Source organism: Pleurodeles waltl, chromosome 5 (assembly GCF_031143425.1).
Source record: "Pleurodeles waltl isolate 20211129_DDA chromosome 5, aPleWal1.hap1.20221129, whole genome shotgun sequence".
In the NCBI taxonomy this organism is placed as follows: Eukaryota; Metazoa; Chordata; class Amphibia; order Caudata; family Salamandridae; genus Pleurodeles; species Pleurodeles waltl.
The window spans coordinates 1,695,730,384-1,695,802,472 of NC_090444.1; the positions used below are offsets into that span (position 1 = coordinate 1,695,730,384).

At 46.1% G+C, this 72,089-nt stretch overlaps 1 protein-coding gene across 2 annotated transcripts; it reads right to left on the reverse strand.

Annotated features, from left to right (window-relative positions):
* Positions 1 to 2,137: 2,137 nt before the first annotated feature.
* Positions 2,138 to 44,073, reverse strand: TP53I3 (tumor protein p53 inducible protein 3). Of its 2 annotated transcripts, none has more exons than XM_069236029.1 (6): positions 43,942 to 44,073; positions 33,406 to 33,548; positions 31,828 to 32,095; positions 25,600 to 25,812; positions 16,670 to 16,866; positions 2,138 to 2,846 (listed from the first exon to the last, which is right to left on the reverse strand). In XM_069236029.1, exons 2-6 carry the CDS (start codon positions 33,541 to 33,543, stop codon positions 2,658 to 2,660), a joined length of 1,005 nt encoding a protein of 334 aa, XP_069092130.1. In that variant the 5' UTR covers positions 33,544 to 33,548; positions 43,942 to 44,073; the 3' UTR covers positions 2,138 to 2,657. The 2 variants fall into 2 exon arrangements, with proteins under 2 accessions (XP_069092130.1, XP_069092131.1); XM_069236030.1 differs by lacking the exon at positions 43,942 to 44,073 and adding an exon at positions 43,737 to 43,832.
* Between the last annotated feature and the right edge of the window lie 28,016 nt (positions 44,074 to 72,089).

The following is a 72,089-nucleotide window of genomic DNA, read 5'->3' on the forward strand; positions in this document are numbered from 1 at the left end:
GCTCTCTATTTATTTCCCAGCCCCCAGTCCCATTGCAGCAAAATATGTAAATGCACTATGTCGAAGATAACCAAGATGTCCAATAGAATCATGACTGCTAGATGCTCCTGATCACCAGGGGCGGCTACTCCATTAGGGCGGAGGAGCGTTGCACTCCCCCCCCGCCAGCAGCAACCGCTGCAAATCCTTTAACAATAATAAACTGTGTTTATTATCCCTTCCTTGTGAAAGGGGAAGGCCAGTGGGGGTGACGAGCAGAGGGGTGTGCACTGTGCACTCCCCTCAGAGCGCATGCGTGTTTGCCGGGCCGTCTTGGGCCGGCCAAACACACGTGCACAGGGCTCTCGGCGAGAGAGCCTGCACAGGCTCCCAGTCTGCCTGGGAGCGGCCAGCCAATCCTGACGCTGCTTTGAGCAGCGTCAGTATCGGCCGCAGGGCAGGCTGGGAGCCTGTGCCTGCGAGCAGCGACAACGCGGGAGAGAGGAGCGGCGCGCGGCAGAGAAGGTGCAAAATTATTTTAATAAAAGTAAATGTTTTAATCCTGTTCCCCCACACCCATTTGTGCCGCCTTGCACCGCCTCGCCCCGCCCCCAGGAATCACCGCGAGCCGCGACTGCTAATCATCAACAATTAGTATTTCTCTTCAGAGGAAGTGAGCTATGGCTAGCTACTCCCACAGATAGCACTGAATTATAATTTACTCAAAGGAATGGAATAGAGTAAACTCACTAGGTAAGTTACTGAAATGACCAACTGAGCTAGGGAATATATCTCAAGCCCAAGTAAAATAATTCAGAGAATTGCATAAGTTGTTCTTCCACCTTAACAGAGGTGGTCGCATATGTGCAGCATGGATGAGGTAACCCGGAATGATGTCAAGTGCCAACATACTGTACTTTATGATTAGGTCAAAGCTCTGGGCATCTGTGTGCCGAACTAAACCTGGTTTCTGTCATATCTAGAAGTCCCAGCAGTCCTAGCAGTTGCTACCTAAGAGGCTCTTGTGCCCATTAATTAATGTGGTAGGCTTTAAGGGAGGACGGGAAGGGAAAGGTGGGTGCTGTAAACAGAAATATAGGAAACTGCACCACTGACCAATAAAAGAAAATTCGAAGATTGTGATTTTAGATGCTTTTGATCATTTTAATTCTTTTATTTATATAGTTTAAGTAAAACCCAAAGCATAACTCTGCAGAGAGAAGGGTTAGCCCCCAACTCTGCATCAAGCATAGCGCTAAAACCAGAGAATCGGGTTAAATGGCACATGTAAACAACATCTGAAGAAACACACGTCCTCTGTAGACGAATAAGGCAGTCTCAGTCACTGGGTGTTTCCACACCAGCATTCAGGTTTTGTATCACTGCTAGGAATAGATGGCTTGCTTTTAAAACAGACTGAAACCACCTAAAATACTTCCCAACTTGTGCGGACTTACTCCCAAATTAACAAATTCACCAAACCCCAAAGTATTGATCTGAGAGGTACGGTTGCTGTTGCCTCCTTAGAGTACTCTTGTTTTTTCTAATCTGACATTTTAGACTGGCAACTCCTTCTGTGAACACCCACTTCCCTAAAATTTAGTGCACCTTACAGCTACGGAAAATCGGCATGGCGCCCACGAATAAATTACGCTTGCATGGGGAACATGATTGAAAATCAGTCACAGAGGGTGCAGAGAAATGTGTCTGGGTACATATCAGTACAAAGAGGAGTGTGGTCATAAAGTAACCAATCCAGAATGAATTTGCCATCTTTGGAAACAGCTCCCTGACTTGTAAAAATAAGCTATGGTCGTTGGAGTTAATACAAGTTCTGAAACAAGGTAGAGATCTGTCAATTTCGCAGACTTCAAGGGGGCGTTTTTTAGAAAATGCTCATGCATCGGCTAGAAACTCCAAGTACTCCTAAACACCCTCCTAAAATTATCACAAATATAGCTGTGCAGCATGCTGTAAAGTGACCCCCCCAGTCACCAATGAAGCAAATGGGCGTTTGAAAATGATCAAAACTGAGATACAAATTTTGTTATATCAACTTGCTGCTTTAATTGAACATAGGTACATGACAGCCATGCAAAAATCACGTGGCTCTGGGTGCAATCCAATGGATGACTTGTAAAAATGACACTATTCATAATTCGGCTGAAGTATGTTTAATAATTTGAATTTGTTTCTCATTTTTCTGTATTTCAAGTTCCCAAAAAATATTAATTTTTTCCTTTTGAGGGATAGCAGGGTATATTTTATTCAATATCAGTTGCTGAGGGCACGAACATATCGCCGAAAGGATGCACATTAAAGCTCACAAGACTCTAGCAATCTATTGAGTTCTCCCTTTGAACGTCTGCTACTTTTTCAGAGGGCTAAGAAGACAGTGTGGTAGAAATAAGTGCAGCAGGTACATTATCAGTCCAATGAAGTGCACACTCTTTGGTGCCACTGTTGAAGACAGACTGGCTAATCAAAGCAGAGAAGGGAAAACCTGAGATATTGGAGTGAAATGGATGGTAACAATTTTCAGTGACTTGACCAAGACCTGTGTTTTTTCACTGTGAAAGTATTCTGAATACAATCCTTATTCTAAACATCAGGCACTGACTGAAGCACAATATTAAGTTAGTGTCCTTGTGTGCATTACTGTTTCCCCATCACTCATTTCATGTTGAAGAAGGCATTTCAATGATAATTTTCCCAGTGTTTTTGTTTTCTTCCATGCGTCTGTGCGCATCCCCAATTTCGTGCAGAGGGTAAACGCTGTCCACGAATGGTTGGAGCTGCAGTTGACTGTTTGGTGAGAAGTAGGGCAGGACTTCCTTCGTAAACGCCGCCACCAGTTCCTCTTTGTACTACAACACATAGACACACACATGGACAAGCACAGGTAACATTAGTAAACACATGAAGGACACATCACTATGAAATTACAGATCTTTCCTTTTGCTCATAGGATCAGAGAGCAGAAGTGCCATTACACATGTCGCGGCCTTGTCCAGCATCAGTGCTTTCAGCCTTACCTCTCCCCATTTCAAGTCTCTGAGTTCTTTACATTATGACAACTTCCCCCGTGTCCATCAATCAATCAATCAAGGATTTTTAAAGCGCGGCTACTCACCCGTGAGGGTCTCAAGGCGCTGGGGCAGGTAGGGGGGTCCATTCGACTGAGCATCCTTTTGCACTTCTTCACAGTAGCATGATTGTCACCCTACCAACTCTTTCCATCTAAACTTTGGCCCCTGCGCTCTTTAACCACTTCGCTGCCAGGCCTTTTCCCCCTCCTGTGCCAGGCCTTTTTTTGCCTATTTGGGGCAGTTCGCGCTTAGGCCCGCATAACTTTTTGTCCACATAAGCTAACCAAGCCAAATTTGCGTCCTTTTTTTCCAACATCCTAGGGATTCTGGAGGTACCCAGACTTTGTGGGTTCCTCTGAAAGAGGCCAAGAAATTGGCCAAAATACAGGGAAAATTTTGTTTTTTTCAAAAAAATTGGAAAAAGTGGCTGCAGAAGAAGGCTTGTGGTTTTTCCCCTAAAAATGGCATCAACAAAGGGTTTGCGGTGCTAAACTCAGCAGCTTCCCAGCTTTCAGGAACAGGCAGACTTGAATCCGAAAACCCAATTTTTCAACACAATTTTGGCATTTTACTGGGGCATACCCCATTTGTGCAATTTTTTGTGCTTTCAGCCTCCTTCCAGTCAGTGACAGGAATGGTCATGAAACCAATGCTGGATCCCAGAAACCTAAACATTTCTGAAAAGTAGACAAAATTCTGAATTCAGCAAGGGGTCATTTGTGTAGATCCTACAAGGGTTTCCTACAGAAAATAACAGCTGAAAAAGAAAAATATTGAAATTGAGGTGAAAAAAACATAAATTTTTCTCTACTTTTTACTCTGTAACTTTTCCCTGCAATGTCAGATTATCGAAAGCAATATACCGTTACGTCTGCTGGACTCCTCTGGTTGCGGGGATATATAGGGTTTGTAGGTTCATCAAGAACCCGAGGAACCCAGAGCCAATAAATGAGCTGCACCCTGCAGTGCGTTTTCATTCTATACCGGGTATACAGTAATTCATTTGCTGAAATATAAGGAGTAAAAAATAGCTATCAAGAAAACCTTTGCATTTCCAAAAAGGGCACAAGATAAGGTGTTGAGGAGCAGTGGTTATTTGCACATCTCTGAATTCCGGGGTGACCATAGTAGCACGTGAATTACATGGAATTTCTCAAATAGATGTCTTTTTTACACACACCCCTATATTTGGAAGGAATAAATGTAGAGAAAGACAAGGGGCAATAACACTTGTTTTGCTATTCTATGTTCCCCCAAGTCTCCCGATAAAAATGATACCTCACTTGTTTGGGTAGGCCTAGCGCCCGCGACAGGATATGCCCCAAAACACAACGTGGACACATCACAGAAAACAGAGCTGTTTTTAGCAAAGTGACTACCTGTAGATTTTGGCCTCTAGCTCAGCCGCCACCTAGGGAAACCTACCAAACCTGTGCATTTCTGAAAACTAGAGACCTAGGGGAATCCAAGGAGGGGTGACTTGTGTGGCTCGGACCAGGTTCTGTTACCCAGAATCCTTTGCAAACCTCAAAATTTGGCTAAAAAAACACATGTTCCTCACATTTCTGTGGCAGAAAGTTCTGGAATCTGAGAGGAGCGACAAATTTCCTTCCACCCAGCATTCCCCCACGTCTCCCGATAAAAATGATACCTCACTTGTGTGGGTAGGCCTAGCGCCCGCGACAGGATATGCCCCAAAACACAACCTGGACACATCACAGAAAACAGAGCTGTTTTTAGCAAAGTGACTACCTGTAGATTTTGGCCTCTAGCTCAGCCGCCACCTAGGGAAACCTACCAAACCTGTGCATTTCTGAAAACTAGAGACCTAGGGGAATCCAAGGAGGGGTGACTTGTGTGGCTCGGACCAGGTTCGGTTACCCAGAATCCTTTGCAAACCTCAAAATTTGGCTAAAAAAACAGATGTTCCTCACATTTCTGTGGCAGAAAGTTCTGGAATCTGAGAGGAGCCACAAATTTCCTTCCACCTAGCGTTCCCCCACGTCTCCCGATAAAAATGATACCTCACTTGTGTGGGTAGGCCTAGCGCCCGCGACAGGATATGCCCCAAAACACAACGTGGACATATCACAGAAAACAGAGCTGTTTTTAGCAAAGTGACTACCTGTAGATTTTGGCCTCTAGCTCAGCCGCCACCTAGGGAAACCTACCAAACCTGTGCATTTCTGAAAACTAGAGACCTAGGGGGATCCAAGGAGGGGTGACTTGCGGGGCTCGGACCAGGTTCTGTTACCCAGAATCCTTTGCAAACCTCAAAATTTGGCTAAAAAAACACATGTTCCTCAAAGTTCTGTGGCAGAAAGTTCTGGAATCTGAGAGGAGCCACAAATTTCCTTCCACCCAGCGTTTCCCCACGTCTCCCGATAAAAATGATACCTCACTTGTGTGGGTAGGCCTAGCGCCCGCGACAGGATATGCCCCAAAACACAACGTGGACATATCACAGAAAACAGAGCTGTTTTTAGCAAAGTGACTACCTGTAGATTTTGGCCTCTAGCTCAGCCGCCACCTAGGGAAACCTACCAAACCTATGCATTTCTGAAAACTAGAGACCTAGGGGGATCCAAGGAGGGGTGACTTGCGGGGCTCGGACCAGGTTCTGTTACCCAGAATCCTTTGCAAACCTCAAAATTTGACTAAAAAAACACATGTTCCTCAAATTTCTGTGGCAGAAAGTTCTGGAATCTGAGAGGAGCCACAAATTTCCTTCCACCCAGCGTTCCCCCACGTCTCCCGATAAAAATGATACCTCACTTGTGTGGGTAGGCCTAGCGCCCGCGACAGGATATGCCCCAAAACACAACGTGGACATATCACAGAAAACAGAGCTGTTTTTAGCAAAGTGACTACCTGTAGATTTTGGCCTCTAGCTCAGCCACCACCTAGGGAAACCTACCAAACCTGTGCATTTCTGAAAACTAGAGACCTAGGGGAATCCAAGGAGGGGTGACTTGCGGGGCTCGGACCAGGTTCTGTTACCCAGAATCCTTTGCAAACCTCAAAATTTGGCTAAAAAAACACATGTCCCTCACATTTCTGTGGCAGAAAGTTCTGGAATCTGAGAGGAGCTACAAATTTCCTTCCACCCAGCGTTCCCCCAAGTCTCCCGATAAAAATGATACCTCACTTGCGTGGGTAGGCCTAGCGCCGGCGACAGGAAACACCCCAAAGCGCAACGTGGACACATCCTAAATTTTGGAAAAAAACAGAGGTGTTTTTTGCGAAGTGCCTACCTGTAGATTTTGGCCTCTAGCTCAGCCGGCACCTAGGGAAACCTACCAAACCTGTGCATTTCTGAAAACTAGAGACCTAGGGGAATCCAAGGAGGGGTGACTTGCGGGGCTCGGACCAGGTTCTGTTACCCAGAATCCTTTGCAAACCTCAAAATGTGGCTAAACAAACACATGTCCCTCACATTTCTGTGGCAGAAAGTTCTGGAATCTGAGAGAAGCTACAAATTTCCTTCCACCCAGCGTTCCCCCAAGTCTCCCGATAAAAATGATACCTCACTTGCGTGGGTAGGCCTAGCGCCGGCGACAGGAAACACCCCAAAGCGCAACGTGGACACATCTTAAATTTTGGAAAAAAACAGAGGTGTTTTTTGCGAAGTGCCTACCTGTAGATTTTGGCCTCTAGCTCAGCCGGCACTTAGGGAAAGCTACCAAACCTGTGCATTTCTGAAAACTAGAGACCTAGGGGAATCCAAGGAGGGGTGACTTGCGGGGCTCGGACCAGGTTCTGTTACCCAGAATCCTTTGCAAACCTCAAAATTTGGCTAAAAATACACGTTACTCACATTTCTGTGGCAGAAAGTTCTGGAATCTGAGAGGAGCCACAAATTTCCTTCCACCTAGCGTTCCCCCACGTCTCCCGATAAAAATGATACCTCACTTGTGTGGGTAGGCCTAGCGCCCGCGACAGGATATGCCCCAAAACACAACGTGGACATATCACAGAAAACAGAGCTGTTTTTAGCAAAGTGACTACCTGTAGATTTTGGCCTCTAGCTCAGCCGCCACCTAGGGAAACCTACCAAACCTATGCATTTCTGAAAACTAGAGACCTAGGGGGATCCAAGGAGGGGTGACTTGCGGGGCTCGGACCAGGTTCTGTTACCCAGAATCCTTTGCAAACCTCAAAATTTGACTAAAAAAACACATGTTCCTCAAATTTCTGTGGCAGAAAGTTCTGGAATCTGAGAGGAGCCACAAATTTCCTTCCACCCAGCGTTCCCCCACGTCTCCCGATAAAAATGATACCTCACTTGTGTGGGTAGGCCTAGCGCCCGCGACAGGATATGCCCCAAAACACAACGTGGACATATCACAGAAAACAGAGCTGTTTTTAGCAAAGTGACTACCTGTAGATTTTGGCCTCTAGCTCAGCCGTTACCTAGGGAAACCTACCAAACCTATGCATTTCTGAAAACTAGAGACCTAGGGGAATCCAAGGAGGGGTGACTTGTGTGGCTCGGACCAGGTTCTGTTACCCAGAATCCTTTGCAAACCTCAAAATTTGGCTAAAAATACACATGTTACTCACATTTCTGTGGCAGAAAGTTCTGGAATCTGAGAGGAGCTACAAATTTCCTTCCACCCAGCGTTCCCCCAAGTCTCCCGATAAAAATGATACCTCACTTGCGTGGGTAGGCCTAGCGCCGGCGACAGGAAACACCCCAAAGCGCAACGTGGACACATCCTAAATTTTGGAAAAAAACAGAGGTGTGTTTTGCGAAGTGCCTACCTGTAGATTTTGGCCTCTAGCTCAGCCGGCACCTAGGGAAACCTACCAAACCTGTGCATTTCTGAAAACTAGAGACCTAGGGGAATCCAAGGAGGGGTGACTTGCGGGGCTCGGACCAGGTTCTGTTACCCAGAATCCTTTGCAAACCTCAAAATTTGGCTAAAAATACACATGTTACTCACATTTCTGTGGCAGAAAGTTCTGGAATCTGAGAGGAGCCACAAATTTCCTTCTACCCAGCGTTCCCCCAAGTCTCCCGATAAAAATGATACATCACTTGTGTGGGTAGGACTAGCGCCCACGAAAGGAAAGGGCCCAAAACACAACGTGGACACATCACATTTTTTTATAAAAAGCAGTGCCTACCTGTGGATTTTGGCCTGTAGCTCAGCCGACACCTGAGGAAACCTAGCAAACCAGTGCATTTTTGAAAACTAGAAACCCAGGGGAATCCAAGATGGGGTGACTTGCGGGGCTCAGACCAGGTTATGTTACCCAGAATCCTTTGCAAACATCAAAATTTGGCCCAAAAAACACTTTTTCCTCTCATTTCGGTGACAGAAAGTTCTGGAATCTGAGAGGAGCCACAAATTTCCTTCCACCCAGCGTTCCCCTAAGTCTCTCGATAAAAATGGTACATCACTTCTGTGGGTAGGCCTAGCGCCCACAAAAGGAAATGGCCCAAAACACAGCGTGGACACAACATATTTTTTCACAGAAAACAGAGGTGTTTTTTGCAAGGTGCCTACCTGTGGTGTTTGGCCTGTAGCTCAGCCGGCCCCAGGGGGGGGGGGCAGAAATGGCCTAAAATAAATTTGCCCCCCCAACCCCCACCCTCCCCCGCCGGGAGCGACCCTTGCCTACGGGGTCGCTCCCCCTGCGTGACATTGGCACCAAAAAACAAATCCCCGGTGACTAGTGGTTACTGCCCCCTTGGGGGCAGGTTGACCTAAACTCAGCCAATCTGCCCCCAAGGGGGGCAGAAATGGCCTAAATACAATTTGTCCCCCAGGGGAGCAACTTTTGCCTGATGGGTCGCTCCCCATCTCTAAAAAAAAAAAAAAAAAAGAAAAAAAAGAAAAATTCCCCTGGCGCCTAGAGGTTTCTGCCTCCCCCCCCCGGGGGCAGATCGGCCTAATAATAGGCCGATCTGCCCCCCGGGGGGGCAGAAATGGCCTAAAATAAATTTGCCCCCCCAACACCCACCCCCCCCCGGGAGTGACCCTTGCCTACGGGGTCGCTCCCCCTGCGTCACATTGGCGCCAAAAAACAAATCCCCGGTGCCTAGTGGTTTCTGCCCCCTTGGGGGCAGATTGACCTAAAATTGGCCAATCTGCCCCCAGGGGGGCAGAAATGGTCTAAATACAATTTGCCCCCCCCCAGGGGAGCGACCCTTGCCTGATGGGTCGCTCCCCATCTCTAAAAAAAGAAACAACAAAAAAAAAAAACACAAAAAAAAAAATTGCCCTGGCGCCTAGAGTGTTCTGCCCCCCCCCCGGGGGGCAGTTCGGCCTAATAATAGGCCGATCTGTCCCCCGGGGGGGCAGAAATGGCCTAAAATAAATTTGCCCCCTCAACCCCCACCCCCCCCCCCCGGGAGCGACCCTTGCCTACGGGGTCGCTCCCCCTGCATGACATTGGCGCCAAAAAACAAATCCCCGGTGCCTAGTGGTTTCTGCCCCCTTGGGGGCAGATTGACCTAAAATTGGCCAATCTGCCCCCAGGGGGGCAGAAATGGTCTAAATACAATTTGCCCCCCCAGGGGAGCGACCCTTGCCTGATGGGTCGCTCCCCATCTCTAAAAAAAGAAACAACAACAAAAAAACACACAAAAAAAAAATTGCCCTGGCGCCTAGAGTGTTCTGCCCCCCCCCCCCCCGGGGGCAGTTCGGCCTAATAATAGGCCGATCTGTCCCCCGGGGGGGCAGAAATGGCCTAAAATAAATTTGCCCCCCCAACCCCCACCCCCCCCAGGGAGCGACCCTTGCCTACGGGGTCGCTCCCCCTGCGTGACATTGGCGCCAAAAAACAAATCCCCGGTGCCTAGTGGTTTCTGCCCCCTTGGGGGCAGATTGACCTAAAATTGGCCAATCTGCCCCCAGGGGGGCAGAAATGGTCTAAATACAATTTGCCCCCCCAGGGGAGCGACCCTTGCCTGATGGGTCACTCCCCATCTCTAAAAAAAGAAACAACAAAAAAAAAACACACAAAAAAAAAATTGCCCTGGCGCCTAGAGTGTTCTGCCCCCCCCCCCGGGGGCAGTTCGGCCTAATAATAGGCCGATCTGTCCCCCGGGGGGGCAGAAATGGCCTAAAATAAATTTGCCCCCCCAACCCCCCCCCCCCCCGGGAGCGACCCTTGCCTACGGGGTCGCTCCCCCTGCGTGACATTGGCGCCAAAAAACAAATCCCCGGTGCCTAGTGGTTTCTGCCCCCTTGGGGGCAGATTGACCTAAAATTGGCCAATCTGCCCCCAGGGGGGCAGAAATGGTCTAAATACAATTTGCCCCCCCAGGGGAGCGACCCTTGCCTGATGGGTCGCTCCCCATCTCTAAAAAAGAAACAACAACAAAAAAACACACAAAAAAAAAATTGCCCTGGCGCCTAGAGTGTTCTGCCCCCCCCCCCGGGGGCAGTTCGGCCTAATAATAGGCCGATCTGTCCCCCGGGGGGGCAGAAATGGCCTAAAATAAATTTGCCCCCCCAACCCCCACCCCCCCCCCCGGGAGCGACCCTTGCCTACGGGGTCGCTCCCCCTGCGTGACATTGGCGCCAAAAAACAAATCCCCGGTGCCTAGTGGTTTCTGCCCCCTTGGGGGCAGATTGACCTAAAATTGGCCAATCTGCCCCCAGGGGGGCAGAAATGGTCTAAATACAATTTGCCCCCCCAGGGGAGCGACCCTTGCCTGATGGGTCGCTCCCCATCTCTAAAAAAGAAACAACAACAAAAAAACACACAAAAAAAAAATTGCCCTGGCGCCTAGAGTGTTCTGCCCCCCCCCCCCGGGGGCAGTTCGGCCTAATAATAGGCCGATCTGTCCCCCGGGGGGGCAGAAATGGCCTAAAATAAATTTGCCCCCCCAACCCCCACCCCCCCCCCGGGAGCGACCCTTGCCTACGGGGTCGCTCCCCCTGCGTGACATTGGCGCCAAAAAACAAATCCCCGGTGCCTAGTGGTTTCTGCCCCCTTGGGGGCAGATTGACCTAAAATTGGCCAATCTGCCCCCAGGGGGGCAGAAATGGTCTAAATACAATTTGCCCCCCCAGGGGAGCGACCCTTGCCTGATGGGTCACTCCCCATCTCTAAAAAAAGAAACAACAAAAAAAAACACACAAAAAAAAAATTGCCCTGGCGCCTAGAGTGTTCTGCCCCCCCCCGGGGGCAGTTCGGCCTAATAATAGGCCGATCTGTCCCCCGGGGGGGCAGAAATGGCCTAAAATAAATTTGCCCCCCCAACCCCCACCCCCCCCCCCCCGGGAGCGACCCTTGCCTACGGGGTCGCTCCCCCTGCGTGACATTGGTGCCAAAAAACAAATCCCCGGTGCCTAGTGGTTTCTGCCCCCTTGGGGGCAGATTGACCTAAAATTGGCCAATCTGCCCCCAGGGGGGCAGAAATGGTCTAAATACAATTTGCCCCCCCAGGGGAGCGACCCTTGCCTGATGGGTCGCTCCCCATCTCTAAAAAAAGAAACAACAAAAAAAAAACACACAAAAAAAAAATTGCCCTGGCGCCTAGAGTGTTCTGCCCCCCCCCCGGGGGCAGTTCGGCCTAATAATAGGCCGATCTGTCCCCCGGGGGGGCAGAAATGGCCTAAAATAAATTTGCCCCCCCAACCCCCACCCCCCGCCCCCTGGGAGCGACCCTTGCCTACGGGGTCGCTCCCCCTGCGTGACATTGGCGCCAAAAAACAAATCCCCGGTGCCTAGTGGTTTCTGCCCCCTTGGGGGCAGATTGACCTAAAATCGGCCAATCTGCCCCCAGGGGGGCAGAAATGGTCTAAATACAATTTGCCCCCCAGGGGAGCGACCCTTGCCTGATGGGTCGCTCCCCATCTCTAAAAAAAAGAAAGAACAAAAAAAAAAAACACAAAAAAAAAAATTGCCCTGGCGCCTAGAGGTTTCTTCCCCCCCTGGGGGCAGATCGGCCTAATAATAGGCCGATCTGTCCCCCGGGGGGGCAGAAATGGCCTAAAATAAATTTGCCCCCCCAACCCCCACCCCCCCCCCGGGAGCGACCCTTGCCTACGGGGTCGCTCCCCCTGCGTGACATTGGCGCCAAAAAACAAATCCCCGGTGCCTAGTGGTTTCTGCCCCCTTGGGGGCAGATTGACCTAAAATTGGCCAATCTGCCCCCAGGGGGGCAGAAATGGTCTAAATACAATTTGCCCCCCCAGGGGAGCGACCCTTGCCTGATGGGTCACTCCCCATCTCTAAAAAAAGAAACAACAAAAAAAAACACACAAAAAAAAAATTGCCCTGGCGCCTAGAGTGTTCTGCCCCCCCCCGGGGGCAGTTCGGCCTAATAATAGGCCGATCTGTCCCCCGGGGGGGCAGAAATGGCCTAAAATAAATTTGCCCCCCCAACCCCCACCCCCCCCCCCCCGGGAGCGACCCTTGCCTACGGGGTCGCTCCCCCTGCGTGACATTGGTGCCAAAAAACAAATCCCCGGTGCCTAGTGGTTTCTGCCCCCTTGGGGGCAGATTGACCTAAAATTGGCCAATCTGCCCCCAGGGGGGCAGAAATGGTCTAAATACAATTTGCCCCCCCAGGGGAGCGACCCTTGCCTGATGGGTCGCTCCCCATCTCTAAAAAAAGAAACAACAAAAAAAAAACACACAAAAAAAAAATTGCCCTGGCGCCTAGAGTGTTCTGCCCCCCCCCCGGGGGCAGTTCGGCCTAATAATAGGCCGATCTGTCCCCCGGGGGGGCAGAAATGGCCTAAAATAAATTTGCCCCCCCAACCCCCACCCCCCGCCCCCTGGGAGCGACCCTTGCCTACGGGGTCGCTCCCCCTGCGTGACATTGGCGCCAAAAAACAAATCCCCGGTGCCTAGTGGTTTCTGCCCCCTTGGGGGCAGATTGACCTAAAATCGGCCAATCTGCCCCCAGGGGGGCAGAAATGGTCTAAATACAATTTGCCCCCCAGGGGAGCGACCCTTGCCTGATGGGTCGCTCCCCATCTCTAAAAAAAAGAAAGAACAAAAAAAAAAAACACAAAAAAAAAAATTGCCCTGGCGCCTAGAGGTTTCTTCCCCCCCTGGGGGCAGATCGGCCTAATAATAGGCCGATCTGCCCCCAGGGGGGGCAGAAATGGCCTAAAATAAATTGCCCTCCCCCCCAGGGAGCGACCCTTGCCTAAGGGGTCGCTCCCTTTGCGTGAAATTCACGCAAAGAAAAAACTCCCTGGTGTCTAGTGGTTTCTACCCCCCTTGGGGGCAGATTGGCCTCATCAAAATAGGCCAATCTGCCCCCAAGGGAGGCAGAAATGGCCAAAATATAATTTTCCCCCAAGGGGAGCGACCCTTGCCTAAGGGGTCGCTCCCCACCAAAAAAAAACTAAAATGAAACAAAAAAAAAAAAAAAAGGTCCCTGGTGCCTAGAGGTTTCTGCCCCCCCTGGGGGCAGATCGGCCTAATAGTAGGCCGATCTGCCCCCAGGGGGGGCAGAAAAGGCCTTCCCGAAAATATGCCCCCCCTGGGAGCGACCCTTGCCCAAGGGGTCGCTCCCTTTTGTCAATAACAATAATAAAAATAAAAAAAACCCTGGTGTCTAGTGGTTTCTACCCCCCTTGGGGGCAGATTGGCCTCATCAAAATAGGCCAATCTGCCCCCAAGGGGGGCAGAAATGGCCAAAATATAATTTTCCCCCAAGGGGAGCGACCCTTGCCTAAGGGGTCGCTCCCCACCTCAATAAAAAAAAATGAACCAAAAAAAAAAAAAAAAAAAAAAAAATGGTCCCTGGTGCCTAGAGGTTTCTGCCCCCCCTGGGGGCAGAAAAGGCCTTTTCAAAAAAATGCCCCCCCTGGGAGCGACCCTTGCCCAAGGGGTCGCTCCCTTTTGTCAATTTCAATGAAGAAAAAAAAAAATCCCTGGTGTCTAGTGGGGTTTCAAAAGCCGGATTGCAAGCAATCCGGCTTTTGAAACCCTCGGAGGGACTTCAAAGGGAAGGAAATACTTTTCCTTCCCTTTGAAGCCCCTCCGGGCCTCCCAAGTGATTGAAAAAGAAATGCTTTTGCATTTCTTTTTCAATCGCGCTGGAAGCAGAGCTTCCAGCGCGACTAGGGAGGCCCCTGTGACAAATCAGCGCGCGCTCGCGCGCTGACGTCACAGGGGGGGTGGGGGGGGGGTCAGGGGTGGAAGGGGAAGGGATTCCCCGGTCAGCCCTGACCTGGGGGGGGTGGGGGGGCGTCCCTCGGGAGGAGCGCTAGCGCTTCTCCCGAGGGAAGCATTCAGGACGTAATGGTTACGTCCATGGCGCCACACGGGCGCTGCCATGGACGTAACCATTACGTCCGTGGCGGGGAAGGGGTTAAGCAGATTTTATTCATCCGCATTATTGACATTCTCAAGCATCTGTATCTCTCCAAACAACCCACTCCACAGGAACTGAGATCTCTGCCTCTTATTTTAAATTACCCATCTATTCCTTCTTCCGCATCTGTTATTACACCTGCTCGCCTCTAAACAGCTGCTCTCTGCATTTTCTCCTCATTCTTCAATCTACTGCCCATAACACCTAGCCGCCATCTCTTTCTCCCTCGCTTTTTCTCACTTCCAGTTCTGTAGCTTTCATATTACTTCAGCGCATACAGTTTGATAAATGGAGCATGTACATATGTATGCCTCCTTGTATTAAGACATAAAAAGCTGAATTCTATCTGGAGGGAAGAAACATGATTGTGTAAGTGTGTACGAAAAATGGGGAGACAAAAGATGGACTGTCCTTGCATTACTTAGCGGGCAGAGGGAGCAGGGAGGGTCTTGTGCACTCTTTGGAAATGGAGCTTTCATCTTCTTGCAAATCTGGAGGAGTGAAGGAGATGGTATTTTGATCCCTTTATCACAGCACATCTACATTTTAGCCCTGATTCACAAAGGTAAATTTACACTTTTTAGTACGTTTACACTTTGTAGTAAGTTTACTACTTTCAGTATGCTCAAACTCCAAGAGTAACCTTACTACAAAGGTGTAAGTTACATCTCCACCCTCAGTGTAATGCAATTGGCTTACGCCTGTGTGGGTGCGAGACATCCCTCTTTAAACCACTCCCTGACCTTCCCTAAAACGCTCTAACTCCTCTTTCATCCCATCAGCCTGACTCCATATTAAATCCCTCACCCGGCTTCCACTCTCCATTCATTGCAGTGCCCTTGTTTCTTCCTTCTCACCACCTATAAGCCTCATCATCTTTAAAGCTCAGCTACTGGAACTGCTTTTTCTATTCTTCCTCCCTACAAATGATGACCTCTACATACCCCACTTACAGTAGTAGTTCTGCCTCTTTTCATTGTGGTGCCATATACTTACTACAATTCCCCTAGTTTAGTGTTTCTGGTACAACCTCAACAGAAATTACATGCTTTGTGAACAAATTAACAAGCCTCAGGCAGGGCAAATATGTCCTACTTAACATGCATGAATCATGGGCATTATGAATTTCAAAACGATAATGATTCTTTTCAAGTGTACTTTTCCTTATTGTTAATCGTTACATCTGTCAGGAGGCAGGGCTGGAGGTACTGATAACAGCTTAGCGTGGCACATGCCCTGGGAGGTGGTACTCCAAATCCAACTGCGCTAGGCACCTTTCAGTGAGGCCTGCGGTCATGACAGAGTGCCAGCGCTATCTAGTCTGACGCTGCCCAAGCACACGCTGTACAGCACTATGCTAGCAAGGAATTAAGATTCCCGTCAGGTAATTCACTCTTGTGTGTTCTAGAGAGGTGGCAGCCATGTTGGATGGTCAGTATACCTTCCCTCGTGGTTCAATTTTACCAGTGAATTGGATTGCAGGGAAGAATCATGAAAGGTGTTTTGCTGATGAAAATAGACCTAAAACTATTCTCTGGATCATTTATCTGAACTGTTAAGATGTGGCTGAATATTCTGCTTTATTTTCTAGTAAGCACATACACTTCCTTAAATTAGCTAACACCAGGATGTGAACACTATTTTTCATTCTGTAGTTTACTGAAGTACAATAGAAACTATAACTCATCTTCCACAAATAGGCATGCAGTGATGAAGCTTGATACACAGGGAGACATACTAATGCACATATATATTTACACAAGTATTTCTCGTGTGCTTAGGTTCTAGAAATAATAATTTCATGTCAAAGTACAGAGGGTTGGTTGCACAGAGATGGTGTTCAGGTACATCCATTCAAAATCACAGTTACACCTTGCACTCTAAGGGCCATATGTACCAACAAATTTTCCCATAGACACAGAATGGGTAAAACCCTTTGCTACATCTGGCCCTAAATAATAAGTTCCTTAAGATGTGACTTTGTCTTGAAGAGGTCCACTACATCCAGTAGGCCTCACTAAACAGTGGAAGTGATGAGGCAGAGTGATGGGGCCCTGTGTCTCTGTCTGAATCTCTTAGCCAGTCCCCTTTACTAGCTTCTACCATTGGCCCTCATATCCCTGTGTAGATGGTCACTGGTGGGGGTGGTGGTGAGAGATGGAAAAGAGCCCGTCCTGCTTCCAAATACAGAAATATTTTATTTATGAATCGATTAGCTGGTCCAATATTTTTCTTTAAATTCGGCCCAACAATGAATGATTTGCAACCACTAACATCACATGAGGTACTATTAGCATAAGCTTACCTTGTGCGAGCGAGACCTCAACAGGCTGCACAGCAGGTTTCCTCGCTTGCGAAGCATCTTCGACAACAGATCACCCTTGATCTCAGCGGTGCTCATCAGGCCATACAAAATCCAACGCCCATCTGTATTCAGACAGTCCACATTCTTCTCCCAGTTGGATCCTCCTATACAGTCTAATATAATATCAGCCCCAACACCTGAAACCGTCCATATCAAAACAAGAGCAGCTGTAAGAAGTATTATCATTTATATGTTTCTGGAACACTTGACATTTCAACAATGTCATCCCTTTTCAGATTGTCTAAATTCACTTTAGATCCTAAAATAACTTTCTGAGCTTTACAAGTAATAATATGCACGGATCTCTTAACTGGGGAGGAAAGCAAATGAAAATGTTTTAAAAGATTACATCCCCAAGACAGGCCTTTTACATGTCTCAATAGACTAAAAAAATGCACTTATATCATCAGAATTTGCAAATGCTAAAGTTCTATGTCTTAGTCCTTATGGAGGAAAATGATAATTGAGCATAAAGGTAAGTAAACGTATTGTCCTTTGACTCTAAATTCTGGGACGATCAGGAATTTACAAGTTGTTGCAAGAGTCTGGATCATCGTTTTATCTGTGCACCTTGTATAATACCTCACAATAAGTAGTTACTCCTAGGCTAAAAAAATGACATTTATGCTCTGCATAAGGAATAACGTTTAATACATGTTAGTGATCATGACTGGCTACCTAGGAATCTTTACTGATTTGGGCTCGTAGGTGTTAGGCTTTCCAAAGGAGTAATAATTCTATTTTACCTCATTTTCACAGGTGGAGGTCAGTCTAATGTATGGATACAAGAATGTGTTCCACTTTGAACCTTATGTAAATTGTGTCAACTGATTTGCGGTTATACCATGAGTCACGTAGTAATGCTACCCCAACTGGTAAATGTTATATGAATACAGATTTAGAAATAAACGATGAATACTTGCACTTACATACTTTTTCCTGTACTACGTACACCAACTAACATTCTTTACTAACGACTATCACACAAGAAACATCTCGATGCCCAGGGTCAAATATACACCATATAGGAATACCTGCTTAACTCTGTTTTTCCTCTGCTTACAGTACACCATAGAGCAGTGGTTCTTAACCGTTTAACTTCTGTGGATCTGTTAGAAATAGGGGTTCTAGTTGGCAGTGGTTTGTACCCTGTTCAAGTAGGGACCCTCACTCTACTCAGGGCCACACAGCTAGGGTAACCCCTGCTCACTCCCTTGATAGCTTGGCACGAGCAGTCAGGCTTATCTCAGAGGCAATGTGTAAAGTATTTGTACACACAGAGTAACACAGTGAAAACACTACAAATCTACTCCAGTTTAGAAAAATAGGCAATATTTATCTCAGTAAAACAAGACCAAAACGAAAAAAAATCCAACATACACAAGCAAAGATTCAAATTTTTAAAGATTAAGGCCCTCATAATGATCTCGGCGGTATAACCCGCTGAGATCCGCGCTGGCGGGCAATAGAAGACTGCGGGGAAAAGGGACGTAACATTGACAGCGGCTCCAAATGGAGCCACCGCCAATGTTGGTGTGTGGCAGGTGCAGCAGCACCCGTCGCGCAGATCACTGCCAGTAAATCGGGCAATGACCTGCGCGATGGGGCATTGCACTGGGGCCCCTGCACTGCCCATGCCAAGTGCATGGGCAGTGCAGGGGCCCCAGGGGGCCCACGGAGCACCCCTTCCGCCAGCCTTTCCTTGGCAGGGGAACCCGCCAGGGAAAGGCTGATGGGAAAAGGGATCATTATCCGAAGGGCAGCACTGCTTGCAGCACTGCCCTGTCGGAAAATGATTCCCTCCACCGCCAGGCTGCCTGTCGGCGGCAGCCTGGTGGTAGAGGAGGGCCGCCATAGCCGACCCTCACTGTCTCCATTATATGTCGGGTCAGACCGCCATGTCGGTGGCGGTCTTTGCCCCCGCCACTGGCATGGTGGTCTGAACTGCCGTGGATCGTAATGACCCCCTAAATCTCAGTAAAGCCCTTAGAAACACACTAGCTCCAAGTAGGGCTAGCACAACGTCATTGACACAGTCATTCCCAGCAGTCCGACGCCACTCGCAAGGGAGTGCAGGAAGGTTATGGAGTTGCAGGGACTCCAGGCACAGTACCTTTGAAAACGATGAGGAAGCAAAGATGTTGCACGGAGTGGGGGACGTGAGGTGTCGCTGGAGCCAGTGCGCCATCAGTTCCTTACGGCTACCAGAGAGTTGAGGCATTGGTTCCTTACTGCGAGGCAGGGGAAGTGAGGCATTGGTTCCTTACAGTTGGAGGGGAGGTGATGTGGCGTCAGTGGTGAGGCGTCGGTTCCTTACGATCCTGCGGAGTTCGATGAATCCAGCAGGGCAAGATGTTGACTTCGCGGTGTTGTGATCACACCACTGTACCACAGATGCTGCGGCGGAGTCAGATGTCCAATACGTCGGGGACAAGGCACTCAGGACTCATGCTGGACTTTGGAGGTGCTGCAGCGGCATCGGGCCTACGGTGCCGGTGGTTGTTGCACTCAGCAAGGACCACAGCTCCTGGTGCAGGCAGAGGTGTGGAGTCGGACAGCAGCACAAGTTCCGAAGTTGCTCTGGAGTCGATGCACTTGGTTTCTTCTTAGTTTCATCAGAACTCACTCCCAAGGGCCCAGGAACTGGATTTGGCACCACTTGGTGAGTCAAGGCTCTCAGCAAGAGAACCCAGGTGCTGGCAGATGAAGTCTTTGATATCCCTGAGACTTCTAACAGGAGGCAAGCTCATGGAGAACCTTGGGAAGCAGGATGTGGGAAGCAAAGTCCAGTCCTTTCACTCCCAGGACAGGAGCAGCAAGCAGCAGGCCAGCACAGCAATGCAACAGCAGAGTGGCAGTCTCTCCTACAACATCTAACTCTCCTTTCTGGCAGAATGGCCTCAGTCCAGAAGGATTCTGAAGTTGTGGTCTCAGAGGTCCAATACTTATACTCATTTCTGCTTTTGAAGTAGGCAAACTTCAAAGGAAAGTCTTTGTAGTGCACAAGACCCTGCCTTTCCTGCCCTGACCCAGAGACTCCAGGGGTTGGAGACTGCTTGTGTAAGGACAGGCACAGCCCAATTCAAGGGGCATGTGTCAGCTCTTCCCACCACTCTAGCCCAGGAAGACCCATCAGGATATGCAGGTCAACCTCAGCTCCCTTTGTGTGACTGTCTAGAGTGAATTCACAAACAGCCCAACTGTCATCCTGACCCAGAGGTGTATTGCACAGCCAGGCAGAGGCACAAAATGGTTAAGCAAGAAAATGCCCAGTTTCTAAAAGTAAAACTGATTGATGCGGTTTCTCACTCTGTCCATCACCTGTGCTTGACAGGTAGGCTGTTCCCAGTGTCAATGCCGGGTGACCACAGGGGTGAGTGAGAACATGGAGGCAAACTGTCCCAGCAACTGGCGACAGTCCCTCTGCTGTTCTAGTGTCAAAGTATGGGAGAGATTCATGCCCTCTACTGACCCATCCTGCTCTTTGGCAGACTGGAGCTTGGGGAGAGGCTCACTTGCCTTTTCCACCCCATCATCTGTGACCAAGAGCATAGTCAACTCAGACCTCTCAAAATGTGGCTTGAGGCGGTTCACGTGCAGGACTCTCAAAGGGTTCCTAAAAATGTGCATGTCCACCAGGTAGATGGCATTGTTCCTGCACTCCTTCATCTCAAAAGGCCCAAACCAATGGTCTTGGAGAGCACAGGGTGCTAACAGGGCCATCATCCACACCTTCTGGCACCTAGAGTGGTATTCTGGTCGTACCAAAGTTTCATATCCTCCCGGCTAGCTTCCAGACTCTCCTGGGCGAGCTCCCGGAAGCGAGCTGTCCTGTTCCTGAAGGCCAGCATGTGACTGAATACATCCTGGGGTCGCTAATTGGGAGCTTGCTCCCAGCCCTCCTTCACCAAACTGAGAGGCCTTCTCCTAGGGTGCCCGTTTAGAAGTTCAAAAGGGCTGAAGCCAACCCCCTTATGAGGTACCTCCCTGTAGGCAAACAACATGCATGGTAACAGGAGGTTCCACTTATGTCTCATGGGTTCGGAGAGGCCCATAATCATGCCCTTCAGGGAACGGTTAGATCGATCAACCAACCCATTGCTTTGGGGGTGATAAGGCATGGTGAGCTTGTAGGTAACATTCCCATATGGACTTCATGTACAACAACATGAAATTGGTACCCCGGTCAGACACCACCTCCTTGGGGAAACTCACGCGGGTAAAGATCCCCATAATTACCCTGGCCATGGTGGGCGCAGTCACTGTCCTCAAAGGGATAGCTTCCGGGTACCGCGTGGCATAGTCCGCCATGACCAGGATAAATCTGTTGTCCATGGCTGTCTTGGGATCCAGAGGCCTCACAATGTCAATGCCCACCCACTCAGAAGGGGTGCCCACAACAGGAAACGGCTGAAGAGGAGCCTTGCACCTCTTCCCAGATTTACTACTTGCCTGGCAGGTTTGACAGGTCCTGCACTAAGCATCAGAGTTTTTCTTCATTTGGGGTCAATAAAAAGTGGGCGACAAGCTTGTCAAAGGTCTTGTCCTGCCCCAAATGACCTGCCATTGGCACATCATGAGCCAGACCCAGTAGGAAGGCTCTGAAACACTGGGGTACGTCCAGCACACAGGCTGCCCTAGGCTTACTATACATGAAATCTTTCTCCCAGTAAATCAGGTGAGATCCAGAGGTGTCACCAGATGCCTGGGCTTCGCTTGCTTCCGAAGCCCCTCAAGAGTGGGGCACACTTTCTGCACTGCACAGAACTCCTTCCTGGTGGGGTCTCCTTCCCGTTGCCAATGGGTCAGCTCACGTAGGTCCCCCCATTTCGGCCATTTCGTACCCTGTAGATTCTGTGGCATCCCCCTCAGGTTCAGCCTCCTCCCAGACCATGGGTTTCCCGTGCCCCTTGCCCCTCCTCCTCCTGGCAGGCACCTGGGCTATTGTTTCAGGCTCCAGGTCCTTCTGATCTCCCTCTCAGGCAGCCATCGACCGGGTTGTCATGCACACCCACTCTGGCAATCCCAACATTTCCAAGTGCGACCTGAGCTCCACCTACTTCCAGGCGGTATGTTCCAGGTAGTTCCCTAGCAGATAATCAACAGGCATGGATGGACTCACAGCTACCTTCAAGGAACATGAGACACTCCCAATTCAAAGGGAACCTGAGCTAGCAAACATTGGTGCTCACTATTGTCTACTGCAACAACCTGGTGGACCACATTAGGGATTACCTGCTCCTGCAACACCAGATGACAGCGGACAGTTGTCATATTGGTTCCTGTGTCTCTCAGACCCTCCACCAGCCTCCCATTGATGGTCACCCACTTCCTGTACTTCTTAGTATTGTCAGGCATGAGAGTTCTCTGGAACACCTCGCCCTCATCCAGGGAGACTAGGGTTAACTCAGCTGGCTCCCCACCACTAACTGAGGCCAACTCTTTCCTATGCGCTACACTGGCCACCCCGTGTGACTGCCCACCAGTGGGGGGCTGGGCCTGCTTGGGGAACTTGGATCTCCCCGTGAAATGCTCTTCCTGACCACAGGCAAAAGGCAGGCAAAACACTTCAGGGGTTCCTTCCCTGCAGGCTTTCCTGGAGGGAACCAACTATTCTTTTCAACAGGGAGTAGGGAATCCTCACCCAGGGACCCTGTTACTTACCCAATGGTCCGCCTCCTGAGCAAGCTTCCGGAGGTCAGTAAGCCTGCTGTCAATCAAGTGCTTGTTGCAGCTCTGGAAAACACAGACTAGACAAGTGCTCCCAAACAAACAAATTGTACAGCCTCTGATAATCTGTTGCCTCACTGCCCTTTAATCAACCATCCAGTGCTCTGCAGAAGGAATCCATACGCTCAAGCCAGGTCTGGGAATCTAGTTTCCTACTCTCCCTGAATTTCCTCCTGTACATCTCTGGTGTCCGGCCATACCTATTGAAAAGGGCACGCTTCATGGTAGTGTCGGTGAGCTTGCTACCTGCCCCTAATGCCAACAATGTGTCCCTTCCTTCCACGGAGAAGTAGTTCCACAGGTCCGCCCCCTAATCTTTCTCGGGGATCCCATGCATGCGGAGAGCTGCCTCACAGCCCTGAAACCACCTGTGTATGCCATCCTCCTTATTGTACTCTTTCCCTAGATTCTTGGGAAGATGCACCCTTCTCTCAGACTGCACTGATGAAACGTTGCCACCATCTGTGCTGGCCTTGCCTATCAAGGCCAGCTCCTTTAAGCTCAGCTTTTGAGCTAAAAGCATTTTCTCTTTCACCATGGCGATTTTCTCTCTCTTTTGAACCTAGCTAGTTCCAACTGAAGCTCCATCTCATGCTTTAGCGTGAGCTTCTCCAGCTTCATTCAAAGCCTCCTGGCCTCCTGGCTGTCATCCAGCTCCTCTGGGGTTAGACTTCTTGAAGAAACACTGCTGCTTGCCCTGTAAGGTGACTTCCTCCCAGGCAGATGGTTATCCACCAAATCCTCATACAGGGTCTCCTCCTCTCTCTAAACAACAACATTCTCCTTCTCTGCGTGCTCATCAGCCTCATTTGCTGCCAACCAGGCCCTCAGCACCTTTTGCAGCTCTCCTTTCTAGTGAGGCCTTTAATAGGACACTTGAGCTCCTTACAGAACTTTCTGAGTTGTGGCACCGAATAGGTTTCCAGCCTCTCCTTCTCAAACACCAAATCTGCAGCAACTGCTGATGGCTCCCCAGACTGAGACATGATTGTGGATAATCCAAAAGTTGCAAAGTTTCTAGAAGGCAAAAAGAAGAGAAGGGCAAAAAAACAGTATGTGGTTGCGTAATGGTCTGCGATATGGAAGTAGTATACACCAATCACCGTATGTCAAGTCCAATCCTCACTGCTGATCACCAATGTTAGAAATGGGGTCTCTAGTTGGCAGTGGTTTGCACCCTGTCCAAGTAGGGACCTTCACTCTAGTCAGGGTAACGGGGCCACACAGCTAAGATAACCCCTGCTCACCCCCTAGGTAGCGTGGCACAAACAGTCAGGCTTATCTCAGAGGTAATGTGTAAAGTCAGGAGTCGGTCCAGTCGAATGGCCGATCATCCACCAGTTCAGTAACTGTTGGCACTGCTTTTGCACACACACACACACATATATATATATGTATATATTCACTGAAAAAAAACAAAGGTTACAGGGACGTTATAGTTAGGTTCTGAATTTACTCATACAAAACCATAGAAATTCAGCAGTTATAGTTGTTCTCTCTAGTAACTATAACTCGCACCCAATGGTAACTATAACTCACACCCTTGACATGCACAGTTTTCTTATCAATAATTTTATTGCAAATGTTGCAGTGATAATATCAAAGATGCCATACAACATCTCATCAATGATATAATATGTGAAGTAATTAGCTGTGCATGGCGAAGGCGCGAGTTATGGTTACCTTAGGGGGCAAGTTATAGTTACTTGGAAGAAACTGCTGAATTTCTATGATTTTGTACAAGTAAATTCAGAACCTAACTATAACATCCCTGTAACCTTTGTTTTTTTCAGTGAATCTCTATGTTTGTTTTTTTAACGTAAAGTAACTGTAATTACTATACGTTATTCCAACCACCGCCCTTTGGTGTGCACAGCAGGGATTGGTCGCAAGGCCTGGCCTGCAGCCAGGCCTGGCAAACAAACCCTTACAACCACCCAACCCCATGCTGCGAAGTCCTTTGGGTGTGCACAGTGCAGGTTGGCCACAGGGCCTGTTTCTGTGTGTGGGTGCGTGAGTGTTTGAGTGGGTCTGAAAGTGAGTGTGTGAGACTAGTGAGTACCAGTGTCTGAGTGGGAGTGTGAGTGGGCACATGAGTCTCCTTGTGCATGTATGAATAAATGAATTAGTGTATGAATGTGTCTGAGTTATTCTTTCAAATGTTTTCACATTCGCAAATATTCTGTTCCTTGAAGAAAACTATATTAGTTTCTCTTGCCAATATTATTGTATAGGTGAATAAAAGGATTGCATTAAAAGATAGATTGTGGTTGTCTATGCATGTGAGAATGACACAGATGTATTACATTCAGGAATACTGGTTACATTGTTGATTTAATGCATTCCTTGAAGATGTTAGTATTATTTTAACCAGGTTTAAATCTTTCACAACTGTGTTAGGGTAGCCATTGTTTTCATCTTCTAGATTAAGTGGCACCCATGCTTTCATGAAAGGGTCTACATTATCTCATTGGCTGACATGAATAGAGGCATGCGTGTTACACTGGGCACACCCAACTCTCTAGGTAGTAGAGGGTTACAAGTCTCCACCTGCATCAAATAATGCAAGCATCCGACAAGAAAGATTTAACATTATCCTGTGGTAGAACATGTGTTCACAACAATATCTGTTGGATATGTGTGCGCACCAGCTTTAAAACGATAAATCACCTTTGGCATCCAGTGCGCCTATACTTTTCTGATGCTCACTTACATGTCAAAAGCCAGATCTCTGGAGAATATTATTCCTGTGTATGCGCAGACACAAAAAGTGGTCTTCTCCAACAGATGAACATTGTGCATTATTCAGGTTGCATTAGAATCTAATGGAGGTTCACTGCAATGCGCACACCTGCCTCAAGCGTGGCCCCCTCAGTAAGTATGGGCACTAACACAATAAAAAGCACAGCAATGATCATTTATATAGCACAACCAAAATCGTCTCTTGGCACTCAAATGAAAGATTTTATTATCATCTAACTCTTTTGTAACAAATTGCTCCGCCTCAGAAGGATGGCCACAGATGAATCTGAACTTGTAACCTGCAGGTCTCTCATCCAGCCTACAGAGCAATGGTGCTCTCGGGGATAATATTTGGATCTCTTGTTCCTTCCTTACTGTGATACGTATGTTGACCTTACCTTTGGTGAATTCCAGGACCTTTTTACTGAAGTCCTCCTCCTTGTAGTTGAAGCCTGCAGCCGCCCCCAGCTTTGCAGTCATCTGAAGTTTTTCTTTGGCGCCTGCTGTAACAATGGGTATCGCTCCTGCTAATCGGGTCAGCTGGATTGCTGCTGTACCTACACCACTGGCTCCAGCATGGATCAACACAGTTTCTCCCTTCTGCACTTTGCCTGCATTAAACGGTATGAATGATAGTAGATAGTTATCTGCTATGCATTATCAGAGTGACTTCTAATGTAGAAGAGAAGCTCAATATAACAGCTAAACACTAACTCATATGTTTAAGTAGTCACTGTGTCTAGAGACACCCAGTTGATGCTCTTAGACACTCACCAATGGAGGACCAGATGTATTAATAAAATACTGAGAGATTAATAATTCACTCATGACCACAATGCTTTATATGCTGCAATTTGCTCAAGCCCTTCAGGCAGCTGGCCTTTCGGGATTATGTCTGATGTCAAACATCCTATCCAGCCCCTTTCTGGTCTCCTCCTATGGGTTTTGTAGGCACTTCTACCCTTCGACAGTTCACGATCTGTACTATACACCTATGTGTTTCTGCTCTAGAATGATAGAGGAGATGGTTGGTGCCCAGTGCTCTACAGAAAGGTATGCACATTTAGTCCTTAACATGGAAAATAAAATCATTTGAGATTTTAAAAGGCCCAAGAGAGAGTAACATAGGGTCAACTGAGGGCAGCAATGAAAAGGCAAAAATATTTATTGTTGGGCCATAAAAACAAATAAAAAATAATGCAGGAGTTGAGGGGTACAACACCAGCTGAGCCTGACATGGGTTATCCCATGCACAATTCAAGGTACCACTAGCATGAAGAAGAGGATGATAATTCATACCTTGTCCTGCAGGATTGTACTAAATTAACGAATAGTAAGTATAGATTAGAGCAGATCGCCTTAAGGAACTCTTGATCAAATAAGAAACAAAAATCATTGTAATAGGGAGGAACTAGGCTGTACCGGTCAGACCCTGACCAATATCGCCCAGTACATATAAAACAGACTATCGTAGCAGGTAGGTAGTGCTTTCACAGCAATTGTGATGTATAAATGTGGTGGTAACAGGTATGACATACAACAAGGTTTGTTAGTATGGCCTAATAAAAGGAGGCAATGAATGCAACACGTGCAGTGCTGTGATGCATTATGAGTAGTTTCCAATAGTGATTAAGCACCTTTGATCATCCAAGAAACCAATCGGAGCTACGATTGACTTTTTGAACTTTATCAACAAACTCCACATATACTGGAATGATTTCCTAGGTTTCTTTAAGTCAATGTTTGAAGGGGTTACTGCTGGTTATACTTATTTTCTCGCCTCAAAAGAGCAAAACCCACTTCCATTTGGTAGTCTTCAATACCAGAAAGTGGTCACTGATTCCTAACCCACGCTGTCCATCTGCTCACCAGTGCTCCCATAGTTTGCCTTCTAAAAATGTTCGAACAACTAAAGAGAGCAGCATTCGGTCTAAACTCTTCCTCCTCAGTGATTAAGGTACACTCTGGAGTGGCAGTTCACCTTTGCTAACAAGAGGCTCCCTAGTTTCCTTACTTTACATGCTTGGCTGGTGAAACTTAGTCAGAACAATGTTTAGACAGCTCTGGCAAGTGTGCCACACACTACCCAACTTGTGGTTCTCCATCTCTCATTGTACATTTCGTACCACACACATCACAGGGGCAGCAAAACAGTTCATCTGTGATAAACGCAGTGTCAGAATGGAGAGTGTAGAGGCTCCAAGCCCCATCCCCTAATGTACTCATGTTGTTCCTTTGGCAAGATCACAAATGAGAACTCTCAAGCATCAGGCTCTAAACAACTGGTATCCAGTTGTCAAGAGAAGTGCAGTCGTCAGCCTTGTGTTGGAGTCTCTCTAGTCACGGAGGCAAACCATCGTAGTGTCTGTCCTTTTCAAACTTAATTCGCGATGGCTCAATTTAACCTAGTAAAACTAAGCTGAAATGCATATTAACTGGAGCATGTGGCACGCCGTTCTTGAACTATTCACTTCCTCACATCAGCCACCTAGAACTCAATGCCATTTTCCTGAGATACACATCCTTCATTTCTCTGCTCTTGTGAAAAATATTTTGAAGTCCTAATGAAAAATAGAGAAGCAGTGTTTTTGCTGAACAAGCATCGAGGGACACTGTCTCATCCAGTTTGTAATCTAGAAGATACTTAAAGCAGATTCTATCATGCATCACAAGAATGGGTGTTAAGTACCATTGCATTACAGATAGTCTTCAAGAACAGAGGATTTCCTTATTAGATGTTTTTTTGTCACTTCTTGCCCTAAGTGTGCCATTTCTTCTTAAAGAGTAGTAGAAGAGTCTTTATGCCTTTCCACAAACTCCTCTCGTATATTTAACCAGCTGGATACCAAAACAACAGCAATTTAAACTTGTAGTGCTTGTCCCATTTTTAATGTTGGGTCAGTCTTGCTCTACTGCAGGACACATTTCAAGATCTGCGTCAGGTTCAAGATCTACCAGTTCACTAAAGGAATCTGACATTTCACTTCTCCATTCCATTCTGAACCTGACAGGCTGGTTCATTCCACTTCTGTATTTAAAATCCTGGTTACTAGTTCTGCTAGGAAACCACCAACTGAGATGCAATATAAAAGCAAGTGGCTTAATGTCTGCTACTGGGCTTTGGATGAAAACTTGAATCCTTATTAAACTGCATGTCTGGCAAAATAAGCTTAGCATATTCTTGCAACAAAGCCACTGTGGTCCTCTTAGGCACACCAGATAATACATTTTGAATTAAAAATGAGGCACTTATCAATCGTTTCAAAGGATTGTTGCATCTTCATAATTCCATTAAAATAACTGCCTTAAATCTGGTCATAGCCATTTCCATGCAAAAATTGTTTGAGCAGACAGCTTCCTGCAACACAAAATTACTAACATGAAAAACAGCTTCTCTGGAGACAATCTTCTCTGCCACCGCAATCAGTGATCATCATATTCTTTGCTATAACAGCCTTTGTTGGACAAGGAAATGGTGATGACTGCTTCTTTTACTCCAAAAGAGCTCACATTTAATTTAAATCCCCCTGCATTTCAGCCTAGACCGTATGCATCGCCTAGTGAGGAAACTGCACAGATTTAGCATTTCAAAAGCACCGAAATCCTAAATAAAAGAAAAGATTAATGTATACATCATTGATGTGTACATCATACAATGAATGATACAACAGCTCAGCCTCTTTGCAGATCAAGCACATTTCACTAAAGCAAAGCTGGAACTGGTGGTCTTTAAAATCCAGGTACCTACTGCAGACAATTCTAGGACAGCAACATGTATTACTCCTAATGCTTTCTGTAATGATGTTTTCCTGACGTGTCTTCCAGGAAAGGTGCACCTCTCATCCAGAAAGTTCTGCACATCTGACTGGATTCAAGTGTGGTCAGACATATGTGCAGCTCTACCCCAGAATATGAATTAAGATTCTCAACCAGTTGAGAAGAAGGGCAAGAGAGTAAGCAAAAATGACCTTAATGAAGATCGCAGTACTCTTACAAGCTTGCAAGGTGAAAAGGGAGCCGCTAAGGACGGTTGGTGCACAAGTGGGAGCGGGTTCCCGCAAACCGAAAGACACATAAGCCCCCCTGAAAAATTCTGAGTGTTCTTCTGAGATTTGATTTGTTGTACTTGCGCTTGCATGCAATCCCAACTCACTGTGAAAGATTCAGGACGAGGGCTAAGAATATCAGAATTATAATGGCAGTGATATTCCCTAATTGTGCGTATCAAGGGTGTGCTTATCACACAATATGCTTGTAAGTGAATGTTGGGCTACAACAAAATGAAGCAGATAAGAAAGAGACATCGGGCAAGAAAGCTAGAATGAATGGCTCACTGACCTCTGGACCTCAGACAGAAAGGCTGCTAAATGTATTTGGGGTAAGGAGGGGCCGGGGCTAATTACTGACAGGTTGGAGAGTACTGATGGCATAGCAGCTGAAGATGAGAGATAAAAGCTTCTAGAGAGAGTTTTTGGCATCCAACCCAAGACCTTAAAGTACTGTGTGCGCATATGTGTGTGTGTTGGGTGCTAATTCTCTAATCTGAATCACTGTGGCATGTTGATGTGTACTGAGCCAGTAAATCATTTGCTGAAAGTACACTGCTGGCAACGCTATTTCATTTCTTTGATCAGGGGTTTATGATTCGGTGCGCCTTGAAAAGAAATAGGTAATCCTAGTGTAAGGTCACTGCGCCTGCCCAAGTTAATAATGTACACTTGGGAGTGAAACACAGCTTGAAAGGGAAGCCAACTCCATGACCCGCACACAACAAAATGCCCAATATGTCCTGCTCAGATATGTGCAGAACGGGTGTGCACATGCTAAGCAAGGACAGCATTCAATTACTATTTCACAAATACAAGGACCCAGTGACCTCCGGAGCACTTAGAGGAGACGACCTCGGTGAAGGACACATAATGTTAGCCTGTGACCTACAGGGATACAGCGCAGGGAACGCGCGATGTCCAGATCTTCTGTTATTATTTTGCCTTTTTATTTATTTATTTAGATGTTTATTAATTATGAGTCTAATCCAGGCTTCTCCAACAAGTAGCTCATGAGCCACTGGTAGGCCTCCTGCTACCTGTAAGTAGCTCTCCTGGAGCCCAGCCTACGAAATTAGAAGCTTTTGCTTGGCTGAATTAACATACATATAACACAATTAAGAGTGTCTATTTACAACGAAAATGTGTTTACTTTCAGAACTCAAAAGCTGATATTTGAAGAAAAATGGCTGAATTTCCAAAATATATTTATAGCTGATATTTGAGTGACAAACGTTGTGGCATTTGGGAGACTTCTTACAAATGTTATTACTTTGTTACTTGGCTGTTAAGTATTACCGTGTAGGGCCTTCCTTGTTACCAAAGCCGTTTTTAGATTACGGCTGGCAACCGTGCCTGATGCACTGAGGTGATCGCTGGTAGTAACCTTGCAGGTGGGGGCCACTAGTGCAATTTATCTGATGTGGATACCATTGCAACACTAATGAGATTAGTAGCTCTCAATGAGGTTCACTGAAAATAACTACTAAAGGGGCACGGAAGCACTTTACATAAAAAACCTTTGGCTGTTATAGATACAAAATGAGGGGCGTACATGTTTACACTGAGTCATTCAACCTCTGAGCCTGCAACATAGGTGGTTTGTGGTTTGTTGCTAGATGGGAGATCCTGTGTTGCTGATGGGGGTGGATGACTGAGTGGAGAAATATGTGCGACCCTCTTACTGAATACTTCAAGATGCAAAGATATCTGGAACCCACTGAAGCGGTACTTTGTAGATCAGGAGCAGACCTCTGAGGATACTTCATATATTTACCTACAACAGTAGGCGATTGGATGATTCTGCCAATTTGTGATCATATTAATAAGTCTGTTGGTAGTATGACACATATCATATGGTTATCTGTTGTGATGATGATGTTTACCATTCGGATGTAATGTCTCTTGCTATTGTATTCTGGAATGTTGCCTCAAAATTTAAAATACATTTTTATTTATGAAAATACAGAAAATACATTACTGGTGACGTGTAATATCGTCCTATAGTGCCTATGGCACCAGAACCCACAGTGGCGTGGCAATACTGGACCATATTACTAACACAGTTTCACATTATGCATAAAATAAATAAGTATATACCTTGATATATATATATATATATATATAGAGAGAGAGAGAGATAGATATAGATATAATAGAGATAGATAGACAGACAGACAGACAGACAGACAGACAGACAGACAGACAGATAGATAGATAGATAGATAGATAGATAGATAGATAGATAGATAGATAGATAGGAGAGAGGGGGAGATGAAAAGACAGACAGTTAAGCTGTAATTCCCTGGATGGCACCAGAACCCCCAGTGGCGTGGCAATACTGGACCATATTATTAACACAGTTTCACATTATGCATAACATAAATAAGTATATACCTTGATTATATATATATATATATATATAATAGAGATAGATAGATAGATGGATAGATAGATAGATAGATAGATAGATAGATAGATAGATAGATAGATAGACAGACAGACAGACAGATAGGAGAGAGGGGGAGATGAAAAGACAGACAGTAAAGCTGTAATTCCCTGGATGGTATGGTATCTTACCTACAAAATGCAGCAGCTGGTAGGCAGTAAGCCATCCTTCAGGGATGGAAGCCGCCTGAGCATGAGTGAGGCCCGCAGGGATGGGCATCACGTACCCCTCTGGCACTGCAGCATATTCTGCATTGCCACCTCCGGCCATCAGTGCCATTACCAGATCCCCGCTCTTCCATCGCCCCTCACAGCCAGGCCCAAACCCAGCCACAATGCCAGCAGCTTCGAGTCCCAAGAGTTCGCTGGCTCCTTTCGGTGGAGGATACTTCCCCTGCCTCTGTAAAGAATGCACATGTGCTGCATACATTTAGTATTTCTAACTTAACCCTTTATATATAGTTACTCGAACAAAATATAATGCACATTCTGTGACTTCCAACTGCTGGCATGTTTCCACAGGTACGTTTCTATTTCCCTTGCAAATGATTTTGCATTTCATGCTGTCGTTTTGTTGTGTATGGCATAAATTCTCACTTTCAAAATCACCTAGTGAGTGTGAAGAGTGCGAAACTGACATCACTCACGTGCATTCACTAAAATTTTTGTAAAACTGATTAGACATTTGCTCTTCCTAAACCTTGTGAAAGACCTGGTAAATCAAATTATTGTGTATATCTGTTCTGGCTGAATTTAAGCTTGAAACTGCACTTTTTTTTGCACAAAGCAGAACGTTTCAATGAAATTAAATAGCTACTTAATTCTGTTGTACATCCATTCAAAAGGCACGTGCACAGACCACTCAACTATATTTGAGAATTCAACTAAAACCAACTGAACTGGGGGCTTCCTGGGCAACTGAAAAAAGCGCCTAAGCAGAAGAGGCTAAACGGAGGGAATTAATGCCATCAATGTGGGCAAATTACGAGGCAATGCCATCATCCCAGTTAGAGAACGGTTAAATTAGGATGCGAAAATAAATACTTAAGATATAAAATGGGCCTGCTAGGCATGACCTGGACAGCTGCACTGATGGATTCATGGCATGTAAACAGCTGCTGTTGTCATCTTGTTTTCTCGAATTTGAAAAAACTATAAATAAAGTATTTATTTTTTTAAGATATAAAATGAACTCACGAGCCAAGCATGAGGCTGGCTCGTGCTTACACCTTTGACAGGCCTCGCGGCTATAAACTCCAGGGGGCGCTGTAGCATAACGCTCTTATGGCCATGGTTGTAAATATTGTACATTTTGTAACAAGACATCGTGTTCTTCCTCTAACGGAAGTACATTTACATTACAAAATCAACGAAGCGAGGTTAGTTTCAGAGGAAAAACAGCTCAATATATAACTTCTGATTCTCTCAGCCACACCACAGAAAAAACTGGTGACAGATGGCTGTGTGGTTGTAATAAGGTGTTTATTCCTTTTATCTGTAGAGAAACACAGCACAAAACAAACTTCTGATATTTGAACAGTTCTCTAAAATGGAAGGGCACTGTTACTATCAGAACGGAAAGAAAACAACTGGATTTCGGTAGCAGGTGAGTAGCAGAGTGACACATCAGTACAAAAACACACAGTAACATTACTGGGAAAATCAACAGCCGGCTGTGGCACGCTGAGTAGCTTATTGAAGGATCTCTACCTGGAGGAGGTCTGCTCTGTTGAGAGCACTGGCATGCACCTTGAGCAGGACTTCCCCTTCTTTAAGTTTGGGTTTGGGGACTTCCTTGATGTACAGATTTTCTGGGCCACCTGGAGTGTCAAAGAAAGCTGCCAACATCGATTCTGCAGAAACACAAGCATAAATCTCATCTCAACTGGTAGTCCTATGAAACGAGTTTAAAACACACAAGGCAAGTATCTCAATCTTAACTTCCTACAGATTAAAGCATCCTGTTGGATTTTGAACACTCAACAATCAGATTTGGTAAACTATGTATCGATTAGTGAGATCTTGCTCTTTTGTGTTTGGAACATATGTTTGTCCATATGGCTACAGATTGCATCTAACTCAGAAATGTCCCACTCTTCAGTCACGTGCATAAACTGTGCCTTGCTCCAACTTCAGGTACTAAAGCTAGTCTTAGCCTCCCGCCAGATCCCACTGCTTCAGTTTACTACTGGTAATTGGGGCTCTGGGATGTTTTTTTAATTACGGACCTATCATCAATGTGTTATTGTAGAGGTGTATCTGCATGAACGGCCCATGAGATTCACATGAGAGCACTTCTCTTCTGGGAAGGGAGAGTCGATTCCTGCTGCAAGATCAATCAGCCTAAACCTCTCTACAAGTCATACAGTCACCACTAGTGCTGAAGGAATCCAGCATGCATCATTCTGGATGCTTCAGGTGATTAGCAGGTCAGTGAAGAATAGGGTCATTAACCACCCCCCACCCCACCCCCCCACACAAGATCTCTAGTCCACTCTGGCATGGATATAGGCTAGGAGGAGACCTGAGGTGGTTCCATTTACTTGGAAGGGAAAGCCTGCACTCCAATGGGGCCCCAGCAGCCATTCAAAGTTGCCTGAACACTATCGGCCCCCACGGATACTTCTGTGTGCAGGACAGAAACTGCCTGAAGCCGGAGCCTGGCAGAAGCGCAGATCAAGGAAATGCGTTATCAAGAAGGAATTACAGACAGAGAAAGGAGACATAGTAGGTGGCCTTGCCTGGCTCCTCATGTCAGGTAGTTCCCTGACATTAACATCAGGTGAAACACTTCACGGGTGGAAAAGAGCTCTCTGAGGTAGACATTTATCTTACTGGACAAAGGAACCCACCTTCCACGGGGAGTGGCGATCACAGCTTCCAATCTACCGGGGAGTGTGCAGGGCACATACAGCATTGTAGCCGGGGTCGCTCTCTCTGTTCGTGTGCACTGAGGGACAGAAGATGTGGGCTGCACAGCTATTCTCTTCCAATTCACACTGTGCGAGTGGAAGCCAGAAGGGTGCCTGCACCCACTGTACTTGAAATGGAGGGCGGCCACTGCACACCTTTCATTAGGGAAAGCTGGAGACTCCCTGTATTCCCATCCAGCTTGTGCTGCTCTGCTTGCCCTTGGGTTTGCTAGAAAGGTGGGAAATAAACCTGTGCTACATATCATAGAAATTTACAAACACGCAAGTGTGTCCCAGATATTATAGATGGCGCAGCTATTTGGGGCTATTGCGATAGCTCAAAACTACAGCAGAGAGAGAATCCCTTCTGTTGACGTCAGCTGGAACTCCCACCAGCAAACATGCACTTTTGTGCACATGAACAGCTGGGTCTTACCCCGTTGAGGATCATATCAAACTTGCCCCCCTCTTCCTTTGGATTTCCCTATGGGAAACTAAGCAGGCTCACCTGATTCATAAGGTCATGATGCGATCGGGGCCTTCAAATTCCATGGTTGAGATATATCAAGGATATTGTGGAGGCCCTGGGTAGACCAGACCTGTCTACGTCTCCATATTTGTTTGTTAAGGGTGATGGAGTAAAGGTAAACAAATATGTAATTCTCCAGGACGAACCGAGAAGCGAATGAATTGAAAAAGCCCAGTGTGAGGCATTATGTTATGTCCCAAACCTGTGTTGGTATGGAATTATACTTACATTTTGTGAAAACTGTGTGGGAAAGATCACCGTTAACCAAATTCTGGCTAGGGACAACCAGGAATTACTTGTGCTTTCCTCTCAGTCAATACGATTCAGTTTTATCTTAACCTGTCCTTGCAATGAGGTCGTACCCACACACTGACACACTTTTTATTTTTCTACAAATAGTATGCGCCTTTGGAATGCAAATTTCTATTGCCAGTTCTTAAATTGCATGGTTTGTATCGGCACAAACATGCACTTTAATTTTCGTGCATGCTGTCCATCCCCTTGGTGTCCTCTGTTGGGCGTTTCTCGAAAAATGCAATACTGTGCGTAATTCGTTGAATTTTTTAAGATCTGTTATTATTTTTCTATGCATTTATTACAAATCACACGTAGCACAAAATTGAATTTATCCTGTTTTGTGGGCAGGACCATTCTAGGTTCTTCATGATTCATGCAACCCACACCCGGTTTCTGGGCTGCAATGGTCGTTCAGCTCAGAGATTCGCCAAGGAATAACACCGGAATAGAATTGGTTTGACTGCATGGACAGAGAACGATGTGTGTTTTTCCCTCATATGATATTGGGCTGTGGCTTACCAATGCACAGTACAGCGGACATTTATTCCCCCATCCCTCTTGAGTAGATAACCAGAGAAGCACTGAAAAGCGATTTCTGCTCTGGTTAACTGGGGAGTGAAACGTCAAAGGTGGTGCCTTGCCAGTGGCCCCCTACATACTTATTTACCCCCATATAGTCATTTACTTTCTAGGGGGACACGCATTGCCTGTTTTCAGTGTCACTCCCCTCAGCCAGGATTCCCGGGTGGGTTCTCTACGTAAAGGCCTGGAGACAATCAATTCAGAACCATTGAAACCATTTTTCTATGGCTTATGGCTCAAGAGTTATGTTGGTAACTTAACTGATACCTAAACTAGTGTACTTCTGGGGCTGGTTGCTATTGCATGTCTCAGAAGTACCACGGGTTTCATGATTTCAACTGATCAGTTCCAAAATACAGATTAAAGCTGCTTTGCTCTAGGAACTTTTAGGCAAACAATTTGAGCCCCAGCTTGTCCCTTGACCTGTGACCTTAAGTCACGTGTTACTGACAGTGACAAATGTAGGCCCTGTATACGGATATCTCATTGACTAAACAAGCTGTGCAACAAGTTAGGCAACCAGCAAGCCCCCTTTCAGTGGTTGGGATCCTCAGGTGACAACTGAGCACTGAGTTTGACAGATTAGTAGTAGACTTTAAGGTAGTATCTGAAGCTCCCTGAATTAACTTCCTTGACCACTAGCAGACTGTTAAGAGCAGGACGAATGGCAAGGACAACATAACCGAACGAGACACACTGTTACACCCTGCCTGGCACTCAGACTCACTCCACAAACAGGAGCAAGGAAACTGCACCAGCTAATAAACCAGGAGACACAATGGGATGAAAAGAGTTCTGAATGCTAACGGCCCTTCCCCTGCAGGATAACACCGCCCACAGAATGGAATATTAAATTGACTATTACTGCATCATAAAGATTTCATATCTCAGCTGCAGAACCATTTCATACTGGAAATAAAGACCTACTATTGTCTAAAAATATACAACTCTGGATGCTTACTGAGTTCCAACCTCAAATGTAAACCAGCATAAGAAAAGCCAATGGGTGTGGTGGATTGTGGGGGGTCCGTGGGGCCCCAACCAGCAGAAATAACAAACTCTGTTTTAAGCAATTGGAGTATTATTTGAGGGGGTGAGTGACCACCTCAAATATTAACCACAATCCTTGTCAGAATGAACCTCGAAGACAACAAATTAACCCGAGCTTGACCCACTGGTAGCAATGGCACAGAGTGGACTGGCTCAACTTAGAGGTACTGTGTGAAGGAGTTATGCAGTACTCAAACAGTAATTAAGTTAGAACCCAACAAAAGAAACATCCTAAACCAATTAAGAAAAATAGAGTAAATTGTAATAAATAAATTACACCAAAATGACAATAATCCAATAGTAGAATTGGAGTTAATAATTTTTAAAGTTTCAATGTGGAAATAGTGCCAAAAAGTGTTAAGCGCCAACCAAGATCATCCGGATGCGCATGACTTGGACAAGAGTAAGTCTTAAAATCTGACTGTGATAGAGCACAGATCGGATATAAGGACCATGTTCATCCTGGCCATCATCATATAAACTTTATTCGGTTATAATCATAACCATTAAAGTATACAGTACAAGAAAATAAAACCTTACAACAATAATCTGAAATGAATTAAATACATATTACAGTTAAGACAATAGAATCAGCGTTTAAATCCCTACAAGGTAACAACACCAAGGTCATATGACCAAAATCAGCAAGGACAAAGTTAATCGTGCTTAGAATACCTCAGTCTCATTGCAGGTCGAACTTGCCTAAAATTCACAGATTTAAATAAAGGAATAATAAACATTCTCCTAGGTAACCAAAAGTGACTGCAAAACATAATAAAGTGTAGGGTGTCCTGCAGAGACACATTGTCGCTGGGACCCAAGGAGCCAGGCGGACTCCAATCACTGGAAAGCGGGCAACAAATAATGCAATATATTGAATATGAACCTTGTTAACAAAAATCCATTCCTATCACTTTTAGATAGATAAATAGGGTTCCATAGTCTGAACCGTTCTTAACAGCGTGTGCCCCCGTACAAAGGGTTCCATGAGTTCCATCTGCTCTCTATGTAACATCTTGCGATCCAAAAAGGGTCCCTCACCCATTTCAACTCAGTAGTAACGATGGCCTTGGGACTGCGAAATAAATCCTCTCTACTCAGGCTACTGAAAGACTCCTTGACATATGCGACCCACGGGATTTTAGCAGCATGGTTGAGTAACAGACAGTCCTCAAGGATCAGCCTGTTCAACTGCAAATCCTCCCTAGTCCAAATCGTAATCCAGCATAGCAGCGGCCTGAGAGCAATCATATCCCCAAAATACTTAACTCCTAGTTCCTCATGCACACAGAATGCTAGAACATTTCGGTGACTCCTCAGCAAGCGCCTTAAAAACATATTTTCAACGTCTGCAGGGCATCAACCCTCGTGTGTCACCAGAGATTGCTATCCATAAAGATCTTGACAATGGACTTGGCCTGATAAACCTCGGACAGGGCACAGGGCGGGCTAGACCCCAACCTCTGGGCAAACCTGCTAACGGCTGTATTGACCTTGACAAACTTTTATTTTTTGTAAGCAATCAGGGGTTTCCAGTTTCTACTCGAGTCAAAGAGGACCCCAAGATAGGTAACAGCCAGCACTTTGGCCAAGATGTGATTACTCACCTGAAAAGATTTCGTTCTGGTAGACCGCAGACCCACTACAATAATCCAGGCTGCCCATAAAAGCTACAAACTTATTCAGTAACAGCTGTAGGCCAATAGCAGTCCTGGCCATCAGGACTGCGTCATTAGCATAAGGCAGCAATGGGAGCAAACTCGCCCCTACCTTTGGGCAGTATGCCTCCATCGACAAAGGATTTGCTCTACCCCGTTTACATAAATGATGAACAAGAAAGGGAAAAGAATGTTGTACCCCTGGCGTACATCCCTACCAGTTCTAAATGCTTGGGTACAAGCAGAGCCCTGGGTGTACCGAACAGATGCTGACGTACCTGCATGTAAATCTCTTAGAAGAAGCACAATATCAGGGTCCACCTCCATTGGGAGAAGCGTACTCCACAACTTTTCACAATCAACTCCGTCAAAAGCAGACATGAGATTCCTAAAAGCCAGGTGGATAGACGTCGACCGAGAAACCGTTATATATAAATCCAAGCACTGGTCAGTCGTTGATCTACCTGGCCTAAAGCCATATAGTAACTCAGAAGTTACATTATTCGCCTCTGCTCACATCATTAACCTGTCTAAGAGCACCCTTCCAAGAACCTTCACAACAGCGACAATCAAATAAATCAGCTGGTAACACTGGGATTATCTTTGTCCCCCTTCTTGAATACAGGCCGATTACAGAGGTAGACCGGGAAGGTGCTGGACCTTTCCTCACTGCAGCATTTAAAACCTTCGTCAACACTGGACCCCAAATCTCAATATCACCCACAAACAGGTCAGGGGGTATTCCATCCCAGCCAGGGGCCTTATTCCGTGAAAGGGCTCAAATACCTTGGATAACTTCCTCTAGTGCAATACGAGGGTGCATCTCCCACCCAAGGCCACATCTACCTCAACACTACCCAGCGCATACGCACAATTATAAACCCCTTCAAAATGGGCTGTCCATTGGTGCTCTGTGATGTGGCGACACCGGGCTGAACCATTATCTTTAGCAATGCAGGGCCAATTTGTTAAATGCCAGAACAAAGACCTCTCTTTACTGGCACAAGCATGAACCAGATCCTGCCAGGCTTCCTCTCTAACAATATTTTTGCTAGTCGTATGTTCCAGTTCATACGCCTTGAGACAAGCAACAATGAGGTCTTTATCTCTAGGCACCCGCTTTAGAGTTTCTTTCCAACTACATACAGCCTTGAAGCAATTGTGATCAAACCATTTAGATTCATGTGGCATGGTCATCCTCAAAGGCACCCTAAGTAAGGCTGAGACCCTTGGTGCAAAACCCTCAAAGACAGATAAAATTGACCTGCTTCAGGAGGTTTGATTCAGACATGTTACAAACTCGAGCCAATGAGGCAATGTGAAAAGGATTTATGCAGTATTCAAACCGTAATTAGGTCGAAACCCAACACAACAAAAATCCCAAACCAATAAAGAAAAATAGAGTAAATTGTAATAAATAAATGACATCAAAATAACAACAATCCAATAAGTAGAATTGGAGTTATGAATTTTTAAATTATGAATGTAAAAATAGCACCAAAAAGTGTTGAGGGCCAACCCCGCTCATCTGGTTGCGAATGAGTGGGACAAGAGTACGTTTTATAGGCTGACTACAATGGAGCACAGGTCAGATATAAGAACCATGTTCATTCTCGTCAAAAAATTAACTTTATATTTAGAAACTTTTACGGATAATGTCTTCAGCAGGGGAAGGCAGCAAGATGTGAAACACGTTTTATGTGCATCCGTGCATACAATCATGTTCCAGTATCATCCCCGGCGGCAGTGGAAAACTGCTACTGGGAACTAGTGAAATAGTTAGGTTGGTCAAACCATAAAAAAGAAGAAAATAACATGTCACCTTCTTTGAAAACAAGATATCAGTATCTTACTCAAAACCGCCACACAAAACAATGCAGTCTTATCGGGTTTTCCAATTTTGTATTTTAAAATTGAAAAAATGTGTAATGTCAAGCAATAAGGCAAAAGCATGAATGTACTGTAGATATACGGACCCTATAAGAATGAACATTTTTTTATGTGGTTTATTTAGTACAACTTCCTGTGACGATTCCAGGGTCAAATGTTGTAAATTAAAGTGTACTTTCTGGAAAAGTATCAAAAGCGAGTATTAAAGCAGCTTCGGGCTCATGGACGCTTGCATTTGCACTGTTTCATTATGAATCTAAGTGGCCTAGTGGAGTCGGCCTTGTCCTCTATGTTAGCTTAATACAGCTCATCGAACTGAGAATTTAGTAGCTCATGGCAAGGTCCATCGAGACAGCCAAGGCTCGGTGGGGCATACGACGGGGTAAGGGAATGTATGATCTTGTACTCTTATTCCCAAGAAATGGGATAATTAGAGGGCCTCGCGGAACGTTAGACACGGCATTTTGCAAATGATCTAATAACCAGGAAGTGCTCGTGCAGGGAGGGACAATGGAAGCCTTACTTCGTGCAACAGTAGAACTTTAGATGGTTGCACGATTGGATTATTCTATCCGTATTTTTATGTATTTATTTAGGAGGCTATGCGATTTATGCACCCACATCGGTTTTATTGTGGGATTGTGTTAACAGTTTTTGTATTTTATGGGCGTTTTCTCCTCTTATTGTAATTTGGTGCAACGATTTTAATTAATCATGCAATAAAAATTTTCATACTCAGACTTTCTGGAAAACGTATAAGTTGGTACCCGTCTACCTAGGAGACAGTAACGTTAGGTCAAATCAAATCAAATCATTAGCATTTATAAAGCGCGCTACTCACCCGTGCGGGTCTCAAGGCGCTAGGGACAAAGGGGGTGGTTATCGCTGCTCGAACAGCCAGGTCTTTAGGAGTCTCCGGAAAGCGGAGTGGTCCTGGGTGGTCCTGAGGCTGGTGGGGAGGGAGTTCCAGGTCTTGGCCGCCAGGAAGGAGAAAGATCTCCCACCCGCCGTGGAGCGTCGGATGCGAGGGACGGCGGCGAGTGCGAGGCCAGAGGAGCGGAGGGGGCGGGTGGGGACGTAGAAGTTGAGGCGTCTGTTGAGGTATTCCGGTCCCTTGTCGTGGAGGACTTTGTGTGCGTGGGTGAGAAGTCGGAAGGTGATCCTTTTGCTGACTGGGAGCCAATGCAGGTGTCTCAGGTGTGCGGAGATGTGGCTGTGGCGGGGTACGTCGAGGATGAGGCGGGCTGAGGCGTTTTGAATGCGTTGCAGGCGATTTTGGAGTTTGGCGGTGGTCCCAGCGTAGAGGGTGTTGCCGTAGTCCAGGCGGCTCGTGACGAGGGCGTGGGTCACGGTTTTTCTGGTGTCGGCGGGGATCCAGCGGAAGATCTTGCGGAGCATGCGGAGGGTGAGGAAGCAGGCGGAGGACACGGCGTTGACTTGCTTGGTCATGGTGAGAAGGGGGTCCAAGATGAAGCCGAGGTTGCAGGCGTGGTCTGCGGGGGTCGGTGCGGTGCCGAGGGCCGTCGTCCCAGGCGGACGGGGTGTTGCCGAGGATGAGGACTTCAGTTTTTTCAGAGTTCAGCTTTAGGCGGCTGAGCCTCATCCAATCTGTGACGTCCTTCATACCCTCTTGTAGGTTGGTCTTGGCGCTGGCGGGGTCCTTGGTGAGGGAGAGTATAAGTTGGGTGTCGTCGGCGTAGGAGGTGATGATGATGTCGTGCTTGCGTACGATGTTAGCGAGGGGGCTCATGTAGACATTGAAGAGTGTCGGGCTGAGTGATGAGCCTTGAGGTACGCCGCAGATGATCTCAGTGGGTTCTGAGCGAAACGGAGGGAGGTAGACTCTTTGGGAGCGGTTTACGAGGAAGGAGGCGATCCAGTCCAGGGCCTGGTCTTGGATCCCGGTGGAGCGGAGGCGGGTGATTAGGGTGCGGTGACAGACGGTGTCAAAGGCAGCCGAGAGGTCGAGAAGAATGAGGGCGACTGTTTCACCGTTGTCCATCAGGGTTCTGATGTCGTCTGTGACTGAGATGAGGGCGGTTTCAGTGCTGTGGTTGGTTCGGAATCCGGTCTGTGAGGGGTCGAGCAGGTTGTTGTCTTCCAGGAAGGTGGTCAGCTGTTTGTTGACGGTGAATCAATACGGTGCATTAAATGGAGTATTGTTGTAGAAAGGCTGCTGTGTATAGAGGAAAATGCACCCTCTCCACCTCAAGGCCACATTTATTTTATTTTCTAAATTTTGTGAGTTGCATATGGCGTGTACATGACCCAAAGGTAACAAAGAACATTCTCCTTTTCCCACTGTAACACTACCCACAGCTGGGCTCGTTCATTATAGCCACGTAGTATCTCCGCACCTAACTAAACTAGAAATTGGTGCAACTGAGTTTCCCAGGTTTTGATGGCAACAATGGAGCACATATTATTAATTTAAAAAGATTACAAATGAAGCCGCAATGTATTAAAAAAATAGCGAACATGTGGTCGGCGGCCGCATGAATAGGCTCTCTCAAGATTTATCAGTCGAGAAGGATCCAGGCATAACAGTCATGATGCTGGAAAGATGCTTTAATTTAATTTATTGTTGCCCAGATCAAACACGCACAGCACGGAAGGTACCGGCGCAGAACGCACAACACAGGAGGATTCTAAACCCACGCTCCTCTCTCGCATGCAATCTGAATGACCACATTATCCTTTTCGTCTTATAAATGTCAATCTATTTCATCAATTTATTAAGAGCAAATCACAAGTACAAAATATCGCGATTAATCCAAACTAAAATTGCAAACGGACTCATTACGCGTAATCTTAAAGAATGTAATATTGTCGTTAGCACGTACTCGCGGTACAACTAAAATGTAAAAACATTAGTTTTCAATGAACACGGCGAGGTATGAAAGCGGGAGAAAGGGTGAGGGCGGTGGAGTCATCGTATTTAAGAGCCTTAAAATAAACTTCTGAAAATGTAACTTCTGAGATATGTGCAGTGGAAAGTTCGCACGTGATCAGTGGTAAGGCACATATGCTTCACAAACACTGGAACGACTGCATTTGTCACGTGATGTTGCATGTAATATAAGACCTGAAACTGACTGGCACCGTCGCCAGAGAACAGCTCACCTCCCATCTCGCCTTCTCGCTTTACACAGATGCCCCCGAAAGCTTCATCCGGCAGATGTGCAACTGGGAGAACTTTCACTTCGGGATTCGGGGCCCTCCCTGCCTGGCCAGCGGAGTGAACCATTTCAATTACTAAAAAGGGGGAGCCCGACCTGCAGCACAAATAAAGGATTTTGCACACCGAGGAGTTTAAATTGGCACTTACCTTACATGAATTATTGACAAACATTAGTTGTTAGTTTGCTTCAAGGCTGATGATTCTTTCGTTTCGAGCTCAGACGTTTCTTCCGATTCACCCTCTTGTGAAACGGAGTGGTTGCTCCCTGGTCTTGGAGGCTTGCCTCAGCCTCAGTTCACTCTCACAGCAAACACAACGGGCGTGTCTGCATAACAGATGAAAAGACGTTGATACTTATTCAATGATTTTGTAATATGATTTAATGAAGTTTTGTTTTGAAAGACGTGAGATATTATACATTGTTCTTATGCAGGGGTGCATAACAGATGAAAAGAAGTTGATACTTGTTCAATGATTTTGTAATATGATTTAATGAAGTTTTGTTTTGAAAGACGTGAGATATTATACATTGTTCTTATGCAGGGGTGAGTAATTTGCCCAGAATCACATGGTGTTAAGTCGAGGCTAAGACTCGAATCCAGTCCCTGCTCTCAAGTAGCAAGCATTCCTCACATCACCTTTTGCGTGTTTGATGTACCACCCTAAGTGGCAACTGCTGGACGCTGGCTCTCTATATACTATTTCAAAATGAGCTATAGTGTGAACAGAGTCCAGGGGTTCCCCAGAGGCTTAACAGAGGCTAATGCTCTCTTTTGTGGGAGTGTGGGCAAGCAAGCAACACAGGACTGGCCTGGCGCAGAGCTCAAAGTTGGTGTCGGGCGTTCAATGGACTCCGATGGAGACTGTGGGCACTTAGAAGCAAACAGCTGGCAGGTAAGTACCCGCAACTTCAGGGCAAAGACCTGAGAGGTTTAGGTCAGAACCGGGGGTCGGTGGGCCATATGTCAGCTCTAAACACACGTCACCTTTTTGTAGCAGGAGTCTTGAAGCTGCAGAAAGATCGGTAGGGCTGGGGCCAAGTAAGTTGTCATCTGGAGTCTTCACTTCTGGGGTCGGCTCTTCAGTCCTCCTTCTTTTTCTTCTTCTTCTTGGGGTCACCAGAATTCTGAAAAGCAAGGTTCAGTGGTGCCCCTAAATACTAGATTTAGGGGCGATACAGGGGTGAGAGGGCAGTAGCCAATGGCTACTGAGCTAAGGGTGGCTACGCCCTTTCTATGCCCGCTTCCTTTGGGGAGGAGAGGACATTCCTATCCCTATTGGCTACTCTCCTTCAAAGCAAGATGGAAGATTCTGCAAGGAGATGGTCACTTCAGCTCTGGGCACCCTTGGGGTGGTCCTAGCTGCAGTGGTCACTCCTTTTTGTTTTTCCTAATTTTCCTGCCGGATGTCTTCCAAAAGTGGGGCTTGGTCCGGGGGGCAGGCATCGCCACTAGCTGGAGTGTCCTGGGACAGAGTGACAGGAGGCCTGAGCCTTTGAGGCTCACCGCCAAGTGGTGCAGTTCCTGCAGGGGGGAGGTGTGAAGCCCCTCCACCCAGAGTAGGCTTTGTTCCTGACCCCAGAGAGCTAAATTGGGGTCAGAAACTTGTCTATTAGTGACAAGCTGGCACCAAATGGTCAGCCTTACACTAAAGGGTTGGGTAAAATACAGGGGGCATCTCTAAGACGCTCTCCGTGTACATTTTTCAATAAATCCAACACTGGCATCAGTGTGGGTTTATTGAGCTAAGAAGTTTGATACCAAACTTCCCTGTCTTCAGTGAAGCCATCATGGAGCTGTGGATTTTGTAATGACAAACTCCTAGCCCATGTACTCACTATGGCTACACTGCACTTTCGGTTCAGTCGAAAGGATAAACAGACAGGAGTCGGACCTCATGTGGTCACTTTCAACACTGAGTCTCCTTGCTTCTTTACTCTGTGGAGCTCTGCCATGCACGTTGACCCTGCAGCCTATCTTAGGCCTCTACAGTGGCGCAAGGATCCAAACCGACAAGGATCCAAACAGCTTTGCTTCCCATGCTATGGAGGTTGCAGAAAAGTGTAGATGACCAGCACCATCAGCCATGGTCTACCACCCAAGCCTCTACAGTGCCCTGACCTAGGATAACCAGACGTCCTGGATTTCCCAGGATAGTCCCAGGTTTCTGAGGTATGTCCTGGCGTCCCGAAGTTTTTGACACTGGGAAATACCATAGCTGCTAAGATTTCAGATTGTGTGATATTTTCATAATTTCAGTGTAATTATGAGTGACATTTCAACAACTATGAGTGACACTTTCTCACGAGCAAAATCAAGCAAGGAAGACGAGGGAAACATATAAACATCAGAAATTACACCCATTTGAACAAGAAGAAACTCTAAGAAGACCTTAAAACAGCTGCAAAGCACTAGAAATGTAAGGGCACACACATATCCAGGCTGTAAATTATTTAAAAAAGACAAACACTGAGCAGTATAATGAAAATCAATTAGCTGAGCACAGCACCATCCTGGGATCTGGCGTGTGGCTCCACCTGCTTACAGACAGTCACAAGTGTTTACATTTTCATACAAATGTTTAACTTAAGACTAGAAACACTGTAAGCAGCTCTCACTGACTGTGTTGATCATTGCATGAATCAGTGGAAGACTAGAAGACTCTCATCTGCATCAAGGGATCTTGACAGGCAGTGCCCGGGCTGCAGTGCCACGGCCCAGTGGGCTGGGTCCGTTACGTGATGCATGATGCAGCCTGCCAGTGACTCCGACTAGTGGCCAGTCTCAGCTGATGTGGGGTCGGGAGACGAGTGTTACACGGAGGGGCTCTGGTGGGAATCGGGACAGATTCCATCTTCTCTTAGCCGCTGTGGTGTTTAACTCTGGCCAAAGCATGTGGCTCAGCTGGCCGCCTAGCACAGACCACAGGCGAGAGTCAGCCACGGGTTGCCCAGCTATGTGCGTGGCACAGGATTCATTTCTCACGACAGAATTAAATGAATCAATCCGACCAGCAGTTCTGTTCATCACAACCACCACTGCCAGCCGCTGCCTTATGAAACGCAGCCAAATGCTGCAAGCCGAAGCTCAGTAACTTCTTTACTATCCAGTCTGGCCATTAGACGTTCACTGACTGTGACGTCAGTTTTAGTATGCGCGTGCGTCACCCGGGCCACCCAGCAGGGAGGTGGGTGTGTCTTTGTTCACTTTAGACACACTGTAGCAATAATCGACTGTGAGTGCTGCTAGAGCCAGCAGTCCCTTAGCCTGCTCATAGCAGGTAGCGCACATCGCACATCACACTCAGCCCCACTGCACTGCAGCTTAGTTGATCTGTGCATTATAGCCATCCCCTTACCGCCTGAGGAGGCACTGTAATGTGTGATTCTCTATTTCATTATGGAGATGTGGACCACCACACTGAAATGCGTTAGACTCATGCCTGATACTTGGCAGGGCTGAAATACATGTCCTGGTTTTTGAGAAGAGGGTTGAGTGATGCCGAGCAAGTAGCCCTAACTTTCAAAGACACCTTTAAAGTCGAAACAATCAAAGTAAATCATGTTTTATACAATGCAAACCGAAGCCTTGGTATTAAAGAACATTACTGAGCAGAGCTATATTAAAGAAGGTCACAGGAGGTCAGCTGGAGCCTCAGTTCCTGCTCCCAGGAGACAGAAGTAGAATGCATTCATGAGGTCATGCCACGGTGGCTGTCATTATGTTAGATACGACAGGTTCTCAATACTTATCAAGACACCAAGAGTATTTTATAGGTAAAAGTAGCTCAAACATATCTGTTCTAGTGCATTCCTAAAAGTAGAAGAGCTTTTGTATGGATTTTGTTTTGAACTGAAACCTTCACAACAGTTTCCAGAGTGTATGGCGATCACTGCCACCACACTCTTGTGTGTGTGTGGGTGTGTGTGTGTGCGTGCGCACGCTCTTTTTTATTTGCCCATTACATTTTCATTGACACTATCGAGATCTACTTCTATGTTTGGCCTGTCCTAGTTTTAGCTTTTGAAACACTGGTCACCCTGTCTGACAGCATGCATGCGTCTCACGACCGTGACATCCGCCAGCTCCTTCGTGGGAGAACGAGGAGTGAGTACTGTGGGAGGTGAAGCAGAGCTGTGAAAAAGGGAACAGCCTTTCTCTGTCCCACGCATCAACTTTTCGGTTGATGAATCAGTGCATGGAGACCTCACACAGGCCTTTTATTCTACCGGGTATTTCCCTGATGGGCTGGAGCCTTTGGAGGCCAGTTTTGAAAGCAGGCGAGCTGCTCCTGGTACTTCTGTCACTTCCCCCAGCTCTCTGAGGTTCATTACCGTAGACACAGGGAGGCTTCAAGAGAGGACGGGAGGGAAGTAGAGGGAAAGCGATCAGAGAGGGCGAAGTGAGAGAGGAGGTTGGATACTGAGAGAGAATGGATGAATGAAGAGAGAGAGATTGAGCGAGTAAATGAGGAAGCAAGGTTGGTTTTAGCTTTTATGCCAGGGCTGCTTTTAGTTCCACAGTGGATTCCACAAAAAAAGGGAAAACATGTACATAGGTGACATTACATGTGTCATAGACAGTTTTTTTGGCACAATCACAAAGCCTTAAAAACTTAATATTTGTCATCTGTTTGTTGTGGACCAGCATTCCTCTGATGTTTTGTCCTCATTTGAAAGTGAAAGTGGTGATTCCCAATAGTTACTGTTAATGTTAAGCATTCTCCAATTTTTAGTTATGATCTTTTTCGACTTTATTGGAGATGGATGAAAATGTGGTCACACAAGTTATTTTACCATTAGTGGATTTGGAATGTGTTTCCAATAGTGCATCTCTGTTATTATTCTTGGCTCTCTATTTTGCTTTTATGATAAACTTGTTGGGGTACTGGGATTCGGCTAGTTTTTGGATAGTTCAATAGCCTGAACATCATAATTTCTTATATTAGAGCAGGCAAGCAGACTTAACAACCCCTTTGCTGCGGGCGTCAGCCACTGGCCGACGCCCGCACTACCTCCCTGGTGCAGGTCACGACCAGTGGCCGACACCGGGGAGGGGGGTAGAAAATCCTCGGGTATTTTTTTTAAAACTCCCCGGGAGACATGGAAACTTTTCCGTGTCTCCCCCCGCACCCCAAATACACAGAAAGAGAGCAAGGGAAGCAAGGCTAACCCACACCGCCTCCCAAAAGAAACTAAGTAATCACAAAAGGTGTGGGGTAGTAGGAACGGGGGGTAAGACTGGGTTAGTTTTAAACCAGTTCCTGGTTGCATTAAGTTGCTTGATAGGGGGTGCTGTGTTGCCCTACAGGAGTAGCAGGGGATTTTCCTTTACGGACTAGGTGGTCTCACACACATAATAGTGTCTTGCTTCATCATATGACCACCTAGCCCCACCTAAGTAAGATGATACTACTCAGGCGGACTCAACCTCTGGTTAAAAGAACCAGAGGGAGTGCTGAAATTGAATTGACTGGATAGTTACAGTGATCCAGAGGGGGTGAATAATAAAATTACCTAACATGTCACCGGTGGCTCTTGTTAGTTTTAATGGTGGTGCATGTTGGTAAGACTAAACCACCCCACCCGCCCCTTTGTGATGTCAGCACACCACGAGGCGCGCTGACGTCAAGGGGCCGCTTCCTGCTCCAATGGGGAAAACGGCCTTCCCCACCTTCGGGAAGGCCTCGTATGAAAGGGGAGACTCTCCCCTTTCATACGAGGCCTTCCTGAACGCGTTTCCTGGCCCTTGATCACAGCACAGCTGCGATCGAGGGCCAGGAAACGCCACTAGACACTAAGGATTTCACTTGGGGCGGTCGGCCCCCTTGGAAAACGGGCATATTTTTGTTTATATGGAGGTAGGTGTCCCTTGGGGGGGGCGCGCTCAATCGCGTCCCCCCAATGGCTAATGTAAAAAAAAAAAAAAAGAATTTGACAGGGGGTCGGCCATTTTGGCCCCCAAGGAAACCATACAACTATTTATCTATCTACATGGATATATCTATAGATAGATTTATATATACATATAGATCTATATATAGATATATCCATGTAGATAGATATATCTATCTACATAGATAGCTATATCTATATAGAGATAGATCTATATATATATATATATATATATATATATATATATATATATATAAATATATATATATATACATATAGATCACATTTGTCATATGGAGGTAGGTGTCCCTTAGGGGGTCGCCCGTGGGCAGGGCAACCCCCTGTGGGGGCAATACTTTTTTTTAGTAGTTGTAGGGTTTCCCTGGGGACCACTTTGCCCCCCAAGGAAACCATACAACTACTAAAAAAATATAGCTCTTTATATATATAGATATATCTATCTATGTAGATAGATATATCTATCTACATGGATACATCTATAGATAGATCTATACAGATCTATCTATAGATATATCCATGTAGATAGATATTTCTATCTACATAGATAGATATATCTATATGGAGATAGATCTCTCTCTCTCTCTCTCTCTCTCTCTCTCTCTCTCTCTCTATATATATATATATATATATATATATATATATATATATATATATATATATATAGATAGATCACATTTGTCAATGCATGTGTGGTTTCCCTGGGGGCAGCGATCAGCCCCCAGGAAAACCAGACCCACATATAAAAATGATATATATATATAAATATATATATATATATATATGTAAATATATATATATTTGCCACCAGTTGTCTTTCAGTTGCAGCTTGCGTCTTTAAAGCAATTCACATACTTCAACTGACGCATTTCAACTGTAGCTTTTAGGCAGCAATAAAAAAAGTCAAGTAAGTCTTGTGATTATGTTTCTGCTACAAAAGGATCAGATTTTTGTCTAGTGGCAGTTTTAGTGCCATAAAGAAGAGCCAAAGGTTGATATGCCTACTGCAAAGAACAAATCTGTATTTTATGTAAATAGCTGAGTACATTAGTAAAGTCAGCCATTACCTGCGCTATGATACAAATGAAATGTATGTGCGGGGTGGGGGCCGGCTATGGAGAGATGAAAGGCACTTTTGCTGGGTGGTAGTGAGGGAATTCGAGGAGGAGAACATGAGAGTGGGAGCACCAATAATGATTGTTGGACTGGGCGCAGGAGGTGCTAAAGACAGTGACGAATGGTATGTGACAAGGTGTTTCTTGAGTGTCTTGAAAGAACGTGCTGATTGAGGGAAGAAGCGCAGGTAAGGTGGCCTCTACTGTTGCACATATCACACACACACCAGCAATTTTGTGACTGTCTACGTAGGCTAGTGTTTTAGAGGAACAGTTTAGCCAATAGCAGAGATGACATCTCGTTGGATGACTGCTGCTGACGCCCTCACTTGGGTTATAGAGGACCGCTCTGACATAGGATCAGAGACTGAGACAGCAATTACTGAGACAGCATCTGAGGGATAGGACAATGGCGCAGGCTCTGGGAGTGATTTTTCAGTCGGAGGAGTCCTATTTGATAACTCCTCTTCCAGTAAATTATGAGGGAGGTGATGAGGACAGTCCTGCTGTCCCTTCGCCAGCACAGTCTGTGCAACGGGGCAATAGTGGGTTAGCCCAACCCAGAGAGCAGGTAAATGCGGCAGCAAGCACAGAGAGAGAGTGCTCTCTTGGGAGCTCCCCAATTTAGTTCAGCCCCAAATTCCACCGCCCAAATCATATTGTGGAGACATCAGAATTATCTATCACAAAACAAACTGGTTTTCTAAGGCAGGCACCTGTGTTTTTGGTCCTGGGTTCGGTGGCCATATAGGGAAACATACTAAACCCAAACATTTCCGGAAACTAGACATCCGGGGGAGTCCACAGAGGTGTGACTTGTGCGGATTCCCCAAAGTTTTCTTACCCAGAATACCCTGCAAAGCTGAAATGATGAATAAAAACTATATTTTTCTTGCATTTCTGTCACCCAAACTACAGGAATATGCTGGGATCCACAAAATTCCTACCACCCAGTGATTCCTCATCTGTCCTGATAAAAACACTACCCCACTTGAGTGACTATACCTAGTGCCTGCGTCAGGAGTGGATCACCCCAGGGTCAACAGTTGCCTCATGTAAGGATCAACATTGATCGTTGTGTGATCTATTCCTGTCGCGGGCACTAGGCCTACCCACACAAGTGAGGTACCATTTTTATTGGGAGACTTGGGGGAATGCTGTGTGGAAGGAAATTTGTGGCTCCTCTCAGATTCCAGAACGTTCTGTCACCAAAATGTGAGGAAAAAAGTGTTTTTTTGGCCACATTTTGAGGTTTGCAAAGGATTCTGGGTAACAGAACCTGGCAACAGCCCCACAAGTCAGCCCATCCTGGATTCCCCTAGGTGTCTAGTTTACAAAATTGCACAGGTTTGGTAGGTTTCCCTAAGTGCCAGCTGAGCTAGAGGCCAAAATCCACAGCTAGGCACTTTGTGAAAAACAGCTCTGTTTTTTTTTTAGGAAAATGTGATGTGTCCACATTGTGTTTTGTGGCATTTCCTGTCGCAGGCGCTAGGCCTACCCTCACAAGTGAGGTACCATTTTTATCAGGAGACTTGCGGGAACGCTGGGTGGAAGGAAATTTGTGGCTCCTCTCAGATTCCAGAACTTTCTGTCACCAAAATGTGAGGGAAAAGTGTTTCTTTGGCCACATTTTGAGGTTTGCAAAGGATTCTGCGTAACAGAACCTGGTGAGAGCCCCACAAGTCAGCCCATCCTGGATTCCCCTAGGTGTCTAATTTTCAGAAAAGCACAGGATTGGTAGGTTTCCCTAGGTGCCGGCTGAGCTAGAGGCCAAAATCTACAGCTAGGCACTTTGCAAAAAAACACGTCAGATTTCAGTGTAAAAATGTGATGTGTCCATATTGCCTTTCCTGTCACGAGCATTAGGCCTACCCATGCAAGTGAGGTACCATTTTTATCGGGAGACTTGGGGGAACACAGAATAGCACAACAAGTGTTCTTGCCCCTTGTCTTTCTCTACATTTTTTCCTTCCAAATGTGAGAAACGGCCTGTAATTTACATGCTAGTATGGGCACCCCAGAATTCAGAGATGTGCAAATAACCACTGCTTCTCAACACCTTATCTTATGGCCATTTTGGAAACACAAAGGTTTTCTTGATACCTATTTTTCACTCTTTATATTTCAGCAAATGAATTGCTGTATACCCTGAATAGAATGAAAACCCATTGCAAGGTGCAGCTCATTTACTGGCTCTGGGTACCTAGGGATCTTGATGAACCTACAAGCCCTATATATCCCTGCAACCAGAAGAGTCCAGCACACGTAACGTTATATTGCTTTAAAAAATCAGACATTGCAGGAAAAAGTTACAGAGTAAAACGTGGAGAAAAATGGCTGTTTTTTTTCAGCTCAATTTCAATATTTTTTTATTTTAGCTGTTATTTCCTGTGGGAAAAACCTTGTAGGATCTACACAAATGACCCCTGGCTGAATTTAGAATTTTGTCTACTCTTCAGCAATGCTTAGCATTCCGGGATCCAGTATTGGTTTCAAACCCATTCCTGTCACTAACTGGAAGGAGGCTGAAAGCACCAAAAATAGTAAAAATGAAGTATGTCCCAGTAAAATGCCATAATTATGTTGAAAAATGTGGTTTTCTGATTCAACTCTGCCTGTTCCTGAAAGCTGGGAAGATGGTGATTTTAGCAGCGTAAACCCTTTGTTGGTGCCATTTTCAGGGAAAAAACCACAAGCCTTCTTCGGCAGCTATTTTTTCCCATTTAAAAAAAAAAAAAAACTAATTTTTAGGTGTATTTTGGCTAATTTCTTGGTCTCCTCCAGGGGAACCCAGAAACTCTGGGTACCTTTAGAATTTAGAAAAAAGGACGCAAATTTGGTGTGGATAGCTTATGTGGACAAAAAGTTATGAAGGCCTAAGCGCGAACTACCCCAAATAGCCCAAAAAGAGCTCAACACATTAAGGCCCAGCAGCTAAGAGGTTAAAAGAATCTCAGTTTCTGAATTGATGGTGAGATCCTGTAGTGGACATTAGAGAATATCATAGGTATTCACAAGGTATGAGGGAATAGTGCTAACTAGTGGTCAGAGAAACTAATCACAAAATGTAGATAAAAGTTGCAGAATTTAGTTAATCCCAGACACAATAGGTCTTCCTGGAGGGGAGAACTGTGGTTTGAGGAGTTTTGGTACAATATAAAAAAGCATGGGCTCGGGGTTTTTAGCCCCCAGGAAATCGGCCTTGTGTTTGGTAATCCAACGAGAACCTGCCTCCTCAGCTATACTGCATAGAATGCCTTTAAATCTGGGATTGGGGTCCTCATTCAGGATCTCGTACTTGCCTCTGTCAGGTAAAAGTCTAAGACATTCATAGTCGTACATCTCACGGGACAGAATCACTATAGCTCCAGCTCTATCAGCTGTTTTTTGTAACTAAATCATAGTTATTTCAAAGGTAATTGAGTTCCTCTCCTTGTTCTAGTCTTGGAAGATTGAGAAAGACTTCTTCCTGTTTTACTGAGATAGGCTTGGTCGCTGTTATGACAGCCTGTTTCTGCAGGTAATGTGCATACGGACTGCTGAAACTTGGGTCTGTTTCTGAGGACTGTGTTTGTGGGGGTATGCTCTGCGTCAACGTTAGTCTGAAAAAAAAGCTTAAAATCTGACCATGTGGAAAAACTGCCCAAGCTCACATCTTAGATTGAATTTATTAAATTTACAAGTAGGAATGAAGCCAAGGCCCTTGTTGAGGACCTGTAGTTCCATCTCAGTCAAGGGGCGGAGGTGGGTTTCACTACGAGCTGTCAGTTGTGCTCTTGTGTTGTCTTTCTGGCTGCCCCTTTCTCATCCTCTGCCTCTCCATAAAAATGAAGGTCTACGTCGAGGTAAAGGAAGTCCAGAGGTTAAGATGGATATGAGTTTTGCCAGTATCCTAAAGGGAAGGTGGGTTGTGGTACAGGGAGGGGACCATAGTGGCTGAATTCTTCCTGATCCCCCTAATCACTACTACTGCTCCTGTCGTCAGAACTAAAGGACTAGTTAGGTGGAGTAGCTCTTCACCACGGTCCTTGCTTCTGTTGTATCTGTTTGGAAGTAGTGGTATGATAGTTGTCTGCCACATAATGAAATGTAGATTTGTGACTGAACTTGCATATGTCTTTTTTCAGTTTAAAAATAAATTTTGACTTTGTCAAGAAATCCCTACTTTGTGCTAGATATTTGTTAATCTCATCTAGTCTCCTTTTGAATACCAAGATGAGACTTAAGGTCTTTAGACTGTCCTTGCTAGCTTGAATTTTTAATAAACGTAGCTTGGAAAATGCATTTTGGAGTGATGATAATCAGGAAAAGTGTTTCTGAATAAATACTCTGTTAGAAAAGAGTGGTCCAATATCATATTGGATTGCCCCAGAAATTGGCTTGTGCTGATTATCAACACTGCACGTTCTTGGTTCATTGACAACAGTTAAGCCTCTAGGTGCAGCCTTCACCCTTGGAGGCCAGTTGAATAGTGATGATTCAAGGTTAGTCCCTCCTTCAATTAAAACTTCAGTCTTTAATGGAGCAGAAAAAGATCTTGAAGTGGATGATTTGTTTTCAGCATTGTATTTTATGCTTGTGTTCTCCTACATGCATCTATATTTTAAGTCTCCTACTTTCCCTTCTGATTTTAGAACCCTCTGCACCCGCCTGAAGAGAGCTGTGACTGCATGCTTTGCTGACCTTTGAGAGTCAATTGTTAAAAGAGAGTAGCTGAGACCAAAGAACACTGTACAAAGGTTTATGGGGTGTAGCAGGTGTATTGAGGAATAGATTGGCTACTATGTCCAAAAATAATATTATATATATCTCTTACAATGGGGAAGATATGAACATAGTAATCTGAACCATGCTGTAAATGCTGTGTGCTTAGTAAGCTAAAGCAGATAGATGTCTGTTTCTGAAACCACCTCTGTTGGAAATTGGATTTCTAGTTGGCAGAGGTATGCACCCTGTCCAAATAGGGACCACAATCCTATTCAGTGTAAGTTAGATACACACTTTAAATTAACCTGCGCTCACGCTCTGGTAGCTTGGCATAGAGCAGGCAGGCTTAACTTAAGAAGCAATTTGTAAAGTATTTGTGCAGTATCCACCAAGTAACACAATGAAGACACCACAAGAACAATCTAGAAAAATAAAGAATATTTATCTGAATAAAACAAGACCAAAATAATGAAAATCCAGTAAGTACAAGTCAAGTTATGGGTTTCTTAAAATAAGGAATATTCAAGCAGTGTGTTGCGATCTGCAAACAAGTTTAGGTCCATACAATATGTAATTCTGGCGATCAGTGAGTTCCTATGAAGACACTTCAATGTATTAGAGAAGATACAACTTTTACCGCTGTGAGCTCAAGACTGGGGTTTCTGGACCACTATTGTCCAATTTCAGAAAGGTAACTGCTGGTGTTTAGCTACGTGGGTGCAGCACAATTCCCCCTTAGCAGGACCCACAAACAGTACTCATGGCTGGCATGGGGAGTGTCGCACACCCTTAAGGGCTCCTCAAGCCTGGGCAGTACAAGGAGCAGTGCCGGAGAGATGCTCAGCAAGGCTTTTGATCCTGGGACTGCGGTGTCGGGCGCTTGAGCCCCTTCAGCAGGCAGGAAGGCTGGCGGACGCCGCAGATAGACTCTGGAGGTGGGGCACACCCACAGATGTAGTTCTCCTGGAATGAACGCTCCTGTCTCAGGGAAGAGGTGCGGGCTCGTCATGTGCAGAGACATGCTGAAGGTCCTGCTCAGCAACACAGTCAAAGTGAAGAGTGCGAGCCGTCTGTGTTTTGGTTGACTCAGAGTTCTTGTGCAGAACGGCCGACTCGGCAGGCTCCACAACATAGATCTGAAATGTCCTTGAGTTATTTGGGAAGACAGGGGCACTCCAGTAAGCCCCTAGAGACACTCTGGGATGACTGTAGTTGTTGCAGGAGGGTGGAGGTCAGCAGGCAGCAGGGCAATGCAATCAGGCAGAGGAGCAGTCCCTTAGAATAGTCAAGCTCAGCAAGATGGGAATTGTTAAAAAAAACAGCCTTTACTCCAGTGTAGTTTCTTCCAGGTCCAGGAGTGATCTGTTTTTAGGGGGTCAGAGACTGATACAAAAAAGTGCCTTTGATGTGGGGGATGACTTCAAAAGGTTTCTCTGAAGTGCACAAGTCCCCTTTTCAGTCCAGCCCTAGCTCCAGACTATCAGTGGGAATTAATCAGCCCCTTTGTGTGGGTGGGCTCTGGCCACTACCCTTTTAAAATGTAAGTGGGAGACCTTCCCATCCTCCTTCCCAGGAAGACCCACCAGTATGAAGATGAATGCATACGTAGCTGAGTATCCTGTGTTGTGGGTGTCTGAGGGAAATGCACAAGTGTAGCTGTCACCTAGCCCAGGTCAGATCAGTATTGGAGACAGGCTGTAGAGACACAGGGCTGTAGAGAAATGCCCACTTTCTAAAAGTGGCATTTCTAAAATAGTAATAATAAATCCGACTTTACCAGCAAAGACTATTTATCATGACCATTCCAGTGGTACTAAACATGATGTAGCTACTTCTCTCAGATCAAGAATTACAGCTTAAAAGTTTTATAAGGAATTCCCAATGCTGGCCTATGAGAGGGGCAGGTCTCACACTAATGAAAAACAACTTTCGGAGCTTTTCATTACTGGGACATGAAAGACTTAAACACATGTCCTGCCTTTTACTTATATGGCACCCTGCCCTGTGGGCTACCTAGGGCCTACTTTAGGGGGGACTTATATGCAAGAAAAGGGAACTTTAAGGCTTGGCAAGAGGTTTTAAATGCCAAGTCGAGGTGGCAGCGACACTGCACACATAGGCTCTAAAGTGGCAGGCCTGAGACATGTTTACAGAGCTTCTTAAATGGATGGCACAATCAGTGCTGCAAGCCCACCAATAGCATTTAATTTACAGGCCTTGGGTATACGGTATACCACTTTACAAGGGACTTACATGTAAATTAAATAGGCCAATTGTGGATACACCAATGTTAACATGTTTTAGGGCAGAAGCACATGCACTTTAGCAGTGGCAAAGAGTCCTAAGGCCAATAAAACGCTACAGCAACAAAACAGGAGGTAAAGGCAAAAAGTCTGGGTTAAGGCCACCCTAAGGACGCCAGGTCTACCAACCTTGTTAATCCTCAACAATAAAGCAGTGTGAAGGGGTGAGGAGGGTATGGATTCCTAAAAGCTATCAGACTTCCTGAAATATATGTTAAGTTGAAGCATAATGGGCAGACGTACCTCAATCAATCAATCAATTGATTTGTAGAGCGCAGCTTGTCACCTGTAAGGGTATGCAGGTGCTGGTAGGGTCCAGGTGATCAGCCGTGGAGCCAGATATTCAGAGTCTTACGGATCTCCAAAATAGATGAGGGAGCCCGGAGATGTAGGGGTAGTTTATTCCATGTCTTTGCTGCCAGGTATGAGAAAGAGCATCCTCCTTTCCTGCTTTGTCGGATGCGGGAGGTATGGGCTAGCGGGAGGGAGGCAGAGCAGAGTTGTATGGTGGGCTGGTTAAAGTTAAGGCGCTGGTTGATGTAGGCAGGTCTGCAGTTGGTTTGGGCCTTGAATGTGTGGGTCAGGAGCTTGAACTGCCATCTTTTCTGAATAGGGAGCCAAGGGAGTTCCCTGAGGTGGGGGGTGATGTGGGTTTGCCTTGGGAGGTTGAAGACGAGTCTCAATAGTGATTGACAATAGGGGGACTGAATCTAGCAATTTAATTTAATTTATCAATGATTTAAGCATTGAGAATGAATAACGTTTTGTTGAACTTTGCTTCCATGGTGGTTGGATATCAAGACTAGTCACAATTTACACTGAATAATTTGCAAACATATATGGTTTCTAAAAAACCATACACTGATCAAGACACAATACTGAATGCCCATGTTGCTACGAAAGAACAGACATGTTCACATGTACTGAAAATGTATATTTTAGCTGGGGGAAAAGTGTCCTCTTTCATCTTTTGATTGTCTTCTACTTCTTGTTGTTTTAGTTAATTACGAGTTGTGTAGGATTCAAAGAATAACCTGTAAAGGAAATTGTGTAAACTGATTCACACTGACTAAGTTACCTGCATTTTCAATGATACAGCACCATACCAACTGAAGAGAGTTTTTTTTGTGGTGCTGGCATGTCACATTCACACCACAATTTCCACAAAATGCATACAATTTTGAAATTAGATATTTAATTATAAATCTATATTTTCCAAACAGCTAAGATTGCAGAATATTTTCCTGACTGAGGCCAAATGTCCTATCATCCAATTGTGTCATATTTAGGAAAATTGAATACACCACTGAAAATCATGCAAAGTAAGGAAGGAAGAGGATACATTTGGTCAGTTGTTTTATTTAAATAGAAGAAACCAGGGACAAAATCTTGGTGGTTGTTGCATGTAGCTAATGGATTCAAAAGTGAAGGTGGATATCTGATGAGCCTGATTGGGTGAATCTGTAAATCCTGTAAACAAACAATTTGGTGGTCTCTCCAAAGCAGTCCTTTAAGTCCAGTGCAACATTATCCTAAGTTTTGCATTAGATGCCAGCATGGGACAGAAGCTTCCATGCTAGCATTCACATTCACCATGGCCAGCAGCCTAGAAATAACAACAATGGGGGTAATCCAAAAGCGGCAACTCTGGCCATGTACACTTGAGAGCATCCATCCCACAAACACTTTGGCCCTCATTACAACTTGCCGCCCGCCAAGTTGCGGCCGCACTCCCGCAGTGGCCATTATGACATCCCAGCTGGGCCGGCGGGCAGAAACAGAGTTTCCGCCCGCCGACCCAGCAGGGATGTCGGCCGCAACATGGGAGCCGGCTCCAAATGGAGCCGTCGGTGTTGCGACCGAGCGACGGGTGCAGTTGCACCCGTCGCGCTTTTCACTGTCTGCTGTGCAGAAAGTGAAAAGCTGTGTGGGGCTGTGCCAGGGGGCCCCGAGACTCCCCTTTCCACCAGCCTTTCCATGGTGGTTCCTACCGCCATGAAAAGGCTGGCAGGAAAGGGACTCGTAATCCCCTGGGCAGCGCTGCAAGCAGCACTGCCCTGGCAGATTAAATCCGCCGGGACCACCGTGGCAGAAAACCGCCGGTCCCGACGGTGCGACCGCGGAATACCCGAGTTTGCACCGCCAGCCTGTTGGCGGTGCAACCTCCAAAACAGCCCTGGCGGTCTTTGACCACCAGGGTTGTAATGAGGGCCTTTGTCATTGAACGGAAGAGTGTCTCGCTACTCACCAAAAGGTACGCCATCCGAGTGTTGAACCAGAGTGCAACAAATCACTCTGAAACTTTCCCTTTAGAACAGAAGGGCTCGGATAAGGGAAACACATGACTCAATGATTTTTCACAAGAGCTCTCAACATACCTGATGTGAACCCCCAATAAAGATAGCAGATCGTGCTACTATCTTCGACTTTATTTTTCCCCTGTTTTTTTAGTTCCTTCTCCTTGCTTTTCCCTCGATTTCACTGCTTTCTTCTTGCTTCCCCCACCCCCTTTTTGTGCTCTCGCCATGCTTTTCTCTTGTTATCACTGCTTTCTCCTTGCTTTTTCTGCCATTTTTTGTGTGCCTTCGCCTTGCTTTTCCCTCAGTTTTTCTTGCTTTCTCCCACATTTTTTGTGTGCCTTCTCCTTGCTTTTCCCTTGTTTTTCACTGCTCTGTCCTTGATTTTACCCCTATTTTTTTGTTCCCTCTCTTTGTTTTTCCCTCAGTTTCATTGCTTTCTCCTTGCTATCCCCTGTTTTTTGTGTACCTTCTCTGTGCTTTTCTCTCATTTTCATTACTTTCTCCTAGCTTTTCCCAAGCAATTACTTCCTCAATGCAGCGAAGTTCCACTTTGTGCCATCCCAGGATCTTCAATTTATCGGCGCCAGGTTTCAAAGAGATGTGTGACTCTGAACAGTTATGTGATTGGGATTTTCTCTTTCCTTCTCTCTTTTTTTGCATTTCTCTTTCTTTCCTGCTCTTTTCTTCTCATTATTTCCTGCTATTTCTTTCTTTTATTCTTTCCTTCTTTCTATCTTTCTTACTTGGGAAGACGCTTGCAGCCAATGTCACACTGATTGACTTTTTTAGGTCTGTGTTAGCCAAGACCTCTTGATTTTACTAAAATGATGTGTATAACATAGTTACGTATGAGGCTTTCAACAAGCCTTCATCCATTAGTCCGTGGTTGGTGTCATACACGTTTTTCTTCCACCTACTCCAGCATGCATTAAGGGGCAATGTATCAGCCCACTTGAGCCACTGACTGACTTCACTACATGTTACAGCATGCTTCCCTTTCACACAGAACGCATCCACACACAAAGTAGTTCCCTCTAGGACCAGGGAGTACTATGGTAATATGTCTTTTTTTAGGCCCAAAAACTTTTTTGCCTGTAGCAATTTATTTGTTTTAATTGTTGGGGGCCCAGCATGTTCCCAAACAAAAATGTTTTGCAAAAACCATGAAAACGCCAGACATATTGGCTTTGCCACTGCTTGTGTTTAAATTGTGGCCCCTGTCCCTGTTCCCCGGAACAGAATTCACAGTGCTGGTAGTTTGCTGTGCCATGCAGGCATTTGTCCTAGCAATGGCAACTTTGGGCATTTAGGTGCAAGCCGATTGATTTCTAACACCATTTATTAGGTGAGCACGAGCGCTTTGTGAAATTCTTGCAGGGTCCCTTCCTGCTGGACGGTAATTGAGACTCTTGGGCCGCAAAGGAGGAGGCTGCTCGTAGCACAATACAACACAGGACCAGTGGCGGCCAGCAGCTTTGGGAAGGGGGCGGGCGGGGCACACACACACAAACACACTCACAGACTCATTATTTCACACACAGACACGCACGCACGCACGCTCATCCATTAACAACACTCATTCCATTCAAACATGCACGCACGCACCAAACATTCATTTTACAAGATCAGACACATTCATTCTTTCACACACGCACGCACGCACATCCATTAACAACACTCATTCCATTCAAACATGCACGCACGCACCAAACGTTCATTTTACAAGATCAGACACACTCATTCTTTCACACACGCACGCACATCCATTAACAACACTCATAACACTCAAACATGCACGCGCGCACCAAACATTCAATGTAAAACATAACACACATACATACACACAGACACACACACACTTACCTTTAGCCTCCAGGTCCCAGGACGGTTAGGACTGCTGCCTTCCCTCGGTCAGCCAATGAGGGAAGGCACCAGTCCCAGCCTCGTCACAGAGTGGGATGGGGTCAGTGAGACTGCTGACCCCACCCCACTCTGTGACGAAGTGTCACTGATTGACACTCGCCCTGGGCGCTTCAGGGCTTAAACTGAAGCGCCCAGGGAGAGTGTCAATTGGTGACGCTTTCCTCGTCACCCAGGGGAGGGCCTCGAGGCACCTTTGCTGGGCCGAGGAGGTCACGCCCATAGGAACTGTGATCTCCTCAGCCCAGCAAAGTTCAGCTCAGGCAGCCAGGAGTCTGCGCAAATCGCGCATGTCTGCTCCTGGCTGCCTGACCTGAGCATGAAGAGTGTCTGTCAGGCTGACCTTTGTTCAGCCTGACAGACACTCTTCATGGGGTGGGGGGGCGTGGCCCCTCCGCCCTAAAGGACGGGCCGCCACTGCACTGGACGCTGCAGCCAGCCTCTTCATGCATGAGGCCCTTGGGATGCACTGTGGGCCCCACTATAAAGTCTGAGTTTTTTGCACCAGTGTTCATGCAAAGTATTTCAGCTACTTTGTCTTTTTTGCATTCGATTCATTTATTGACAATGTCAGGAGCAATTCTCAAAGTTGTTTTGTGGTCCTGATTGACATTTTTACAAAATGAGTAAGAGGACAAGCTGTTGCTAGCATTGCTCTGTATATTGTTTTAAGTTTTTGACTTTGGGGCAGCTTTGGCTGCCGTGCAAGACTCATGATTTGTTTTTTAATTCTTAAATAATAAAATATAGGTATATATAGAAAGAAATATACTTATTTAAAGGGGCTTTGGGTCAGAGGCGTTCATTCATTGATCTGTTGAACTGTCACACATATTTTGCTTCCACCCACCATAGCATACAACATGATTAGCCACTTTCGTTGTCCTCACTGTGAATGACAGCATCATGCACATCTACCTCCACAATAGCAAATTTCAGTTTCTTTGTGAGGGCCTGACAGCTTCCCACATGCTGCTACTGGACTGTGCTCTCCCCTCACTTGCCTTCAAGTGTGCTGCGTCATGCATGAGTGCTGGTTTTGCAGTATGATTTTTCTAATACATTATCATTAAGTTATCATTCCACCATGGCTGCCGGAAACGTGGAAGAGTAAACCAATGATAAAGGGAAATAAAAAATATTTTAAATTGATCACTAGTGCATATGCTTGTATGGGCAGACATCTTTTTGACTGAAGATTTTTGACATACCTTATCATTTGTTACCATCCCAACATGGCCGAATGCTTTGCTTTCAACATGTCGGCCATCTTGGAATGATAAAGTAATGATAAAAGCTGCAAACAGCACTGAAAGATCGCCACGAATGGCCGATCATGCACGGGCCACCATCTTTTAATGCTTTTTGCCATACTCTATTGGATATACCAATGCTTGTTTGATTTTTCCCTGCCTCTGTGCATAACAAATATGGGCTTTCCATGAGACCCGCGGTATTCCTGGATGACTGGGCCCATCAAAAATGTATGATATTTTGTAATGTTTTGAATAGTTAACTGACAGCTTCCCAAGATTGTTTTGTTTTCGTGGAATAGATGACAAGTTATAGGACAAAATAAAATCAGGACTTTGAATTAATTCGAGGTAAACACATTTCTGCCTTTAAAAGTAGTAAAGATTGTGTGTTGCTGCCTCTAGGTTTTGAACTGACAAGTGCAGCATAAATGTTGTATGAAAGCAACGGAGTTTAGGAATTTGAGTTTGTTCCACAAACTGCATAATATGTCAGAAGGGACTAGATATTTCTTGTGGCCGCTGGTGACCTTTGAAATTAGTGGGGCGTAAAAGGTGATGAGTAGAAATGTTTTGAAATTATAAGTCGCAGACTTGTACCAACACTATTGGCATGATTACGACCTTGGAGGATTGGATTACTCCATCCCAAATGTGACGTATTACAAGTTAAATTATATCCTATGGAAATTGTGATACAGCGGACGGGATATCCGTCACATTTTGGACGGAATAATCCCCTCTGCCAAGGTCGTAATCAGGCCCTGTGTGTCAGTCTCCGCTGAACAGTAGATATAGAAGAACCTAAGGCAGTAACATAACTGCCAAGGTTTCAGATTGCTATGTGTGACATTTTCACACTTTCAGTGTAATTATGAGTGACATCTTAATGACTATGAGTGACACTTTCTCACGAGCAAAATCAAGCGATGAAAATGAGGGAACCATATGAATATCAGAAATAACACCCATTTGAGCAATGAGAAACTCTGAGAAGATCTTAAAACTGCTGCAAAGCACCAGAAATTGAAGGACACTACCTAGTGCCCCTGTAACCTCAGGTGCATTGCGCTTGCCCACACTTTCTCTTCATTCCTCCAGGGAGGGAGAAGCTCCTGGGGGTCGGCACATCATTATTTGTTTAATTATCTATGGGGAGGAGGCATGCGTGGGGACCCCTCCCTGAGCACCAGATCTCCCTTGGGTACCTCCATCTACCGAGGACCAATGCTTGCACCATGGAGCCCCGGAACTGCAATGCTGAAGAGGGTTTCCATGAAGTAGGATATGTATTTTTTTGTAATACATAGAGAATCCTATACCTCTTGTTGTACACCAGCGCCACCTTGTGGCCTTTGATAAACAGTACTCGGAGCTTAGCTAGCAAGGTGAGAAACTGGAGCTACATGGTTTTACTGCATTTCAAAACACGGTTCTTTTGAGTGATGATCTCAGGTATTTCGGTAATGCAGGAAAAATGACCGAAAATGTGTTATTCTAATGAGAGATGCATGGCACTTAGCAGGGCTGCAGCAATTGACACTGACAAAAAATAAGCATGGATTTCCGCAGCCGGTGCTCCACCCAGTGAGCTATCTCATCGAGCTGCACAGTGGTGGGGGCCTCAACCTCATAAATGGTTCTAAGGGTTTCAGATAATGTAGTGTAAACTCATGAGCTATCTTGGAATACACTTTGGTAGAGGAAGGAGCCAATTAACACTAGACCCTTCTGGTGCAGCAGATAAATCAGTGGCCTTTGTTAATAATAAAAAATGTTGCTGATCTTCCATGTCAGACGTTTCCCCTCAGGTTCAAGGTCTTTTCAGAGCTTCTCCTTGCTCTAACGGGGGTAACTTCTGAAATTTTCTCCTTACATGGACTTTGCTGTTTGTTTTTTCTCACGAGACAGTGACTCAGTCTCACACGTTTGGTAAGAGAATGTCACTCACACGTACTTTGAAACCATGGAAATGCCACACATAGGCAATCTGAAAACTTGGCAGTCCATGACAGTGTCAGAAGCAGTCCCAGCTCGTGGCGCAAAGAAGGGGCAGGGCGGCACACAGGGGGGGCGGGAGGTGGGAATTAAAACTAAATAAAAAAAAAAAATAATAAACACTTACCTCAATCGCTGCCACACCGCTCCATCCGCTTCTCTGCTGCAGGCAGAGGATCCCAGCCTGCCCTGCAGCCAATCCTGACGCTGATCAGAGCAGCATCGAGATTGGCTGGGAGCGCCCAGTCAGGGCGCTCCCAGGCAGACTGGGAGCCTGTGCGGGCTCTCTCCAGCCCGGCAACTGTGTTGCTGGGCTGGGGAGAGCAGACTGCACACGTGTGTTTGGCCGGCACGAGATGGCTGGCCAAACATACATACACAGTGAGAGGGAGCTCAATGCTCGTGACCCCCGTGGCCCCGCCCCTTTACAAGAAAACAATAATAAACACAGTTTATTATCGTTTTCTCATAAAGGTTTTGCAGCTGCCGCTGCTAGCAGGGGGGCAACGCTTCACCTCCCTAATGGAGGAACCGCTCATGGTCAGAAGTCACAGCACAGCGGGAGAGAAGTGCCGGGCTATCGAGGATGCAGCAGGAGGCAGGAGCCAGGTGACTGCACAAATGTAAAAACAAATGATTTGAAAAATGTGCACGGTCTGAGTGGGTGAACTTCAAAATCGTGGAATTCATTTTATTGTACAAGTCATGAACATTTACCTCATCAGCTGTGTTCCCGGCAGCCTGCTGGACGCTTAACAATCACAACTAAGAAGAAGGGTGCCACAAACCAGAATATATTTATATAATTTATTAATGTTTTAAATATCCAATCACTCGTTCACTTTGCCTTTGTTGAATCTAAAATAATGTCATAGTAAAGTAGGAAACAAATAAAAACAATCAGGAACCTCCCACCAAAATTGGATGTCACCCGATAGGCTACCAAAGCACTGGCTCCCCTCTGCGCTGTGTCCTGCACCCTGGTACCTCTCATGCCTGCTGCAGGCCACTAAACTAAATAAATGTCTACTGACAGAAACTCATCCCAAAGCTGTGTGGCACAGAATAGCACACTGATAGCTTACCATGCCAAGTGCAAACAGTGTGTGCTATCAGAGACTGAGTTCAGAAGTGGGCACTGCTGAGTCTCACAATACATATCTTCTGCGGTGGGTATCTTGTATCCGTGCAGGTGAATATACAGGGTTACCCAACCCTCCCCTCTGGCATCATGTCTGCTGATAAGACCTGATCTGTGAAGTGTCAGAGCTCCCGGGCCTTGGCTCTGTGCTCCTCTGCCATTTTAGAGTGGATGCTGGCGAAACAAAAATCACACCTACCGGGAGCAGTGGGCCACCCCCTCTTGTCAAGACAAATGACGCCTACCTCCTATTCTTCCCAAACAAGCCATAGGGTGGGAGGACTACATTTACAGTGTGAACTGACTATGAGAAGCAGATAAAAGGCACAACCATCTATTTAAGATCTCCACAATTGATGAGTCTTAAAAGTAGCTACTTTATGGGAGGACAGAGGGGAGGGAGGTTGTTAGACCTGTCAGCTTTTTGGTGTGTGTCCCCTGTCTTTTTGCCTTCTGATCTTCTGGTTTTGGACTCTGTTTTTGCTGGTTTATTGTCTCTGCGCACTTTACCACTGCTAATCAGTGCTAAAGTGCAAGTGCTCCCCATAAAAATTGTACTGTGGATTGGTTTATCCATAATTGGCATATTTGATTTACTGGTAAGTCCCTAGTAAAGTGCACTGTGGGTGCCCAGGGCCTGTAAATCAAATGCTACTAGTGGGCCTGCAGCACTGGTTGTGCCATCCACATAAGTAGCTCTGTAATCATGACTCAGACCTGCCACTGCAGTGTCTGTGTGTGCAGTTTTGACTGTAACTGCGACTTGGCAAGTGTACCCACTTGCCAGGCCTAAACCTTCCCTTTTCTTACATGTGAGGCACCCCTACGGTAGGCCCTAGGTAGCCCCAAGGGCAGGGTGAAGTGTATGTTTAATGTAGGACATATACTAGTGTGTTTTATATGTCCTAACAGTGAAATACTGGCAAATTTGGTTTTCACTGTGCAAGGCCTATCTCTCTCATCGGTTAACATGGGGGCTGCCTTTAAATATCCTTAAAGCGCAGATTCCCTTTGAGAGTAGATACAAATGTGGAGTTTAGGGTCTCTGAACTCACAATTTAAAAATACATCTTTTAGTGAAGGTGGTTTTTACATTGTCTGTTTGAAAATACCACTTTAGAAAGTAGGCATTTTCTTGCTTATACCATTCTGTGACTCTGCCTGTTTGTGGATTGTCTGTCTGGGTCAGTTTGACAGTTAGGCTGTTCACACCTCTCCTCTAGACAGTGACACAAAAGGGGGCAGGAGTGTAGCCTGCATATCCTGATGAGCCATCTGAGCTAGAGAGGAGGGAGGAGTGGTCGTTCACACCTTAAAGGACTGCGCCTCCCCTCACACAATGCAGTCTCCGACCCCCTGGTGTGCGTCTGGGGCCTGGCCTGGACAAGGAAGGATCTTGCAAACACTTGAGACTTTGCTTTGAAGTTTGCCAACTTCAAAGGCAGAACTGGGTATAAGAAGAAGACCCAAAACCCCAGACTTTTAGAATCCTTCTGGAATCAAGAGGAACCTCTGCCCAGGAGAAGAGCTGAAGGAGGAGTACTGTCCCTTTGCTGTGTTGCTTTGTTGGACTTGCCTGCATTTGCTGCTTCTGCCTGAAAAGAGTGCAAAGGGTGAACTTTGCTGCTTGAGAAAATTCTCCAAGGGCTTGGAGTAGAGCTTGCCTCCTGTTGGAAGTCTCAGGGACACCAAAGACTTCAGTTTATTCGACCTGCTGCACTGGGAACTGTGTGTTTTGTGCTGTCCAAGAGGAGAAACCACTGCGACGCCGCCAACGGTACTGCTGGCCTGCACCGTGACCTGCCGTCGCCGCACGGAGTTGCATTGCCCCAATTCGCACCGCGAACCTGGTCTCACCGACGCCGTCATCGGACGACTTCACCGAGCCGCTGCTCGCACCGCGACCTGTGGGCCCCATACTCCGGCGTCACCTGCTCACACCGCAGCCTGGGCATCCCCGACGACGTCGCTCCTGCTGACACCGGCGCCGCTGCCTGCACCGTGGCCTGTGGACACCGCTCGTGAGGAGCACGAAGCACCGTCCCGTCCCGCAGCCCCGGTCCACCGACGCCAGCACCATCGGCTCCAGTGTTGTCACTAGGCATCCTTGCCTGCACCGTGGCCTGTGGACACCGCTCGCGAGTGTCACAGAGCACCGTCCCGCACCACTGGCTTGGGCCTACAGACGACAGCGCTTCCACAACGACGACGACGCTGCCTGCACCGTGACCTGTGGACACCGCACATTGCACCGTCCCGCTTCACACCGCAGCCCTGGTCTCACCGACGCCGCTGGATGCCATCACCGAGCCGTTGCCTGCACCGTGACCATACCCTCCAGTGCACCTGATTTCATCAGCCTGGAGTTCGATCCCTGAGGTGCGTGACTTCAAGGGCCCGACGACTCCTGCACCGACTCTGGAACCGACACCAGCGACGCCGCTCTCCGGAGCTCACCGCGAGGATCACGACGCCCTGCAAATCCAAGGTATTGTTTGTGGATCTTTCCGACACCGCAGCTGGCCCGCGACGCCGAGGCCAGCCTGAACTTTTGGTTTTGTTGTTCACAACGCTGTGATAGCCCCAGGTGGAGTTATCGACTTCAAGAAACTGTATTGTTAAGTACATCTTGCAGCATTCATATTTTTATTACTGTATGTTGGATTTTTTATCGTATTTGGTCTTGTTTTATATAGATAAATATTGGCTATTTTTCTAAAACTGGTGTGGTGTCCTTTTGTAGTGTTTTCACTTATTACTGTGTGTAATGTGCAAATGCTTTACACATTGCTTCTGAGATAAGCCTGACTGCTCGTGCCAAGCTACCAAGGGGGTGAGCAGGGGTTATCTGAGCGGGTATCTCCCTTATCCTGACTAGAGTGAGGGTCCCTACTTGGACAGGGTGCAAACCGACTGCCAACTAGAGACCCCATTTCTAACAGGTGTTATGAAATAAGTACTGTTGTCTGGAATTAAAAAATAACCTTACCTCAACAAGCTTCTTTTTTTCAATGTTATACACCCAATGGCCGACACTATGCAATTACACTGCTCACTGGCTACATGGCTGTAAAAGAGTGCATGCAAGGCACGTATACACTTAGTGGCTCGCCACCCATCGAGCCAATGAGCACTGCTCTCATGCTGTCTACAGTCGTAACCAGCATAAGAGCAGTACCAGGATTGGAAGAGACAGGTGAACACAGCACTCCATCCTAGACTGATGGAACTGTGTCTCTGCTTCCCCCACTCCCTGACGGTGCTGACTGTGGAAGCATGAACTGCTCATGTCAGACTGGCCACAAAAAAATACCGCCTACTGCAGGAAGGACAGCTCTTTGGTAGTCCTACCCCAATTAAGGAAGCAACGACTGTTGTGCGTTACAGACAAAGTATTTTAATTTAGATTTGTTTTAAAAATGGGAATGTAGTAGAAGGGGATGGGGCCAGTGGGTCAAAGCCCCTATGCTCCTATGGAGGAACCGCCCTTGGATGTTCTGTGTTATCCTCACAACTGTTCCAAATTATGCCCCAAAGTCGACTTACTCAAGGAAGCTTGCCACCGTTTCTCTAACACACACCAGAAACTAACCTTGACCAGCGGGTGTGTTAGACCTGGCATCCTTGGCGTGGTCTTCCCTAACTTTTTGCCTCTGCTTCCCATGTTTTGGCTGACCAGTGCTAAAAGGCAAGTGCTTCTTTTTAAAATGTATGTGTAATTGGCTTTTCCATGATTGGCACATTTGGTTTACTAGTAAGTCCCTAGTAAAGTGCACTAGAGGTGCCCAGGGCCTGTAAATCAAATGCTACTAGTGGTCCTGCAGCACTGGTTGTGCCACCCACATTAGTAGCCCTGTAAACAAGGCTCAGACCTGCCACTGCAGTGTCTGTGTGTGCAGTTTTAAACTGCCAATTCAACTTGGCAAGTATACCCACTTGCCAGGCCCAAACCTTACCTTTTTATACATGTAGGGCACCCCTAAGGTAGGCCCTAGGTAACCCTATGGGCAGAGTGCAGTGCATGTTCATGGTGGGACACGTACTGATGTGTTTTACATATCCTAATAGTGAAATACTGCTACATTCGGTTTTCACTGTGCAAGGCCTATACCTCTCATAGGTTAACATGGGTGCTGCCTTTAAATATTCATAAACAGAAATGTAGAGGTTGATGTCTCTGAACTCACAATTTAAAAACACATCTGTTAGTGAAGTTGGTTTTTAGATTGCTAGTTTGAAAATGCCACTTTTAGAAAGTAGGCAATTTGCTTAAACCATTTTGTAACTCTGCCTGTTTGTGGATTCCCTGTCTGCGTCGGCTGTTTGTGAATCTCCTCTAGACAGTGACACAAAGGAAACTGTGCTGTAGCCTGCATATCCTGATGAGCCATCTGAGCTGGAGTGCTCACTTACACCTGAATGGGCTGCGCCTGCCCTCTCACAATACAGTCTATAACACCCTGGTGTGTGTCTGGGGCCTGGCCAACGCAGGATCTTGTGAACAACAGAGACTTTCCTTTGAAGTTTGCCTACTTCAAAGGCAGAATAGGGTATAAGTAGTGGACCCTAAACCCCAGACTTTAGATCTTTTCAAGATCACTTCTGCAACCAAGAAGAACCTCTGCCAAGGAGAAGAGCTAAAGAGCTGAGAAGTGATGCCGCTGCCTGTGACTGTGCTTTGTTGAGCTATCCTGCAGTTGCTGCTTCTGCCTGTGAAAGGGGACAAAGACTGGACTTTGTTGTGCATTCCCGCTTGAGAAGAATCTCCAAGGGCTTGAACTGAACTTGCCTCTTGTTTTGAAGTCTCAAGGCCATCAAAGACCTCCTCTGCCAGCACCTGTACTCTCTGCTGAGATTCCTGCCCTGCCAAGTGGTGCCCTATCCAGTCCCTGGGCCATAGACAGGTGAAGTTGGCAAAAGAAGAGCTGAAAACCATGCACAGAAAGCCGTGCAGGAAATTTTCGACGCACTATCTGCAACGCAGCTAATAAACGATGCCCCACCCGCTTCGCGGCTAAAATCGACGATCCACCTGTTTCGCGGCTGGGAGATCGACGCATTGCGGCAGCTAAGCAACGCAACACCTGCTTGCGGCTGCTGATAACGATGCAAACCCCATGCAGCGCAGTTTTCTAACACCGTGTGACCAGATTTGTCACGCATCGTCCCTGGGTGTCCAAGTCATTATGAATCGACGCGGATCCAAGGTGCCCTGTCTGGAAATCGATGCATCGCTCTCTTGTGAGGGAGAAAAACGATGCATCGCCGACCCGACCGGAGAAGGAAACAATGCACGGCCTCACTTGCGAGTAAGAAATCAACGCATCGCTGACTTTTCTAACGCACACTCGCCTGTGCGGCTTTATTTTTTACACAAACCAGGTACTTTGTGTAAAATCAACGTTTCAATTTTTTTCTATGAAGTAAGACTCTTATTCTTTTGAAAATTCATATTTTGATTTGCTTATTTTGGATTATCGTCGTTTTGGTCTTGTGTGATTTAGATAAATATTACCTATTTTTTTGAACTGGTGTGGTGTCAATTTTGTAGTGTTTTCACTGTATTACTGTGTGTGTTTGTACAAATACTTTACACATTGCTTTTGAGTTAAGCCTTTCTGCTCATTCCAAGCTACCAAGAGGATGA

Bases quoted from the DNA above. Each gene is read 5' to 3' on its own strand.
- TP53I3 (XM_069236030.1), bottom strand. The intron at 25,813-31,827 runs GTAAGATACCAT...CGTTTAATGCAG, and splicing joins CCAGCTGCTGCATTTTGTAG to GCAAAGTGCAGAAGGGAGAA. The intron at 16,867-25,599 runs GTAAGGTCAACA...GGACGGTTTCAG, and splicing joins GGTCCTGGAATTCACCAAAG to GTGTTGGGGCTGATATTATA.